Source organism: Mirounga angustirostris, unplaced genomic scaffold, assembly GCF_029215605.1.
Source record: "Mirounga angustirostris isolate CCGP_5_RB_7025 unplaced genomic scaffold, mMirAng1.0.hap1 SCAF_8, whole genome shotgun sequence".
Lineage (NCBI taxonomy): Eukaryota > Metazoa > Chordata > Mammalia > Carnivora > Phocidae > Mirounga > Mirounga angustirostris.
The window spans coordinates 120,166,432-120,227,379 of NW_026991716.1; the positions used below are offsets into that span (position 1 = coordinate 120,166,432).

At 42.7% G+C, this 60,948-nt stretch overlaps 1 protein-coding gene across 8 annotated transcripts; it reads left to right on the forward strand.

Annotated features, from left to right (window-relative positions):
- The first annotated feature begins 11,775 nt into the window (after positions 1-11,775).
- On the forward strand, positions 11,776-60,160 carry HECA (hdc homolog, cell cycle regulator). 8 transcript variants are annotated; one of them, XR_010413794.1, is made up of 6 exons: positions 11,779-12,331; positions 45,811-46,854; positions 53,131-53,285; positions 56,577-56,757; positions 56,847-56,955; positions 58,126-60,160. XR_010413794.1 is itself a non-coding variant. In XM_064598166.1 (5 exons), exons 1-5 carry the CDS (start codon positions 12,070-12,072, stop codon positions 56,584-56,586), a joined length of 1,647 nt encoding a protein of 548 aa, XP_064454236.1. In that variant the 5' UTR covers positions 11,777-12,069; the 3' UTR covers positions 56,587-56,800. The 8 variants fall into 8 exon arrangements, 6 of the variants coding, with proteins under 6 accessions (XP_064454239.1, XP_064454236.1, XP_054361542.1 ...); XR_010413795.1 differs by lacking the exons at positions 56,847-56,955; positions 58,126-60,160 and adding an exon at positions 56,265-56,436 and having other exon boundaries at positions 11,777-12,331; positions 56,577-56,800; XM_064598166.1 differs by lacking the exons at positions 56,847-56,955; positions 58,126-60,160 and adding an exon at positions 56,261-56,436 and having other exon boundaries at positions 11,777-12,331; positions 56,577-56,800.
- The last annotated feature ends 788 nt before the right edge of the window (positions 60,161-60,948 follow it).

Sequence of the window (60,948 nt, forward strand, 5' to 3'; positions counted from 1 at the left end):
GAAACTTTTGTGGCCTATAAACTAAGGGAAATGAAAGGTGTTTGCTGTCCATCTAGTGCAGAGCATCGTACAAAATTGTTACTAGATAAATACATGTTGTATTAAGTCTACTTCTCTGTATACTAGGTGGGGAAACAGAGTCATGTAGAATGCTTGGCAGGAAATGTCTGGCCCTTCTTTTGTCTCAGACAGGAACCTAAAAATGTCTTAGGAAACCAATGAAGTCAGAATTGTCGACATAATCAGAGTTGGTATAAAAGACATCTAGATCACTGGAAAGCGTCTTTAATGGTAAAATGCCCAGTGTTACCTAGAACTTTCAAGTCTTGATGAATAATAAATTAATTTTGTCTTTTAAAAGCAAACAAACCAACATAATAAATATTGGGTTCTTTTTTACCCTTATGGGATTCCTTAGAATAGAAGAGGCTCACAACTTTTTTTTTTTAAACAAGTAGATAGCAAAGGAAGCTTTTTCTCTTTCTCTCTCTCTTTTTAAAGATTTTATTTATTTATTTGACAGAGAGAGACACAGCAAGAGAGGAACATAAGCAGGGGGAATGAGAGAGGAGAGCAGGGAGCCTGATATGGGGCTCAATCCCAGGACCCTGGGATCATGACTTGAGCTGAAGTCAGATGCTTAATGACCAAGTCACCCAGGCACCCCAGATGCTCACAACTTATTTGTGAGTTGAAATTCATGGTATCCATCCAAACACAATAAGGTGATGGTGAGATTGCCTTTCTTTAAAATCAAAGATTTTTGTCTTGAAGTCCTATGGATGTTTCCTTCAAAATGTCTGCCATGTACATCCTTTCCTCTTAGTTCCCGTTAAACCATCTAATCCCAAACTTCCAAGATCTTATCCCAGCAATGATACCATAGATTTTTCAGCTGGCTTCCCTGTCACTACTTTTTTCTATCAAATCAATCCTGCATGTTACTGTTAGACTATTCTTCCAAAAATACTGTTTTCACCATATCATTTTTTTAAAAAAGATTTTATTTATTTATTTGAGGGAGAGCTGGGGGGGTGCAGAAGGAGAAGACGACTCCCCATTGAGCAGAAAACCTGGGGTGGGGCTCAATCCCAGGACCCTGAGATCAGGATCTGAGCCAAAAGCAGACGCTTAACCAACTGAGCCACCCAGACGCCCCTCATTTTTAAATTAGTAATTTGCAATAACTTCTGTCCACACAAATCAACATCAGATTTTTGGTTAAAGCATGGTGTCTCATCCTGGCTTCCAGCTGTGTACACCAGAGTGCGCTCTGTGGCAATCTTAGCATCCTGCCTGGGTCCCGGTCTCGACTGCCCCTTTAAGGTACCCATATTTGCATGCAACAGGAAATAGGGTGTGGTCTGTTCTTGGATGAGACTAAAGTTGTGTGCTGAAAGCAACTTATCCTTGACCTAGAACCAGCACTGCTTTTAGAAAAAGATCTTGTTTACAGTTAAAACGTGGAACATTAAATAGCATTTATAGTTAGAAGGAGGAAAGTAAACAGCAACTGTGAATACAAACTTTAAATGCTCCTACTAATATAATAATAGCTACAATTTATTGAGGAGCTTACTATGTGCTAGGCACTACCCACTGTCTATCTTAACTCTGAAATAGATACCATTATTATCCCTATTTCACAAATATGTTGCGCAAGGTCATACAACTGGTAAACCAAGACTAAAACCCAGGAAGTTTGGCTGCCTGGATAGTCTCCTAACCACAAAACTAAAATAACTTTCAATAGAACCTAAATCCAGTGTCCACCCTAAAAACCTAAGAAGTGGCTGCTCTAGGAATTAACAGAGAATGTCTTGGGGTTATATGCAAGAAATTCCCTCTATCTGGAAGGAAAAGATTTTTTTCTGAATAAAAGAAAGCATGGGCCCAAACCTGGCATGGGTGGTCCTCTTGCTCTGTCTGGTTCCCCTTTGCCTAGTTCCTTCACCTATTGTTCAGATGTTTCATTTCACCAAGAAAACCCACCGTTTAGTGAGGGCAACGTTTTATTCCACATCAGACTATTAACCTCAGTCACCACAATTTTGAGAGTATTGTGGGATTACTTCGGAGGGGAGTCCACGCTATGATCCTCTGCCACAGTCTCCTGGCTAAACCCAGTTTGATCATTTTAATGGTGCAAAAAATGGCACAAGCCGGAAAGACCGCAGAATCAATGTGTTGGCATTTAAAGGAGAAGCCTCCAATAGAAATGTGACCGTAATATACAAGTAGAGAGCCTTGAGGAGGCCAACCGCTGAACACAGGAAATGCCCAAGCCTAGAATTCAGACAGAAAAAAACCATCGTACACAGGATGTGGCCTCAGTTTTCTACTGCAGTGTGAACAAGTCCCACTGGCGCACAGAGCTGACTGCACACCTCTTCCCAGCCTTGAGGGCAGTGGCTCATCTTAGTAGCCTAAAATTGGCCATGGTAGGAGTATTCAGACCACAGGCTCCCCCTTCCTCCCCCCTCAGTGGTTTAACAATAGCACACCGTTGAAACTACCCCAATAGTTGCTTAAAACAGCAGCTATGTATTATTTCTCACAATTCTGTGGATTGACTGGGCTCATCTGGGCAATCTGCTCCACATGGTGAAGCTATGGTGACTCATACGGCTGCACTCAGCTGGAATAGGATTTCTCAACCTTCTCACTACATTTGGGGCTAGAGAATTATTTGTTGGGGAGGCTGTCCTGTGCACTGTAGGATTTTAGCAGCATCCTTGGCCTCTACCTATTAGATGCTAATAGTGACAACCAAAAATGTCCCTAGGGGCAGAATAGCCCAGGCTGAGAACTACTGAGCTAGGAGCTTGGCTGAGGCTGAAACATCAAAGATGGCTCCCGGGAATGGTAAAATTGAATGGGGTCGCTTGTGTCAAGGGGTTTTAAAATGGAGTTAGGAGGCTATTAAGGGGGTGGGCCTTATGCATGTCCTCACTGGTGGAAGCATGAACTTTTGAACTGGGCCAAACCACAAATATTCCAAGGACTCAGTCAGAACACCTGCAACTTGCTACAGTGGGAGATTTTGCTTAGTGACAGCCTTAGCAACCAATTATATGCAGTCAAGATTAGCTTTCTGCTGCCAACACCAATCAAAAATTCTTTGTAAATGATGTATACAAGCATTCCCTTTCTGCTTTAAAAGCTCCTGACTTCTGCTCCCAAGTGGGACACTATTTGGTTTGCTACCCAAATCTGTGTACCTTGAATTGCAATTCTTTGATCCCAAATAAATGCTCTGGCTTAATTATTGCCTCCATAGGTTGACACTTCTCATCTTCCAAATGTCTGGGATCCTTTGTTAAAAAGATATCTATTCACAATACTTGTTAAAGATGGTAACGCAGACTTTATCCAGGGGGACCACTACAATGGAGTTTGTAGTAAGGGAGGGAGATTAGGCTCAACTTTGAATACAACAAGGAAAAGTAGGAATTTAAAGCCAAGGGGCAGGGTTGGGGGTCAGTGGTTGGAAAAATCACTAAAAGGAAACATCAGGGTTAAGGAGACCCTGGCTAAACTGACTTGACAGGATTCTTGCTGAAGGCAGGCCAGGGTGATAAGGTATTGAGGGTGACCAGGTATCAAGAGGGGGGTATTTTCAATAGACTGACTCAGCAGGATTTTTGCTAACAGTGGGGTGAGCAGACCAAGGACAGAGCCCAGGGTTAGGACCTCTTCAAAAAGAGGACCCAGAGGGGCCTGACACAAGCTTGGGTCAAGGAGAGAGTCTTTGTCACCTCTCCTGTTTGGCCTGTCATCATTCCATAGCATGATGGCTAGCTTTAAGAGAATAGAGCAAAAGCTAAAGGGATGGGAACCAAAGCAACATGACTTTTGCTGTATTTCTAGTTGATCAAAGCAAGTCCCAAGGCCAGATCATATTCAAGGGGAGGGAAAATAGACTCCACATGTTGGAGAGAGGAGTAACCAACTTGTGGCCATCTTTAATCTGTGCAGTACCATATTTGTATTCAAGGATTCAGTATGAATATTCTGCAGAAGGAAGGGAAATTTTGAGAGAGAATTCTATTGAACATCAATCAAAATTAACTCCAGAAACAGACATAACAGCTGTTATTACTAGACCAACTGATTATTCACATGATGGTAAAGAAAAGAACTGCATCATATATAGAGAGTACAAAGCAATATATTTCTAGATTCTACAGTATCTGTTACATCAAAGATTCTGAACAAAGTTTGGAAGTTGCTTCTCTGGTTAGAATATTGGTAATGATGTCTTTCCATTAAAAAGAAAAAGTAGTCCTTACTAGGTTGTTGACATAAATTTTTGTTTTTCGATGGAACAATGATAACATTATTGATGTTTCTGAAAATGGAAGCAGTATTGTGCATGTTCAACTATTTTACATTAGTACTCAATGCATTTGTATCATTATAAGCATTAGAGATTGCAGAGTTTTAAAGATATTTCTCAAGACATTTTCCCTAAAGAACTGGTTGTTTATAAGAAGGATCCAGTGCCTATCTTTCCACTTGAATTTTCTCCAGTGCATCAACTCACCTGAATGCTAAAGATAGAAATAGGTATTTTTTGCTCTAAGACACTATTTCCCAAAAAAAGTATTTAGCAGAACTCTAGTTTCACAGGATGTTAATGGGTATTGCATGTAAAAGGATCTCTAGGTTGTATAAGCTTGGGAAATTCTAAGTTGAGAGTAGGCAGGTTTCTTTATTGCTGGATTTTTTAGGGTCTTTACTATAGTCATGTATATTATGACTAATAAAGTATCCAGTATTTCCTAGACTTATTTAGCCACCGGAACAGAGGCATGACTTACATAACTAGTGTTCTTCAGGGCATTCTTGGTAGAACTTGTTCTAAGTGGAAACAAAGGAGGAGGAGGAATCTTGAAAGAATTCTATTCAAGCTCAATCAAAATTAACAAATAGGCAGAGTGTAGCCTAAGCACAAAAAATAGGTGTCTGTGAAGCCAGCCCTTGGTCCAATAATATACTATACTCTTGGGTTCGTTCCATGCATCAATAGTGTTTTGAATACAGAGGACTGAAACAGTTTAAATAAAGATTATTTTGCAGAAGTTATTTTAGATTCATGAAGTTGACTCATTCAAGATCACCAAAGATTAATTAGTTGAAACAGTAATTTAGAAAGGAAGAACCCCAATAAGTTCATACCTTTTCTCTCTTGTCTTATTAGCAAATAAAAATTGTATATATTTACAATGTACAAAGACCAAAGTATATGTATATACTGTGAAATGATTACTATAATCCACCCTTGTCTAATAAACTAAATTTGAAGCCCTTAGGTATTTGAATTTGGATTGCAAGCAATATATTAACCTAGTTTGGTAGGCAGCTTCTAAGATGGTTTTCACTGATCGCCATCCCCTGGTATTTCTGCCCTTGTAATATCCCCTCCCTTTGAGCGTGGGCTGAATCTGGTGACTGGCTTCTTGCTTCTTGCTTCTGAGATTAGGTTACAAAAAAGACTGGCTTCTGTCTTGCTTACCCTTCTCTGGCTCACTTGGATGAAGCCAGCTGCCCTATGGAGAGGCTCATATGATAAGGAACTGGGGGAGGCCTCAGGCCAGCTACCCTGAGGAATTGAATCCTGCCAACAACCTCAGGACTGAGTCTGGAAATGGATTCTCCCAGAGCTGAGTTTTGACATGACTGCAGTCTTATGAGAGATCCTGAGCCTGAGGACCCAGCTAAGCCATGCCTAGATTCCTGACACAGAAATTGTAAGATAATACACGTGTGTTGTTCTGAGCTGCTAGATTGTAGGGTAATTTGTTAGGCAGCAATAGCTAATTAGTGCAGAATTAAAAGAGACATTTAGAGAGGGCTGGTGTTGAATTATCCAAGTCAAACCCTGTAGATAGCCAAAAGAAGGACTAACGCACTGTGGTTAAATTGTGCTTTGGACGGGCAGCATAGAAAAATACTGATTTAATTGGGAAAAAACATGGAGGATCCTGAAGATGAAATCTAGGTGATACAAATCTGAATTTTCAGATATCTCCTATCTTCCAGAAGAGATATCAGAAATACGAGGTGTAGAAATTGATAGTTGCCTGGCCACTGTGATTGCTGAAGAAGCTATTGCTATGACAGGGCTCCTAGCTGTAAAAGCTTGCCTCAAACAGAGCCACCCGTTTTGGTTTAAATATTTTACCTACTGGGGAAGGATGTTATGTCTACCAAGAGCATAGTAGTGTGGGTTTAGAAGGCCTCCCCCCGCCTTCTTTTTGAGGTCTGGTTTGGATTATTTCTTTTAGGTGTTCTTCTATGTGTTCTTTAATTCCACAGCTATGAATTAAACACTATGTGCTACGTGCTGTTTAGGCACTAAACATTCTTTTGTTGTTGTTGTTGTTTTTTAAGATTTTATTTTTAAGTAATCACCACACCCAGCATGGGGCTCGAACTCATAACCACAAGATCAAGAGTCTCACGCTCCACCAACTGAGCCAGCCAGGGGCCCCTGCACTGAGGATTCCATGGAGAAATCCTCACTCTCTTGAAACTTCCATTCTAGTGAGGAAAGACAGAAAGTAACAAAGTAAATAAACATAAAAATAAAAATATACCATATAGTAATAAAAATTAAAAATATGTACTAGAGTAATTAAGTACTATCAGGAAAAAGAAAGCAAGGGAGGGAGAGAGGGAGGGTAAGTTCTAGCTTCTGTACCAGTTATCAAGGTCTGGACTATAACCAGCTGTGTGTCCATTGCTGCACTGTGCCCATCGTGATCTGCTTTCCAACTGTACTCAACAAACACCAGAGTCTCTATGGCTTCCTCTCTACCCTCTGTAGGCACTATACTCATTCTTGTTTTCATGTCCTTTTATTATTAATTTATTTTTAAGTTTATTTATTTATTTTTTAGTAAGCTCGATACCCAACGTGGGGCTCGAACTCATGATCCCCGAGATCAAGAGTCACATACTCTTCCAACTGAACCAGCCAGGTGCCGCTGCTTTCATGCCCTTTTAAAAGGCTGATCTTCATGGCTTCCCCATGAAGGCTTCTTTGACAATTTAGTCTCCATTAATTTCTCTATCTTCTGGGGATCTGAGAGGACCACTCCCCCTCCTAAATAAAAGGTACCAAAACAAAACAGAATACAACTTACCCATCTTTTTTGTTTTCTTTGTTTTCGGGTTAATAGTTGATTTTTATTTGTTTCCTTTGTGTGTGTTTTAAGATTTTGTTTATTTATTTTTGAGAGAGAGAGAGTGTATCAGCAGTGGGGAAGGGCAGAGGGAGAAGCAGACTCCCTGCTGAGCAGGGAGCCCAATGTGGGGCTCAATCCCAGGACCCTGGGATTATGACCCCAGCTGAAGGCAGAGGCTCAACCGAGTTGTTTTGTTGTACATCCCTCCTCTTCCCCAATAAAATTTCACGTGTTTGAGTTTGGTGAGTTTTTACACCAAAACTCAATATATGAGTATTAATGGAACATGCAAGCAAAACACTCTTGATGGTAGCTTCATTGGAAGAAATATAAAAGATAAAAGGTATAATGTCTGTCTTTGCAGAATTTAATATATACTTGGAAAGAGAAAATGCTCTCCCTGAGGTAGAAAACCATGGAAAGACAGCTCATATAAATCAAATACCTCATGGTATGGTATGGCAAGTGGCTTCCAGATATTTTTGGCTTGCAACCACAATGAGAACTGGACTATACAACATGCCTCTGTATGTACATACATATTTGTGTGTGTGCATGTAAGCTAAATTTTACAAAAATAATATGTTTTACAAAACAATACTTAATTTCTATACAGAATACATTCTGATATTTTCTTTTCTGTTCCAGTTTTCAAAAAATGCTGGTGGAAACCCTCTGAACTGATCTCATAATCTGCTAAGAGAATATGACCCCCATTTTGGAAAACATTGGAATAGCCAGGTGGTGAGCACACAGAGGTGTAAAGTAAAAGAGTATTGAATTGTATGAGTCCAGAGATGTCTGTCCTAGAAAAGATAATTGATATATCTCTTGAAAGAAGTGTCCTGGGCGCCTGGGTGGCTCAGTTGGTTGAGCGACTGCCTTCGGCTCAGGTCATGATCCTGGGGTCCTGGGATCGAGTCCCACATCGGGCTCCCGGCTCGGCGGGAGGCCTGCTTCTCCCTCTCCCACTCCCCCTGCTTGTGTTCCTGCTCTCTCTGTCTCTGTCAAATAAATAAATAAAATCTTTAAAAAAAAAAAAAAAAAGAAGTGTCCTATTTAGATTATTGGGGTCCACGACAGTGTTGGTGCTGAGTTGGGACAATTGTATGAGCAAAGAAGGCACAGAAGTTAGAGTAAGCAGCAAGTTCAGGGATCATTGAAGAACAGAATTCTGTTTTATGACTGCTTTTGTAGATTACGGAAATAATATAAAAGTCAAACTGAAGGCCTGAAAACAGGTTATGAGGATACATATTTGAGAAAAATATTAAAATTGATAATTGGGAATAGTTTAATAGGAGAGCAGATCTATGGCATTTAATAATTCATACAATTTTTTGCATTAGTATTCCCTTTTGTCAAAATTCTTTGTAATCAGAATTATAACCATTCCTCAAAGTAAACCTCTGGGCATAGGCTATTTCTAGAAGAAGAAACTGGTACATAGAGATAATAGGCATTGTTCAAGGTATATTTACTTGAAGTGACTTTAGCAGATCAGGCTAATTCTAGCCCAAAGGACTTAGCTGACCCCAAGAATTTAGAAGACAGGTACCCATGTCAAGCAAAAATGCAAACAGAAAAAGAACACTGAAACAATGACCACTTACTCTGATCCAGCCCTGAAGATTGGCTTGTCCCTTTTCTCAAGGGTATAAATTGTTTACCTTTGATGACCTGGATTGTTGCTGTGTTATACTCAGTTTTGTGAAGACCTGGGTATGGAGTGGGTGATGAACTTTGGGGGAAGGAAACCCTGGGTGTAGGCATACTTTTTTTGAAATTTATTTTAATGTGCATGGGTTGATCAGAGAAATTAAAGAAAGGGAAGTCAAGTGTGGATGTATAGAGCATAGGGGCTCCCATGGTTTCCTAGAGCTCTTCATATCTCCTTCTGGAAGCATCTGAGGGGAGGGCTTTGTGTCACCATTCATCTTTTGCTCTTTGGACAGGCTTTCTCCCTTTTTCTCTCCTTCAGAAATGGTGTGAAAAGGGAAAGATAAAAGGGCTAGGATTCCGAGGAAATTCCACATGTTGTATGGAAGTAGGAAATGGAGTCCTTTACCTTATCTAAAAATTTTGTTCCTAATATCTTCATTTTAGTACTTTTTTTTAGCAACAAAATTGGAACCGTTGCCTCTGCATCAAATTTGACTAAGGCTAAAAATAGATGAGCAAGGTTAAGCATGGAAGAAGTGGCCCAGCTTCTCCTTCCTCCTTTTGATTTTGTTTTAGTTTGAATGAGAAGGAGGTGGCTTACACAATGAACAAGAACAACAACTGGCTGGATGACTGTGTGCTTTGAGCCAATTATGATATTTTTGTGGGAAAGCTTCCAATTCTGAAGTCTCAGTTATGTAGAGGTAGGAGGCAGCTGGTGTGAATATCTGTCTGCAGGGTACATGCACACTTACTCTGATCCAATATGACATGACAGCAATGTGCTTATTCAAGAAAATAATTATCTCAATTTTCTTGTATTCTAACATAAAACTTCTTCATTCTCACCACTCAAAAAAAAAAAAAAAAAAAAAAAGGCCAAAGCCAAGGTCACCAAAATACTGTGAGATCTCTCAGCCACCTCCAGTGAAGGATCCCAGTAATGAAATTAAGCTAAGTCTGAACTGGCCACATTAACTAATTATCTTTGTCCCCAGCTCCTCCATCCTCTCCCTGAAGTCTCCATTTAATTAACCACCAGCAGCATTTCCTCCAGTTTTTAGAATTTTTTGACTTCACAGGTCCAGGTGGTGACCAAATCCTGCTGCATATACCTTCAAAGCATTTATCCATTCATTTATTCATGTACTTGTCATGCATTAATAAATACCTACTGAGTACCATGCACTGTGCTAGGCACCAAGGATACAGTGATGACTAAGAAAGACACAGTTTCTGCTGTTACAGGTTTGCTAGTCCAGTGGGGGCCCAGAAAGACTAGTAAACAGGCATTTGCATACCTTTGTGTGCAAGCTGTTTTGTTGGCGAAGGTACAGGGAGCCCCAGCGGCAAATCTAGCCTTGGGCTATCAGAGGAGGCTTCCTAGAGAATTGATGATTTAGTTGAGACTTCAAGATTCAGAAAGATGTAGCCAGAAGAGTGCATTTGACATTCCCCATTCAACAGATTTTTACTGACTGCTTTCTGTGGGTCAGGCTCTCTGCTAGACTCTGCAGAGTTAGGTAGAAAGATAGACTCAAACCCTGCTCTTCTAGTGCTCAGAGGAAGTCAGGGTGGGGTAGAAATCGATATGAAAATATAGGCACAAAGTATGTGTCTATCTAATGTAACCATCAATATATACTTGGGAAATTAAATGGTTCATCATTTTCCTGCTGAAAAGTCCAACCAGCAGTTGCTCCTGAGTATCCAGGCTCCTCCCAGTAGCTCCAAGCTCTGCTATGGACTCTGCTCCCAGTCAGAATCCCTCCATTAGGTGAGGAGCACGGAGAGGGTTCTCCCTGCTATGCTTCCTTGCCTGTCTCTTTAAGCTTTGCATCACAGCCACGGAGCCTTTACTAAAGAGCTGGGTTAATTAAAGAAGATTACACTATAGGAGAGGAAACTGTTAATTGTCAGCTAAAACAGTTTTCCTCCATAGTTCATGGGAAAAAGAACCTATTTATACACTCAACAAATACAAGCTAGCTGTTGTTCCCTGAGGTGCCCAACACTGATAGAATCTACTACCTATGGAGCTTTCATGTGAGCGAGAAGGAGATAGATAGGAAATAAGTAAACATGTACATTGACAAACTTAATGAGAGATACTTCTGATAGCTCCTCCGGGAAGGTGTTTCTGTTACATCCTGTAGGAAGTGTGTTTGATCTGGGACCTGAGGTTGGGAAGGAGCTGGTCTGTGAAAAGACAGAGTAAAGTTGCAGAAATGGGAGCCCATGTAAAACTCTCCCCAGGGGTCTGTCTCCTGCCCTCATGTCATTGCTTCTCTTCACAGGTGTCACATTCTAATCCGACTCTGCTCACGACGCAGCCATCGCTCTTTCAAGGCAGCTCAGCCCTGTCCATGGGGGTTGCGTTTTCCCCCCACTTGCTTCGGGATCACAGGCAACATTGAGTTTTATCCCCGGATGGTGGGTCCTGTTGGTACGAACTACTTTCACCACCACACTGTGCAGGCTTCTCATTCATTGCCATTGTCTGGGAACTCAATCTTTTTTCTGTAATTACTGAACCTAAAACTGATCTTGAAGGGTGAGGTGTTTTGGTGGATTATTAATCCGAAATCCTTTGTTTTAACTTCTTGTTCTAGTCACCCGCCTATTTTTCCGGACCATATTGTTCTAAGCCTCAATCACATGAAGGTCAGGAGGCCACCGAATAACTACTTGAGATGCCACCGTATAGGCTTTGGGGGCCACTTCACGAAGCTCGCTTCGCAGATGCCCAGTAGCTCCGCGGTGAGGGCGCCAGAATGACGTCACTAGAAAGTGGCCGGCTCAGCGGGGGCGTGACGTCACGCGGGCGGGCCAGTCCGCCGTGAGGTCACTTGGTGGGCGTGGCCAGGCCGAATCCCCAGTGTCGTCACGGGCGGGGGCGGGGCCAGAGCGTGTCAGCGAAGCCGAATCAAAACAAGCCGGAGACCCGCCTTTTCCCTCCGGCTCGGGAGCGTCTCGCTCGCGTCCCGAGCCCGCGGCGCTCGCGCGGCTGCGAGCCTCGGGTGGCTGCGCGCCGGCTCCAGGAAGCCGGAGAGGGCGCGGCGGCCGGGATGGCGCGGCGGGGGCCGCGCGGTTAGACGGGCGCCGGCCCGCGCCCTCCATTCTCTCCCTCCCGGAGCCGGCTCCGCGCGGGCCGGGAGCGGCCGTGCGGCGGGGAGCCGCCTTCGCTGACGCCAGGCACCTGGACGCTCGCGAGATGCCCAACCCCAAAAACAGCAAAGGCGGTCGCAAAAACAAGCGCGCCAACAGCAGCGGGGACGAGCAGGAAAATGGAGCCGGGGCCCTGGCAGCGGCGGGCGCGGCGGCCGGGGGGGGGCTGGCGGCGGCGGCCGGCTGCGGAGCGCCGGCGGCGGGAGCTCCGGGCACCGGGGGCGCGGCGGGCACCGGAGGCGCGGGGACTGGCGCCGCCAACGCCGCGGCCGCCGCGGGGGCTGCAGCCGCAGGCGACGCCAAGAACGGTAAGACGGGGCTGGCGGGGCGAGCGCCAACTTCCTCCCCGACGGGGACGGCGCGGTGGCGGGGCCCGGGGCGGCGCGGGCGGTGCGTGGACAATGCGAGAGTCAGGAAGTGCTCACCCCGCCTCTCCGCCCCGCGGAGGCTGCCCCTTCCAGGTCCCCACGCCTAGCGGCGACGACGGATCCGCGGCCCGTTCCCGGGGTCTGCGCCGCTCCGCGGCCGCGCGCCCGGGGCGGCTGCGCCTCAGACCCCGAGGGGCGCCGGGGTGCTCGGCGGCGGCCGTGCTCCCCTCGGGCCCTGCCCGTGCTGGCGGGGCCGAGTGTGTGCGCTCCGGGCCGTGGGGGAAGGGGGGAGGGGGGTTGGAAAGAGCTGCCCAAGTTGAAAAGAATGATCCGGTTGGAAACTTAGACACCAGTTCATTCTTCCCTGTGTCCCCCTCACCCCCTCGTCTTTCCTCCCGAGTGAGGAAGAGCCTTAAATCCCAGCAAATCCAGGCTCGCCGCCGCAGTTGCCACAGGTGAAGAGGCCCCGAGACATTTTTACTATAGGGCGTGTGTGTGCGTGCTTGTGCGCGCGCGCGCTCTTTAATTCTCCTGCTCGCTTGAGGAAGGAAGAGAATCTGAACTTGACTTCCGTTCTCAGACCGGAGTTGAAAAAAAAATCATGCTCTATACGATTCTGTTTCACAGTTTTAAAAGGAAGCCTACTAATCTTAGGTGGTGCCTGAGTGCACCTTTGTCGGGGTACTTAGGGAATAGCGAAGGTGTGACACGATTGCCGTGGTCACTGCAGAGACATGGTTTTCGTTACAGAGTGCTAGGCGAACACTTTTTTCTTACTTGGACAGTTCTTTGAATTCCTCTGGTCAGGCAGTTTTTCAGGGAAGGGAATAGAGGTATAATTTAATGAGGGGAGATTAGGATCTTTATATCTGGCTTTTAACTTGTAGCTTTTCAGCTTTTAAAGCCATTCTTTATGCAGATCACTTTTTAAACGGGCACCTGCACTTAACCCCACAGTGCTCTGAACATAGAAGATTGAAGTGTGCCCGTTAAGAACAGGACCATAGGCCCCGTTGGCTGTGTCTCTGCAATATTGAAAGAGGAGGGTTTTTCTTTTTTCCAGGAACAGACATCCTGGTTTTGAATGTGTGATAATACAGTTTTTGACCAGGCTATCTTCTCCATGTTCTTTTGTTTTCCAAGTGCTAAACTTCATTTTGGTATTGATGTGGCAGAGGGGAAGGAAGACAGACTTGATGGCTCGGCCCTTAGAGCTCTGCCTTCTTAGGAAGGTTGGTCTTTCTCAGATCTGATTTCCTTGCCTTTAAAATTGGGGGGGGGGGGGGAAATACATATATGTATTACATTGGCTCACTCATAAGGTTATTGTGAGGCTTGGAGTGTCACTTTCTTGCCCAGTTCCCAGTTCTTGTTTTAAAGTCTTGTTAGATTTCTAACATGCTTAGTAAAGTTCCTCAAGAAAAGTGATCAATGAATGATAGCTGTCATTTGCTCCTTCATAAAATATTAAGCACTTACAGTGTTACTACTACTGTGCTAAGTATTAAAGGGTACAGTGGTAATCAAGAGAGGACATCCTGGTCCTCATGGAGCTTGCATTCCAGTTCTGGTGGTGGTCTGGCTTACCCTTTTTTTTTATGTGTGTGTGTGTGTCTGTATGGAAGCTTCAAGTTGTCGGTTTCCTTTTTCTCCAGAAGATTAGACTACTTTCACTGATCTCTGAAACTAATAATGCACTCTCTGCTAATTAATTGAATATAAATAAAAAAATGTTTTAAAGATTAGACCACTTTAAGGTGGCATGAAGAAATTTTTTTTCTTAGGCTGGTGATACCTCCTCCTTTGTAAACTTCAAGCTGGTTATGGTGTCCCTGTTATTACTTTCCTCTGAAATGGCAAGCTCAGGTATATTTAACAGTTCTGTATATGTCTGTGTGAAGCTGTGTATTTCTGATTTGGAGCTTGTTTTATGAAATGAATGGGGAAAAGGGTGAAGAAATGGGCCAAACATTGCCATAGTCAGGGTTAGAGAAGGTACAGACTTTGATCAGTGAGCTGTATTTTATGATGCTGCATTTGGTTCTGACATGGTATGAAGTCTCAGTGAATGATCCACCTTAATTTGAAGAACTTCTCACTGCAATTGATAACCGAACATGGATGCTAAGGCCTACAGTGTGCAAAATTGATAAGGAAATTACAAATGCCTTTTTTTTTTTTTTTTTTTTGCCATTTAAAGCTGTGCTTTATAATGTTGGGGTGGGAGAGGTGACATGGGTGAATTTTAAAGGAAAGGGCAACAGATACGCAAACTCTCAAGAATCAACTGATAAGGCCCAATTATTTTTGAATTTTAGAATGACATCAGTTGGACTAGTATAGTATTTTTCTTTTTTTTTTTTAAAGATTTATTTATGTATTAGAGAGTAAGAGAGAATGAGCAGGGAGAACAGCAGAGGGAGAGGGAGAAGCATCAAAGGCATCAAAAGTCCTATCTTTCTTTTTTTTTTAATATTTTATTTATTTATTTGACAGAGCACAAGCAAGGAGAGCAGCAGGCAGAGGGAGAAGCAGGTTCCCCACAGAGCAGGGAGCCCGATGCGGGGCTTGATCCCAGGACTCTGGGATCATGACCTGAGCTGAAGGCAGACGCTTAACCGACTGGGCCACCCAGGCACCCCAGTTTTTTAAAAGATTATTTACTTGAGAGAGAGCATGAGCAGGGTGGGGAGGGTCAGAGGGAGAGGGAGAAGCAGACTCCCCACTGAGCAGGGAGCCTGACAACATGGGATTTGATCCCAGGACCCCAAGATCATGACCTGGGCAGATGCTTAACTGCCTAACTGACTGAGCCACCCCTAGTATAGTATTTCTAAGTATATTTCAATTTTTTTTATTTAACTGTGACATTAGATTTTGCAGTTACGAATATTACAAATAAAATAATTCTAAGGATGTAATAAATCTGAATTCTCTTAAAATTTTAAAGGGTTTGTTCTCACTGCGCAACTCAGTTGTGATCTATATCTGCAAGCATGCCAATTATATGAAGTTAATAGTAGTTGTAGTTTGTGCTTGTTTGGAGTTTATAGAATTGTTTTATGTCTTGTAGTTCTTGGGCATTATGGCCATCAGGGAAGGGTAATACGAGTTCTTAGTTGTTCACTGTTTGTCAGTAGGTATAAATAGCTGCTTATTCTATAAAAGAAGACTGCTAGTTAGGGAAAGCTGGGGAAGCTATGGTATGATTGTAGGTGAAGAAATTGAACTGGTTGCAGTTGAGTAAGATAAATATTAATTGTAAGGACTTTGTACTCCTGATAAGTTTATTAGTACATTTTTAGATACTGGTTAATGAAGCTTTTTGTAGGAAGTGGAGTAAAAGATTGTAAAAGTGCCATCCTATTCCTACATAGTAAACATCTGTGTACGTATTGTAGCATTTTGATTGTAGGTGGACAAGATTTGCCAATCATTATTTTTAGGATCTAGTAATCATGCAGTAGATTATAACTATGCAGTTTCATTCTGGAATTCTGTTTCCATTAGGCCACTGCTTTTTCGCCAAAGGCCTAAAAATATATGAACCCTTGATCATAGTATCTAGTTTTCAGTGGGCCTGGATCCCAAGTCCTTTTATTAATTCCTGTTTTATGAATGACCGTGGTTCACCATTCCACTCATTCCTGACTGCCACCAGAACCCCTGGGTAGCTGAATCTGCCTTTTAATCCATTCAGCGACACTTTATAGTAAATGGAGCTAGTTTACATAGTGATTGGTTGTGCATTTGGTAGGCGTAGATTCCCATCCTGGCTCCTCAAATTACTTGCCATATGATCTTGGGCAAGTCATTTGACTTCTCTGAGACTCAATTTCTGCATATTTAAAATGGGATTATAGCACCTACCCGTACATATACAGTAAGATCTATCATATATTACAGATATACTACTTATGTATTATATATACATATACAGTGTTTGACTTATAATATGAGCTTACTAAGTGTTATTTGGCAGATTCTGGAAATAGTCTTTGAAACAGAGATTTTACATGTGGGAATTCTACTGGAAATGCCCTAGCTGGGCAGTGAGGGAAGCAGGATTGAACAGAGGGGGAGGAGTTGAACTGCTGTGCAGTTAACAGCTGGGCCCTCTGGAGCTGGGATGGTCCTGCAGAGTTATCTCACCTTGAGGCATGGAAGCAGGACCTTTAAACTCGTTGTCCCCTGTTGATTAGTCATTTGGACATGGGCTGCCCCCAGAAAGAGGGTATGACCTGGGGAGTTGCGGCATCTCTTAGCTGGTGAGCCTCTGGAGAGGGACTCAGCTGAGAGCTCTCTGCTCCGAGGGAAGGAGAGCCCTTTTAATTCCCTAGCATTACCTGTTTCTTCACTTAGACCACTAGTGCCATTGACCTAAGACACAGCTGTGGGATAAATAGTTCTCACTACCCTTTATGGATCAGGCTGGGAGTTCACAACCAGTGTGACATTGTTTTGATAGGAAATGTGTTCCGAATTCCATACATCTTTACAGGTAGGTTTTTGGAACTCCACCTGTTCCTTATAAACAAGATTTGTGCTTTTCTGCATACTTAGGCCAGTGAACACATTCTGTATAATCCCAGGTTTGTAGTATATTTTAAATTTTCTCTTTTTAGGTGTTTACTTGAGTTCTTACTACATTTAAGTTATCTATATTCATCAGAAGAAAAATGAAGAGTGTTTGCTGTTTATTTTCAAATCAAGGAATATTTATTGCAGGTCTGAGGTATGTTGAGTGTGATTGTCATCTTGGAAGACATTTTCTTGCCTTATTTAGAAGTTAATTTTGTCAGGTCTTTAAAAATATCTGCTACTTTTGGACCTTGTCTTTTAAAATCCGCTTTTGTAATGGGGATTGGTAGAAAATATTGCCTCATCCATCAAAGATTCATCTTGTGCACTTTTAAGAACTATTCTGTGTTCTGCTGATGGAGTTTTGTGCACAGTCCTTACTCTTTCCTTCTTGTTAGAGGACCTGAGTTTAAATTCTAGAAACTAAACCTTCAATGTCAGCTTTCCTGTAAGTCCAAGAATATATATCATTCTGTAGAGAATTGAAAACAGGAGATAAAACTGGGAAGTCTCTTCCAGCTTAATCCTCCTACGAATTTACTCCAGGCTTAGCTATGAACAATTTAAAAAACTTGAAGGCATCAAAAGGAAAACTTTAGGGAAAAAAAAATCTGATTGTTGCTCACGATGTCTTTGGCATTTTTAAGGGATTGATTTAATTACAAATGTTTTGTTATTTCATTATTTTAGCAATAATAAAATGGCCATTGTGGATTTAAAAAAATAAGATAGGTGAAGTTCTCTTTGACTTTCTAGTCAAACCCATAATCCTACCACTTAGATCACCATTGTTAACATTTTAATGCATATTCTTGTACACTTTTAATTTTTTCTCTTACAGATTTTCAAAAGTATACAGTTTTCAAAAAGGATAATATATTTTATTTTATTTTATTTTTAAAGATTTTATTTATTTATTTGACAGAGAGAGACACAGCGAGAGAGGGAACACAAGCAGGGGGAGTGGGAGAGGGAGAAGCAGGCTCCCCGCAGAGCAGGGAGCCCAATGCGGGACTCGATCCCAGGACCCCGGGATCATGACCTGAGCCGAAGGCAGTCGCTTAACCAACTGAGCCACCCAGGCACCCAAGGATAATATATTTTATAATCTGTGTTGTACATATGCAGTATTTTGTAGACGTTTTAGCAGAGTGGTAAATACACAGGTGCATCACCATTTCAATGACTGCATTACATGCCATCATATGTTTGCATCTTGGATAATTTGATCATTCTACTATTGTCTGACCTTTAGGTTCTTATTTATACATCCGTAGGCATTACCCAATTACTTGCTTAGGGTAAATTCTTTTTTTTACCTGTGGACTTGCTGTTTCAAAGGATAGGCATTTTTTTTTTTTTTAATAATTAATACATGCTGACAGATTGTCTCATAGAAAAATTGTAGCATTTTGACCCTGCTGTGGTCAGAGTGTCCTTTCCCGATAGCCTCACTAGTCTCCAGTTCTTGTTGTTTCTAGGCATGCTGGAGAATTGCTGGTATCCCCGACTGTCTCAGCAGTAAGAGGGCCCCAGTAGGATCAAGAGCCCGGAGCGGATGCTACCGCACTTAAGGGGACTTTCCAAAGCTGCATTTATTTCTTTTGGGGACTTCTGTGCTCTTTAGTGATTTGGTGGCTAACAAGGATTCAACAAGATACCTAATAATGGTGAGTGGTATTTTAGCAGTTGGTAATAGGGAAGATGAAAACACAGGCTTTTGAAATTCTGGCTGCAACATTATTCTAATCTTAAGAAATAAGGCCTAAAAATTTTAAAGTTTTAGTCAATAAGCATGCGGTCTGAATAGGTGTGGGTATAAACCTAGGTGCCCCAGTTTACTAGCAAAGTGACTTTGGGGCATGTTATGTAACCTTTCTCAGACTCCATTTTCTCTAAACACAACCCTTTACAGTGTTTTTGAAGATGAAGAAGAACTGTATTAAAGATCTTGGCTTAGGGCCTGGCAGATATGGGCACTATCAGTAATAGGTTTATAAGTTTTGTGATGTGTTCAACTTTATTCAGTTACAAGACTTTTAAACTATTCTGCATTGAGAACAGACACCAAGAGACAGTAAGATGGTGGTGAAGGGTCTGTGAATATTAATATAAGAAAAGACTGATTTCATACAGGTTATTATTCAAGCACTGATTTGATTACAGGTGATCTGTTCTTCCCTCATCATCTCTCTTTGATTATAGTTTACCTGGAAAAATCAGATGATTTATCAGAAAAGAAAAAAAAAAGTAAAAAGCAAAATGTGAAAATTGTTATATCCTCCTTCCTTCATTTATTTATTCATCTCAGGTATTGAGTGCCTGCTATTTGTCAGGCACTGTGTTAGGCTCTGGGATTACAAGGACAAAAGAATTGGGCCCAAGGGGCTTATCGTCTACGGGGAGCCTTTATAGAAACCAGTACAAGTAGGTTATTACATGTACACTACACAAGGGTAGCTTAGAAATAAAGAGCTGGAGCTTCTGAGGTGATAAAAATTTAGATTAAAGGTGGGGATTGTGGGGCCCCTGGGTGGCTCAGCCAGTAAGTCTCCTGACTGTTGGTTTTGGCTCAGGTCATGATCTTAAGGGTCGTGAGATTGAGCCCCGTGTCGGACTCTGTACTCGGCAAGGAGTCTGCTGGAGATTCTCTCTCCCTCTCTCTCTGCCTCCCCGCTCCCCACCAAATAAATAAATCTTAAAAAAACCAAAAAGATGGAATTGTATTATGATATGGAGAAGTGAAATAAACGTGGAGTTGAAGAGTAGCTGACAGGAGGTGGGGAGCTCAGGGTATTCTTTGGGGATCAGCCAGGGCTTAATATTACTGACATATTAATATCCCCTCTCTCCAGGCCACAACTAGAAAGTTCATTAGTTCAAGTGTTTTATTTGTTTGCTTATTCATTGTTTTGTTCATCTGTGTACACATCCATTTACTAAACATTTATTATGTGCCTATGCTATGGTCTATTCTATAATTGGAAGTTTAACGTTGAATTGTACTTGAACGCATCAGAATCTACATTCCTACAGGCTCATGGTGAAGTTGGGACAGAGACATGTGAACACCAGGAGCCATGATAATGTGCTACGGATGCCCAGTGGAGGAAATGATTTGTTTCCTGGAGGAGGGGATATTTGAGCTGAGTCTTGCAGGAAGCAGTTAGCTCTGAAAGCAAAGGGAAGATGTTTCAAACAGAGGGAGGTGAGAATGAGACTTAAATTCTGGTTGCTGCCAGGAGTTTCTGACTGGTCTCAGGCGCAGCGGTAGGACAGGAGGCTGGAAAGGGAGTGGTGCCAGATGGTCAAATCTGGATGTTTTGTAGCCAGTAGAGGACCGTCCTTGAGGTTTGTAAGCAGGCACATACATGGTCAGCTGCACCTGCAAAAGGGTGTAGGTTCGTTTAGTTGGTTTGTCATTATACGTTGCTGACAAGCTGATAGAGTTGTAATTTCAATAGACTGGTATTTTAGCAATTTTTCTTTGGATACAACTAGTCAAGGATTATTGGCCCAACCTGCCATGGACCCTTGATTCTGGTTTTTCAGTAAAGCAGTGGGCACAGTACCCACGGCTGTTAGGGGAGAGTCTGTCTTCATTGTGGGCACCAGCATCCCTGTGCTTTCTGAGCCATGGAAGGTTAGCTAATTGAGGTTAACTTAAGAGAACCAACTGCCAAGGAGTGGTTGGGGCCATCTGAGCAGAAGGGGTTTTCTCTGGAGGGAGAGCTGTTCCTATGGTTTATTTTTCATATCTCCGTAGAAAGTATATATATATATATATATCTCTGTGCCAGGTTGGATTAATTTTCTTAGTTTGTCTTTCTATTTTTATCATCATTGGATCAGTTTTAAAACAAACTGTGGTTGTGGTTGGCTCTCATTGTTTTGTACAAAGTAACTTTGTGTGTGTGTGTGTGTGTTTCATTCTGTATATTTTAGAAAGCTTCCAGTTCTCAGTGGTTGGTGAAATAGCAACTTGCTTTATTTAATCAACAGGATGTTTCAGTTCCATTGTACTAGAGTGTTTTTTTTTTTTTTTTAAAGATTTTATTTATTTATTTGACAGAGAGCACAAGCAGGCAGAGCGTTGGGCAGAGGGAGAGGGAGAAGCAGGCTCCCCGCTGAGCAGGGAGCCTGATGTGGGGCTCAATCCCAGGACCCTGGGATCATGACCTGAGCCAAAGGCAGATGCTTAACCGAGCCACCCAGGCGCCCTGTACTAGAGTATTTTTATAAAACGGCAGAGAGTAGTGTTTCTAATGCTTACTTAATTATGTCCTGATTTATTAGAAGTAGAAAAGGGAAACAGATTCTTTCTGCTAAATTATACTTATGAGGATAATACTTGAAAACAAGAGTTAGAAACAAAGATTCAGAGGAAGTTTAAAGAAAAGAGGAAGACTTAAAGAGGAAGTGTTAAATGTTAATCATATAATTGCTTTGACTGCAATTAATAAAGTTAGCATGATTTTCATATACACTCATATATATAATGTAATCTGTAGATTTAAGTTGTCAGGAGGAAAAGATTTTCCTCCATCCTCTTAGGTGTAATAATTGGGGTCTGCAAATTAAGCCACCAAAAGATAATAAGGGAAAAGACATTTAATCACAGGAAAAGAATTTGACTCAGAGTGGGGGTTAGAATTTATGGCTTATATACCACCTTAATAGGAGAAAGGGAGGGGAGAAAGGCACGGGAAAACAGATGACTTCTTAAAAAGAGAAGGGGAGAGGAAAATGGGCACCTATAGGAAAAGAAATAACTTTCTGGAAAGATAAATGGGCCCTTAGAGAATAGATGAGAGAGATGATAGTTTTGTGGCAATGTCTGCTTAGGTGTGGTATGGAGACTTCTCTCTGGTGATAAGAGTCAGTCTTCCCGAACCATGAGAGACGATGGACTCTAAAAAACAAACTGAGGGTTCTAGAGGGGAGGGGGGGTGGGAGGATGGGTTAGCCTGGTGACAGGTACTAAAGAGGGCACGTTCTGCATGGAGCACTGGGTGTTATGCACAAACAATGAATCATGGAACACTTCATCTAGAATTAATGATGTAATGTAGGGGGATTAACATAAGAATAAAAAAATTAAAAAAAAAAGTCAGTCTTCCCTGATTGCTCCTATGAGGAGACTTAAGTCAGTTCTTTTGAGAGGCTCTGCTTTTAGGCAGACAAGAGATTTCAAGAACTCAAATGCCTTCAGCTGAAAATAATTTTTAGGCTACAGTGGCACATTCTTGATCTCTTCAAAATATTTTGCAGTTCAGATCACATTACCCCCGTGATAGCAATTACAGGTAGTCAGATTGCAAAAGACAGTGTCATAATTCAGGATTTTTAATTTTGATTTTGTTGGAAATTTATTAGAAATAGATGGTCTTAAAGCATATGCCTTTAAAAAACTGAGAAAAAGGATAAGTTTAGGCAAAAGTTAACAGGGTATCAAATTGTTCATATAAGTAAGGAAGGTATTTGCCAGATTTAAAATGTAGCTTTTTCCCTAGGGATAAGCATAAGTTTGATGATACTTCAGATCCATGTCCTTTCAAGTTATAAAAGCATCTCAGGAGAGTCTTTTGACACTCATGTTGAAACTAAATCACAAAGTCTTTAAGATTTCTAAATGAGCACTCCTGAATGTGGTTATTTCAGTATAATATTTTAGTAGAACTCTATTATTGTACAACTTATTAAAGTGACACATTACTTGTTATGTATCAGTGCCTGATGAAGCTCAGTGTCTGGGCAGAAGTGGAAACTGGGGAATGTACAGAATCGAGTTCTGGCTATTTTTGATTGGCAGCATGTGCAGTTTGTAATCTGAGAGGCTGAGCTGAGGATGGTTGGTGACGGTTGTTACTGAACACACACAGTGCTGCCAGAAGCCAGGAGAGAGCCTGGCATCGAGAAATGGGAGGTGTCCTCCTCTGGTAGAGGTGAAAATGTGTGCATCTAACACAGGGGCAGCTCCAGAAACGACTCCAAGTGGTTTCAAGCTCTTCAGATCTGTTCTCAGGGGGGCAGTGCTTACATGTTGCAGTGCTGTTAGCCCTGTAATGATACGGTGCCGCTATATTAGGCATTTAGTTTTATTAATTTGTTTGAGACACAGAGATATATATAGAGAGAGAGCATGAGCAGTGGGAGAAGCAGAGGGAGAGGGAGAAGCGGACTCCCCACTGAGCCAGGAGCCCGATGTGGGGCTTGATCCCAGAACCCTGGGATCATGACCTGAGCCGAAGGCAGACGCTTAACCATCTGAGCCACCCAGGCGCCCTAGGCATTTAGTTTTAGATGTGCAGATGATGTCTTGCTTCCAGAGCAAATTGGGTAAGATTCCCGGGTGCGAGGTGTGTTAGAGCTACAGAACCCATAGAATCCACAGAAAGGAGAAGCAGCTGCTTCCAGCAATTGGAACAATGATGATACCACAACTGCCCATTATTGAGTGCTTTCTAGGAGCCAGATACGACACCCAGCAGTCGGCAGTCTGCACTTGAGGATGAGGACACTGAGCTCCAGATAAGGCGTCTTTCCCTTTTTGCAGAAAGGCATATTTGGGTTACAGAGATGTGCCTGACCCTGATACCACAGTTTGATCCTGTGTCATATTGGGCCCATCTTGACACCGTGCATGTGTATAAATAAGGAACACGTTTTTAAGTAGAGGATTTAAATGCAGTATGAAAACCTCAAGGAAGCAATAGGGCTGTTTAAATTACTTTTTTTTTTTTTTAAGATTTTATTTATTTTTTAACAGAGAGAGAGACAGTGAGAGAGGGAACACAAGCAGGGAGAGTGGGAGAGGGAGAAGCAGGCTTCCCGCCGAGCGGGGAGCCCAATGTGGGACTCGATCCCAGGACCCTGGGATCATGACCTGAGCCGAAGGCAGACGCTTAACGACTGAGCCACCCAGGCGCCCTTAAATTACTTTTAAAAGGCCTTATGCTTATCATTTGGGTACTTGAACTGAAATTACATTTGTGAAACAAAACACTTGACCAAGGAAGCACTTCACTCATACGTTTTCCATTCATGTTGATTTGATTCCTTCTCATTATGTTGGAAGGATTTCCTGGTGTTGGAATTGTGGAGGTTGTGAACATTTGGACTGACACTTCCTGTTTTTAATGGACTGTAGGCTAAAGCCCTAGATGTGGGATCACTGGTCACGAGGCATGTGTGTTTTTTTTTAAAGATTTTATTTATTTATTTGAGAGTGAGAGAGAGAGAGAGAGAGAGAGAGCGAGCACAAATAGGCAGAGCAGCAGGCAGAGGGAGAGGGAGAAGCAGACTCCCTGCTGAGCAGGGAGCCCGATGTGGGACTTGATCCCGGGACCCTAGGATCGTGACCTAAGCTGAGCCACTCAGGTGCCCAAGGCATGTGGTTTTTAAGGCTTCCAGACGAAGTGCCAAAGTGCCCTCTAGAAAGGGTTTACCTGTTTGCATGACCACTGGCTCTGCATGGGGTGCGCCTTTCTTCACAGTCCTCAGCCTGGGTTTTGATGATCATTTTCATCTCCACCCATCAGATAGATGAACAGTTACATCTCATTGTTATTTTTATTTGCATTTGGTGGATTGTCAGTGAGCGAGTGCCTTTATATGTATACTGCTCGTTCGTGGTGTTTTCCTCTTTGTGCTTTTTGTTCATTTCACTAGTGGGATGTTTGTGTTCTTACTGATTTGCACAAAGTTTTTGTATATTCAGGATACTTTTTTGATGTACATTTTCCCTGGTCTGTTGTTTATCTTTTGTCTTATTTCAGATGAGCTTGCTGGTTAGAAATGTTACGGTTTTGTATGATCACAGAACATCCACATAGAGAACTCAGGAGAAAGGTAGGGAGCTTGAGGAAAGGAGCCTGTTTGATGGTACTCGCAGGCAAAGCAGTGTGGGCATGGCATAAGGTTAATGACTGCGTTCACTTGGATATCAGTGCACAGTAGTGCTCTTAACGGTAGTGAGGTTCTGTTCCCTTTTTGTATTTAATTTTCTTTTTTTTTTTTCAAGATTTTATTTATTTATTTGAGAGAGAAAGAATGAGAGAGAGCAAGCACATGAGAGGGGGGAGGGTCAGAGGGAGAAGCAGACTCCCTGCCGAGCAGGGAGCCCGATGCGGGACTGATCCCGGGACTCCAGGATCATGATCTGAGCCGAAGGCAGTCGCTTAACCAACTGAGCCACCCAGGTGCCCTGTATTTAATTTTCAAGGCTCTGTTTTCACAGACTCGGTTGCCTTCCCTGACCCTCCACTTCCCTGACCGCTGTTGTCCAGTTGACAGCTGGGCTACAGTGCTCAACACCTGTCATGTCTTGCACATTTCTAAAATACCTTGCACTTTTTATTCTAGCTACGTAGGACTTTGCAACTTGTAGATAAAGGTCCATTAGTTACTTATCACCTCTTCTCAAGAATGAAGCTGCAGGGCGCTTGGGTGGCTCAGTTGGTTGGGCAACTGCCTTCGGCTCAGGTCATGATCCTGGAGACCCAGGATCGAGTCCCGCATCGGGCTCCCTGCTCAGCGGGGAGTCTGCTTCTCCCTCTGACCCTCCCCCCTCTCATGCTCTCTCTCTCAAATAAATAAATAAAATCTTAAAAAAAAAAAAAAGAACAAAGCTGCAGACTCAGTCCTCGTAAGGCTAAATTGCCCATAACTTCTTTGTGATAACACCCTTAAGTGCCAAGTCACAAGAACTCATTTTTCTCATTGTGGCACTTGGATTGAAATTACATTTGTATGTTAATAAAATGAAGATATAGCATTCAGTCAAACCAAAATTTATTTGCACCCCCATGCATCATGCTGATCTAGTCGGCCCTTGTGCTTCTCAAATGGCTGTGATTTGGAAGAGATTCCCAAACTCACTGCTTGTTCCAGAGAGTGTAAGATTTGACAGACATAGGTCATAACTTGAGATCTGGCATTTTGCAAGACCAATGAACTTTTCTCGGCCCAAATGTTTTGTTTTGTTTTTAAAGATTTTATTTATTTATTTATTTATTTGAGAGAGCAAGAGATCTCAGGACCCTGAGATCATGACCTGAGCTGAAATCAAGAGTCAGAGCCACCCAGGTGCCCCTTAGCCCAAATGTTCTTATCTGTAGAAAATAAAGATGATATATTGTTTGTGACCAACTCTTTGCAAACAAATGTTTGAAAAAGCAAATCGTTGGGTCATGATTTGGGGGTTTTAGTGTTTTCTGGGTGAATTTTTGGTTCTTAGTTACCTTTGTGGTAGTGTGGCTGCTTCTCACCGAGTTGAATGCACACTCTGATGTGTTGAAGAACCCAGGCCAGGCCTTGGCTTTCTTTCCCCCCTTGAGTTCACAGCAAATGTTATTCTTCCAGAATCCTTATTGGGGGAGTTTCTTTCCATGTCCAGGTATAGGAGCTCTGCTATGCAGGTTTTCCAGGACAATCTGCAGTTGCTTGCCGGCTGTTCTTAGGGCAAGGCCAGCCCCTCGAGGGAGGAGCTCTTAGGAGTTTCTGCCTCAGCTTTCTGACCCCACCAGGAGAAGGACTGTGGTTCTGTTCAGCAGAGTGAGGATAGCTGACTAGGGGATTGTTCTGTTGGGATCTGTGAATCATCTTGTCCCCAGGTTTCATCATAACAGCAAATTCCACTATGATTTTAACCATTTTATTAACAGCCTTGCTTTTGGCTGTTGTGCTGCATGATGTATGTGTGTGTGCGCCTGGATCTGAATCATGCCTCAGTTTGTGTCTTGATTCACTCAGGCCTTTCTGCTTTTTGCTCTTTACCTGCCTCTAGGGTCCTATGGAGTGGGAGTTCAGTGTTGCTGTAAAAGCATTTGAAATGCTTACATGTGGCTTTCATTTGTTTCCTTACCTCCCTTTTAGATTTTGCATGTTTATTTTATTTTATTTGAAAGATTTTGTCAGAGAGAGAGAGCACAAGCAGGGGGAGCGGCAGGCAGAGGGAGAAGCAGGCTCCCTGTTGAGCAAGGGGCCTGACATGGGACTCGATCCCAGGACCTTGAGATCATGGCCTGAGCTGAAGGCAGATGCTTAAGTGACTGAGCCACCCAGGCGCCCCTAGATTTTGCCTTTTAAATTACACTGAAGAATTTTGGATATATCAAACTGTATTATGGATTTTATCAAAATAACTTACATAGGCATATGATGCTTGGTATGTGTAAGTATTAATGTATGCATGCAAATGTATCAATATGTTGAATGATTGTTTTTCTTGAGATTTGGTTGATTTAAAAACACTTTGTAAACATCATCCTTGAGATATTCAGATTTGAAACTTTTGACTTTGGACTAAATCAGTTTTCCTCATAACTTTTTAATCTTCCATGAGGTATGTGATCTAAAGATGACTTCGAAGAATTTTTAAAGAATTAATTGGAAATGTTTTTTTCTTGACAGATTGGAAATACGATTTAGAATTCATTTAGTATATAATCGTATACATTTATATATATTTATATATTTCCCCAGAATTATATCTACTGTGACAAATTCTCCTATAGCAAAAAGAAATTTCCAGAGAGTTTTGGTAATTTTATAAATGGTATATATTTTTTTTCCCTCTAGTTTAGAAATGAATAGTTTTGAGTCTTTGAGAGTGACCATACTATAAGTTACATCTTTGTTCCACAGAAGTAATTGGAAAAGGAGTGAATGTCTAGTTAGAATGACGTCACTGGCTTAATATCTCAGTGGGGGTCTATAACTTTGAGTTTCCTTAACAGTAGAAAATCTTATGAAAGATTGTCTTGAAAACAAGTCATATTACAGCAGGTTGTGTTGAGTGTGAATATGTGGTAAACTGCTGGACAGGACAGAGACATGACTGATTCTTGAGTCTAGTTTTTATTTTTACTGAGATATGTATAAGACTTAGACATGTTCTCTCCTTTGACAAGTCTTTCCTTGTTGCAACAGATTTTGTAACTTGCTTGTTGGTTGCTGATGCAGCATTTCAGAAATAGACCAGTGTGGCCCCCAGGCAAAAGCTTTGTCTTTTCTCCTTGGATCCCAGCAGAGTGACTGCCAGGCTGGGAGGGATCGCTATAAAGCATTTTCCCAGGTTTATTTTGAAGGGAAGGCAAGGGAGCAGAAAGTTTATTTTTCAGGGAGCTCAACAGGGCAGAAAAGGCACATGGAAAACAAAGGATTATAAGGATTTAGTTTAGTTTGGGGTATGGATAGGGTAGGGAAATGAATTTTGTTACGGTGTGCTGTGATTTTATGATTTAAATATACTAGTCTTAAATAATCTCAGCTGGTATGTTGACCCAGTCTGTTGACCCAAACAGGGTTCAGGCAAGACAGGCTGAGCTGCTTTTTCTCAACGTCCACGTGCTTTTTCTGCTGCCTAGTTCAGATGGAATGGTGTGTTTCTTTACATTCTTTCCAAGGAAAATTGCTTTATTCTCATTAATGACAATGTAAGCCTTTACTCATAACTTTTTTTTTTTTTAGTTTAGCAACTCCAAGGAAAATTGCTTTATTCTAATTAATGACAATGTAAGCCTTTGCTCATAACTTTTTTAGTTTAGCAACTCGATTAGCTAGAGTAGATTTATCACATTGTCTATCTTTTTTTTTAAGATTCATTTGTCTTAGAGCACGTGTGAGTGAGGGGGAGGGGCAAAGGGAGAGGGAGAGAGACTCCATAAGTAGATTCCCCGCCAAGCGCAGAGCCTGACCCAGGGCTTGATCCCAGGACCCTGAGATTATGACCTGAGCTGAAATCAGGAGTCGGATGCTCAACCAACTGAGCCACCTTGGCACCCCTCTCTATCTTTTTTTTTTAAGATTTTATTTATTTATTTATTTGACACAAGCAGGGGGAGTGGGAGAGGGAGAAGCAGGCTTCCCGCAGAGCAGGGAGCCCGATGCGGGGCTCGATCCCAGGATCCTGGGATCATGACCTGAGCTGAAGGCAGACGCTTCATGACTGAGCCACCCAGGTGCCCCTCCAACTTTGTTTTTAAGGAGTGCAAAGATGGGGTCAGGAAACCTTTATATCATAATTGGGTTTAAGCACTTCTTTAATTTGGGTTTCCTTGTACCTAGTTTTAAGGTAAGTCTGAGTGTTAATATGAGTATTGAACATTTTGAATAAGCTTTTGGGTCATCAGATCACAGTAAGTATTGCTATAATTTTGAATAAGACACTGTTCCAAATTATAGAACTGCTTATTATGATCTGGTTACACAAAGCTTATTGGTCACTGTCTCTGATAAGGTGGCTTTATGCACTTAATTGATCTGTGTGTGGTATGGGTAAGAGTGGAAGAGGGAAGGCAGCTTACTAGCTGGATGACCCTGGGCAGATCACTAAAGAATCCCATGTGCTTAGGAAATGTTTGTAGAATATGAAGAGATTGCCTTATTTATATTCTGTGAAACTTTGGTATTTTTAAGAAACATTTTGGAAAACTATGGAACCATTATCTTCATTCTGATATTCAGCCTAAACCAGGCATATTTGGGTCTCTGTCCTTTGGGATCTTGACGTGGCCTCTGTTAGAAAAGGAAAAATGAATTTTCTACTTTATAGTCATTATCGATACAGATTTTTTTACTGATAACAGAACGTGAAAGCCAGAATAGAAATAAAAAATAGGTAGTTAGAAGCCTGTAGCTTTCAATTCAGTGTGAGCTTGAGGCTAGGTAGGCTGTGGGTTTTAATTGAAAGTAAGGAAAGAGTATAGGTCTAAGAGAATAAACAATATATTGAGAGTGTTAAAAACCCAAGTTGTTAAATATAGTTGAAGAGCTCTTTTTTTTTTTAAATGTAAAACTTCCATGTTTATTTGTATAGAGTGGCTTGTCTGAGTAAAAGCATGTGTTTAAACCCTATTCAAAGCATAAAAAACATGTTTAATTGAATGTAATTGCCGTGTAGTAGATTTGCTACCCACTTTGGAGCAGTCTCAGCTACTAAAATAACATAAGGGAGGATAAACTAAATCTGAGGTTAAGACAGATGTGCTTAAGTGAGCTTATTTGTAGTTCCTACACTAATTAAAACAAGTTGACAAAATATTTTTGTATTAACTTACTCCCTTTATGTATAAGACTTAGTGTCTTTTTTTATGTAGTAGAGAAGGGTCTCAAAATATTTGAGAACGTTAAGAAAACTTCCTGGTTTTCACTTAAAAAAATACTTAGCAGTTAATCAAGAAATGATACGCAAACACGTAGTGAATCTGAGGTGTGGTGTGGGGGCAACGGGGGTTGCAGTTAGCCTTCCTCAGTCTGTGTCCACTGGTTCCCCTCCAGTCTGTTTTCTGTGCTGTGGCCACAGCGAGAGACCGTGGCTGAAGCAGAGGCTTCGCTTTTGGGCCTGGTGGGTGATTAGGTGGGAAGACCAGACTAGGGCCTAATCGTGGAACTCCCTTAACATACTCAGAGGACTTGGGCTTCAATCTGGGCGTTTCTGAGTATCCTGAATGTGTGTATGATGTAATCATAGTGTGATTTTTTTTTTTCAGAAGGCTGATTTCAAAGTGGTAGTCAAACGTTTTTGCTTGTGTGACCCCAATAGAATCTGAAAGCACAGTTCCTCTTGCACGTTTAATGCTGTTACACCCAGTTTTTTAAAGATTTAAATAAATGCAGAGGATACCGTTTCCATTGTATTGTAAACATCATTTAAACATATTTAAAGAGAATTCCAGTATCATAGTAATTTGATAACCATTTATCAGCTATTTAAAAAATAGTAGTCAGAAATTTTACATTTTTTCTTGATTTCTATTCAATTCTTACCCAGAATTTTATTCCAAGACCAAGTATTGTCCTGCTTGAAAGTCTCTTATTGATTATTTTATCATATTTTTCTATAACAAAGTATGTATATAAACTTAAGTTTATATTAAGAAGCACTTCTGGAATGGCAGGGTAAGGACCTTTAGAAATCTGCTTCTCCATAAAATAATGAGGACAAATGGAAAGATGATTAAACTCAACTTTTTCAGAACTCTGGAAATTAACCCATAGGCTTGCAGTAATCCTTGGAGTGTATATTCAAGGAAAAGGACTGAATCACAGTAAGAACAGTGAATGTTGTTGTGTTTTTTTCCTCTAATTCTTCTTTTTAAAATTTTATTTTATTGTTATGTTAATCACCATACATTACATCATTAGTTGTTTTTTTTTTTTAATTTTTTAAATTTATTTATTTGACAGAGAGAGAGACAGCGAGAGAGGGAACACAAGCCGGGGGAGTGGGAGAGGGAGAAGCAGGCTTCCCGTGGAGCAGGGAGCCTGATGCGGGCCTCGATCCCAGGACCCCGGGATCATGACCCGAGCCACAGGCAGACGCTCAATGACTGAGCCACCCAGGCGCCCCATCATTAGTTTTTGATGTAGTGTTCCATGATTCATTGTTTGCGTATAACACCCAGTGCTCCATTCAATACGTGCCCTCCTTAATACCCATCACCAGGCTAACCCATCCCCTTGCCCCTCTCCCCTCTAGAACCCTCAGTTTGTTTCTCAGAGTCCACAGTCTCTCATGGTTCATCTCCCCCTCCGATTTCCCCCCCCTTCATTCTTCCCTTCCTACTAGCTTTTTTTTTTTTTTAAACATATAATGTATTATTTCTTTCAGAGGTACAGGTCTGTGATTCAACAGTCTTACACAGTTCACAGTGCTCATCATAGCACATACCCTCCCCAATGTCCATCACCCAGCCACCCCATCCCTCCCACCCCCCACCACTCCAGCAACACTCAGTTTGTTTCCTGGGATTAAGAATTTCTCATATCATTCAGGTCATATGATACAAGTCTTTCTCTGATTAACTTCTTTCACTTAGAATATTGTGTTTTAACTTGCTCTATCCCACTCCCTCTCCCTGGCTCCATGGTAGCTTTAAACAAGTAGCCTAGTAGGGCGCCTGGGTGGCTCAGTCGTTAAGCGTCTGCCTTCGGCTCAGGTCATGATCCCAGGGTCCTGGGATCGAGTCCCACATCGGGCTCCCTGCTCGGCAGGAAGCCTGCTTCTCCCTCTCCCACTCCCCCTGCTTGTGTTCCTGCTCTCGCTGTCTCTCTGTCAAATAAATAAATAAAATCTTTAAAAAAACAAAAAACAACAACAACAACAAAAAACCAAGTAGCCTAGTAGTCGTTGGAGGGGGAAGAACAGGTTTGGATCTTCCCCAAAAGCCCGAGCTCCAGAGAATTGTCACTATTTACTTGTCTGGAAGCTCCCCAGTAAAGGCTCATTCATAGGACTTGTCTTTATTTGACCTGGCTCAAAAATTGCCAGGTGGTTAAGTCCTATTCTTAGGGTATCTGTTGAAAACAATCAGCAGCAATTGTTCAATGTCACAACTGGCTGGGTCAGTGATAGCAGTTGGGGCAAAAAAGAGGTTGGCCAAACAACTTAAAAAGAAAATCTTGGGAATGAGATGTCATAGGGGGCTCATGAAAAGCTCGGATATATTCCTGGTGCTCCAGAAGACTGTGCCCATGGGCAGGGCTGCACGCAGGCCCAGGAAGTACTTGAAGTGGCCCTCGTTCTCACGTCTGGCCTTGAGGCTCTACACAAGCAGTAAGGAAAGGCTGAGACAGTTGTGAACTGTTGAAGCATTGAAGGCATGTCCCAGCACACACACACAGCCCCTTGGTGAAGGGTAGGAGACTCAGTTATTAGCTCAGTTATCACTAAACTTAACTGAGCAGAGACTTCAGTGGCTGCACATGACAAAAAAAAAAAAATACAGACTTTACAGAATTAGTCCAAGAAAATCACTAAACAAACAGCAGTAGTAAGGAGGAGAGGGAATCTGGTTTTCAGAGTTGCCACCTTATATTTTTTAAAGTGTTCAGTGTTCAAAAAAGTATGATACTCAAACAGTAAAAAATGACTTACGATCTTATTCACCACTTGGCATCTCCTGTGCTAAACTCTGCACTGACCACATAACAGGTGTTCAAAAACATAATTTGAATCGACGTGCATTGATTAGCGGGTAGTCGTAATTAGCTGATTTGAGAGCCACTGCATATTTTCTTTCTTCTGTTACAAGTGTTTAACCCTAAGACAAACCCTGGCATTTTGATTACGTCTCCTAGAACAGGGTCCTTGTTAAATGACATTTTAAAAAGCCTACGTTTGCCCAAATGTGTGTTGATTGAGTATCCTGGAAAATTTGAAGGCTCTTTCTTTAGGCAATTATGTATAGTCAACCTGCTAAGAAAACGGACTTATTCAGAGACCAGATCATTTTGAGAAGTTTGCTATATGAAAGTTACCTATATAGTGTTGAGTTTTTAAGGCATTTTAAGTATATAATTATACTTTTTTTTTTGCAGATGTCCAGATCTCTAGAGACCTACAGTCAAGTACTCACATTGTATTGTATTTGACTTCTTTATTTTTAATGATTCAGAGGATTTTGGTGTGTCAGACCTCGTGAATTAAGACTACTTACCAGCACATGCTGATTTAAAAAATCTGGCCTCAAATTCATAATATTTGCAGATGACAGACTTTTACCATTTTCATGATCAATTGTGATGATGGAAGATATTCAGGGTTGTCAGGTACTGTATTGATGTTCCCTGATTCATTCCAGGAGCAGAAAAAAGGAAACTGGAAATACTGATGTCTTCACATCTGTGCACAGAGTGTTATCAATATTTCCTTTTTCCAAATACTCATTTGTGTATATTTTTCATCATTCTCTTTTACTCCAGCATCTGAAAAAAGATGAAGTAAACCTGCTAGACTGGCAAGCTTCAAACTCCTGTGTCACTGCAGGGAGGAGATGCTTACTGACTTTGCATTGATGCCGGCCGGGGAGGCAGGGGCTGATGAGGATCTTCTAGAATGTGGTCAGAATTCCAAATGGTGATGACAGATTGCTGCAGTGGCTAATGCTGAGCTGGCCAACATTCAAAGAGTGACACCTGAAAGGGGAACCCATAAAGTAAACTGTGGTTTACTGGCAATTGTAGACAAGGCCAAAAATGACTGGGGTTCACAGTGGATCATGAAGTTAAAACTTAATTGTTAAGGAACTTGGTTAGCAAAACAATCATTCCCTTTCGAGGACTAGTTTGGGTTTATAAGAGGTTGAAGGACCTTGTCTTTCTAGTTTTTGTTTCACAGTTTTCTGTTTGTAAATGTAGAAGAACATAATAAGCAATTTTCCTATGAAAGAGTATTTTGGGTTTTCTGCACCAGAGCAAGTAAAAGTTAAATGCAAGCAGTTTTTTGTTTGTTTTTCGCTGTGGAAATAGCATGTAGATAGACGTGTGCATGTGCACATGGATGCATGTATGTGTGTGTAAATTTACATGGAGAAGGTTGTATCTATAGTTATTCATAGATAACTCATGCACATATGTGAGTGTGCCTTATTTCAGTTGACATCTGTTATAAATTTATAGTTCTTATATATGAGTACATTTTTCTATGATTAGTTTACTGATGAATATGATCTTTTCCTATTAAAAAAAGTTGCCATTATGATTGCTAATGCCCCTGATGAAGACTAGATAGCTTCAGTAATCTGTTACTCTCCCTATTATTACATTGACATTCCTTTTTTTTTTTTTTTAAAGATTTTATTTATTTATTTGAGAGAGAGAATGAGAGAGAGAGACCACATGAGAGGGGGGAGGGTCAGAGGGAGAAGCAGACCCCCTGCTGAGCAGGGAGCCCGATATGGGACTCGATCCCGGGACTCCAGGATCATGACCTGAGCCGAAGGCAGTCGCTTAACCAACTGAGCCACCCAGGCGCCCTGACATTCCTTTTTTTAAAAAATATTTATTTATTTTATATATAGAGTACGTGTGCGAGTGTGGGGGGAGGGATGGGGGAAAGGGAGAAGGAGAGAAACAGACTCCCCACTGAGGGTGCAGCCTCATTCCCACCACCCCAAGACCACAGCCTGAGCTGAAATCAAGAGTGGGATGCTCAGCCTACTGAGCCATCCAGGCGCCCCTACATTCACATTTTTTTTAGGGGGAGGGCAGAGGGAGAGGGAGAGAGAATCTCATGCAGACTGTGCTGAGGGCAGAGCTTGACACAGGGCTTGATCTCACGACCCTGAGATCATGACCTGAGCTGAAATCAAGAGTCAGATGCTTAATCAGCTGAGCCACCCAGGCATCCCTACATTGACATTTCTTTTCTTTCTTTTTTTTTTTTTTTAAGATTTAATTTATTTGAGAGAGAGTGCAGAAGCAGGCAGAGCAGCAGGCCAAGGGAGAGGGAGAAGCAGGCTCTCCGCTGAGGAAGGAGCCTGATGCGGGGCTCGATACCAGGACCCTGGGATCATGACCTGAGCCAAAGGCTGATGCTTAACAACTGAACCACCCAGGTGCTCCTATGTTGACATTTCTTAAGTAGTCATTCTAAGATGACTTTGTTGGGCTCCTGTCGTTGTCGGTGGTGATGTGATCTAGGTGTAGGTTCAAATTATGTGGCCACTTCTTTATCACTTGTCATTTCTCAGTTCATTGCTCTTTGTCTGCCTCGCCTCATTGATCTAGTCTCTGAGGTAAATATGAGAGTCTCCTTTTCATATTTGTAGGACTCTGAATTCCAGGTTTGATAGGTGAGGGAGGAGAATAGGTGCAGAGGACATAAAGATAATGCTGTTGTGAACAGCTAAATGGAGACAAGACTGGGCCCACGTGAGAATGACAGCACCCTGAGAAGTCTGGCCTTTGTGGGTTAGAGCCAAGGAGAGGATCCTTGACAGAAGACCAGGCAGGGTAGAGTTGGGAGCAAGCTGAGCCCATTTCACTATTGTCTTAGTTTCACCAGTGAGGCTGGGAGCAGGTGGGGGGATGTGGAGGGAGAGGCACCTGCATGGACCAGGTGGACCGAGGGCTGGGTTGGCTGGCAGGGTAGAGTGACAGGAGCAGCCCAGGCTGTGTCTGAGAGAGGAGAAATGCTGAGAGAGAAACCGGGTGAGAGAAGAATAGGTGGAGACCTGGATATGACTAGCAGAGTCTGAGGCTGAGGGAGCTGAGCCAAGGGAAAGGAAAGGAGAGGTGTGCAATGGATGAGTGAGTGGTTCAAGGACGGAGAGCACTTGGCTTGTCCACAGAGTGCCTCTCTGAGGAGTGGAGCCCAGGGCATGGCAGAGAGGGTGGCCCTTCTGAAAGGTGCTGTGTTGGTGGGACCCCTGGGGACGGTGGGTTATCCTGGCCTCTCCTCTCCCTTCCCACCCTTCTCTGGTTGACTTTGAAAAGTGGGGAGGAGAGGGGGCACCTTGGCACCCGTCAAGTACAGATTTTAGTATCTACTAGGCAAAACTGAATGGAAAGTTAGATGGCAAATAGGTTTTTTTCTTTGTCATCATTTATACTCTCCTTCACTGTAAAATACAGTGTTTTTCAAAAATACATGTAATACTATAAGATAAATAATAAATGAGAATATTTGTACTAGGAGCAGTATTAGGAAAAATAATGGATGTTCTCAGTCATCACAAGAGGTAGGTCACAAATTTGGTTTTCATATTTCTAACTCATAGAAGGAAGAAGCAAACAGAAGCAGTGCTATACTTTACAGCGTCCATCAGATTAAAAAACAGAAACAGTCACTTAGCCATTTATAAGGCATTGTAAAATACTAACCAGTGTCCATGACAGTATCCTTTTATAAATAAAAAAAGTTTATTAGGCTTGCTTGCATCATTAAAAGCAGTCTGTCCAGAGAATGAAATAATGTGGTCTAGCTAACCAGCTGTGTGACACCTAGCTTAGCTGAGGGATAGCTTTTATCTAGCACAGGAGTCATATACCCAAACACCTCCAGAATCCTGGCATGAATAAGTGTGAATGGGGCTGGAGTGGAGGCCTGGATGACCTGGAGAGTCCAAGATGCACCTAACAGGCATTTGGGTTTATCTTCTATTACAAAAAAGCCTCTACTGGTTTAAGAAGTCACACTGCAGGCCAAAACGCCCCACGGGAACTCTGATCTAGAGTGTGTGGACATCACCTGTGAAATCTTTCTTAAAAATTGTTTCTCTCAGTTGAGCTTTTGGAAAATATTGAACAGCAATGAGTTATGGGTTGTATTCTCTGACAGGTACCTGGTCTGCAGATGACCCATGTTGCCAGTTAATCATGTAGCCATATGTTTTACCTGTTGGACAGACTAGGGAGGAGGTAAAGCCATTTGTCTTTTCAACTGAGGCCACTGGAAATTGTAGGGGAGGAAAACTTTTCCCTTCTTCCCTTCTAGGTTATTTGCTGGCCTAATAACTAATTACATAAAACAGATTAACAGGAGAGAAACAAATTTAATTACATATGTATGGGAGCCGCACAAAGACAGGAGCGGCTCTCTGACAGCAGTTGAAGTTTATATGCCACCCCGAGCTAAAGAGAGGTTAGGTGTAGGAGTCTGGGACTTCAGAGGGGAGGAAGACAATTTACAGGAAGATGAGAAGAGCAAATGTTTGGTAAATAAGTGTTTACCCTGCAGAGAGGTCTTTCTTAAGTAAAAACAAACAAACAAAAAGTTACCTTTGGAAATAGCTCTCCTCTTGGTACAGACTCCCTGTCTAAATTTTTTAGATAAGTGGGGGAGCTAAAAAGCTCTTCTTGAGTCTGTTGTGCCTTGATTATCTTAAGCTCAAAATAATTTGCATGCCGAAGTGGCACATTGTGGGGTGGCCTGCCTTGAACCACATCAGAATCTAGAGGTAAGAGGAGAAGGCCGATTCCACTCTTTGGGCTCCAGGTACCATTTTGGGTCCACCAAGAGAGAAGAGGTAGGCCATCATTTTGGGGATGCTGTGTTAGAACTTAGGTGGGAAATGGGTATCACATGTAAAAAAATGTAGGGTTTTGATTATATGGCCACATTTTGAATATTTGTGCTGGCAAAGGAGAGGACATTGACAAAGATAATCAAGTTCTTTGGTATTTCAGAAGAGCAAGGGAAATACTTTAAAATTGGAATATAATATTGAAGGATGACACGAGGTCTTTTCTGGAGTCTTTAAAAATGGGATTGTTGAAAAAGGCAATCTTCTGAATGGGAGAAGATATTTGCAAATGATACATCTGATAAAGTATTGATATCCTGTCTATCTGTATATAAAGAACTTTCACAAGTCAACACCAAAAAAACAAACAATCTGATTAAAAAATGCACAGAGGACCTGAACAGACATTTTTCCAAAGAAGACATTACAGGTGGCCAACAGACACATGAAAAGATCCTCAACATCACTAGTCATCAGGGAAATGCAAACCAAAACCACAATGAGAATATCCCTGCACACCTGTCAGAATGGCTAGAGTCAGAAAGACAAGAAACAACAAGTGTCGGCAAGGACACAGAGAAAAGGGAACCCTCGTGCCCTGCTGGTGGGAATGCAAACTGGTACAGCCACTGTGGAAAACAGTATGGAGGTTCCTCAAAAAAATTAAAAACAACTACCATATGATATATTAATTCCATTACTGAGTATTTACCTAAAGAAAACAAAAATACTAGTTCAAAAAGATAATATGCACCCCTCTGTTCATTGAAGCATTATTTACAATAGCTAAGATAAGGAAGCAACCCAAGTGTCCATTCACAGAGGAATGGATAAAGAAGATGTGGTAAATATATACAACGGAATATGAGTCCTAAAAAAGCGTGAGATCTTCCCATTTGCAACAACATGGATGGACCTATAGTGTATTATGCTAAGTACAATAAGTCAGAGAAAGACAAATACCGTATGATTTCACTTATATGTGGAATCTAAAAAATGAACGAACAGACAGACTCTTAAATATGGAGAACAAACTGGTTAAATATGGGAGGTGGGTGAAGGGATGGGCATAATAGGTAAAGAGGATTAAGAGGTACAAACTTCGAGTTCTAAAATAAGTCGTGGAGATGAGAAGTACAGCATAGTCAGTAGCACTGTGGTAACTCTGGTGACAGGGGGTGACTGCACTTACCCTGCTGAGCACCACGTCGTGTTGAGAACCGGGGAATCACTACGTTGTGCACTTGAAGCTAGTAAAAACATTGCATGTCAGTTATACCTCAATAATAAAAGAAATGGGATGGTTTAACAATTTAGCAGTTTCTCTGCAGTTATATACAAATACACACACACTCATTCATGTGTACACATACTTAATTTATGATACTGTGATTTGGTTCCGAGAGCTCCTGAACCTACCTTTCCTTCAGGGTGAGTGCGGGCAATACATGTAATGCTAGGGTGCTGTGTGGTTCTCTGTGATCCAGCACCCTCAGGATCAAAAAATCTCCAAGCAAAAGAAAAAGCAGCCTGCTTTATTTCCTAGTACAGTGTGATCCCATTAAATGCAAATTAAATTAATGCAAATTTCAACTAATGACACAAATACTATTAATAAAAGCCTCACATGATGTGCAGAATTTCAGCGGATACGTTCCCCCAGTTGTGCATCAAGCTGTGTCATATTTTCACAGCTAGCAGGTCAACCGAATTATAAAAATGCTTTGATACCCAGTGGCATCACCTTTTCTTATGAAGAGAAATACCTACTAACCCTTGGCAATATTATGTGATCTCTTTGTTGTTTATAGAACTTCTTCAAGGATTTTGGTGACGTGTTATTATTTTAAAATCAAGTATTGTAATTTAAGTCTTTATCTTGCAAAATATCCAGGTATGCTAGTACTGGTGCTGAAGAATATCCTGAAAATCGGTGACTTGAACAGAAATGTGGTAAAACACACTATGATATGCCATGCTGTCAATTTATGTGCTGCTGCAGCTGAGAAATATTAGAGATAATGCTGATATTAAAAAGCAACAGGAAAGAGAAGTCCAGCACAGTGATCCTGGATTCATGTGTTCTGAGGATGCGTTCCCCACACCCTTCCCCCAGACTGTGGGATAATCAGTTCTGAATTATGTGGGTTCTTCAGGGACACAGCCCATGAATCAAATGCAGCCATGCTTTATGAAACCTTGTTACCAGGCTTGGAAAAGATTGCTTAGATTTTGAAAAAATACGTAGAGCAAGGCACTTATTTGTCTGATACGCAGTAGAACATCTTTAAGGGGTTAGAAGAAGAAAATTGTGCATCTGTTTCTTTAAAACTTGTCAGTAAATATTTTGTGAATTATTTTGCATGCCACCCTGTTTTGGTATGTTTTTCTTGCACTTACTATGTACGGGAAAAGGCAGATGGTCACTTCCTGCTTGTGGATTTGCCCTAAATGATTTCAAAGTTCTTTGGTTTTTACATCAAGTAATATAAAGTGATAGGGCTTTTAATAATAATTGCTTCTGTTTAAATGGTGGTTATTATGTGCCAGGCCTTGTGTGAACTGCTTCAATAATTCCTTCAATCCTCACGGCAACCCTTTGAGGTAGGCACTGTTATTTCTGCCATTCCACATGTTGAGAAGACAGAAGCACAGGGAGGTTAAGTGACTTAAGCGACCAAAGATCCTAAAACTATTAAGTTGCAGAGCTGAGAGTCAAATCCAAGCTGGCTGGCTCCACAGGCTGTATCCTCATTGACCAATCTTTGTGGCCTTTCAGGACGCTGGAGTTGAGGATCCTCTAGTCAGAAACTTCATACCCTGAGGAGAATTTGCTCTGAAAACAAGGGGATGTGTTCCCATGTAAAAGGACTTACCATATGGAAAAGATATGTGTAATAAAATAGTGGTTCAGAAACCCTACAGTTTGCGTTTGGTAACTGCATACCGAAGGAGGGTAAGAATAGATTGTGGTAAGTTTGCGGGGATGGAGGGCCAGGCTGTGCTCTGAAATTGGTGGGAGTCCTGGGTTGAGTCTGGAAGACCTAATGAGAACAGTGCTACCCAAGGGCTCACCCTTCCTCCCTGCCCATCCTTCAGCGCTTCAGTCACTGTACTTTCCATCAATAAGACATTCATTAGGCACTTAATATGATTTTCATAGTAGTGGGTCTACAAGGCTGAATGTGACCAAGTGCCTACCTTAGATTTCACCTAGAAAGCCTTGTATGACTTCAGAAGACACTCCTTCCCCATCCATCCTACTGAACTCCCCACCTGCTTGTGATGCTTGCAACTATTTTAAGAGGGGTGAAAACATTTCATTTTATAGTTAAAAAGCTGACAGTGGCAACGTCTGTCCGGTTTATGGGGCTCCTGTTCGTGGGAGTGGGTGTGTCAGGATTTGGGTTTGTTGGGCAGCCGGTGTAAATGACTGCTGTCAGACCCTTCCCTTTTAATAGGCGTGGGAGGCAGGATACGGGATGAGAAGGCTGGGAAGAGTGACACTCTTTAAGAGAGCCTAGCTATCTTACTGTCCAGACTTGAAACCACGTGAGGTTTTTGCCCGGAATGAGGTGATCCCTAATTATTTTCACTTGGGCAGGGAGAAACAGAAGCTGAGTCCTGAGTATCTGACGATGAAGCTGTAAAAACGCACTGGAGGGTTTATATACATTTGTACAAATGCACAAAGGAACATTTTCTCATATTGCTTGTTAGTCAACTATCACAGCTTTGACGCATGTCCTAGGGGATGTACGGGACACAGGCCCTCACTGACTGTGCCATTCCTTCTCCCCGCATCTCACGAACGGTTTTGTTGGATCAGTCTGTATTCTGTTTATACCTTTACCTTTGTGGGACTGCAATTCTTAAGAGCTAGGAGTTTTACAAATTTTATAAATTTAGAGACCACGTTGAGGAAGCAGTCAAATGCATTTCTATAAGACCGCTCATTTGTGGGGCGCCTGGGTGGCTCAGTTAAGCTCTGGGGGGAGCCTGCTTCTCCCTCTCCCTCTGCCTCCTCCCGCCTGCTCGTGCCCTCTCTCTCTCTCTCTCAAATAAATACATATAATCTTTTAAAAAAAATAGATTGCTCATTTGTTATAGGTATGATCTGAAGGGCACTCATGCTGTTTCTTAGAGTTCTAAAATCTTTTCCTGTATGTTTTAGTTAACTGTAAGACTTAGGAAATTGGAAAAAGAGGCATGGCCTCATTCGTGACTTTCTGAACCCCTTTTGTGGGTCCAAAGGATTTGAAAAAGTAGGAAATCTCTTGCAGCAGTTTGTATTTAGGTTTTTTTTTTTTAGGGAGCTAGATTTAGGGAGCCAGATACACAAGTATCAAGTTACAGAAGAGGTAGGTAGCATGGGAGAGTTAGGGAACTTTATAGAGCGCTTCCACATATATTTGCTGTGAATGAGGTCAAGCATTTTTGTTCTCACTTTACAGTTGAGGAAGCAGGAAACCGCTCCATGTCAAACAGCTAGTCTCCCAAACCCCACTCGCACTATTCCCAGCTGCCTTTCCAGTGTGGACAGTGGGTGGGGGGGAGAGGACAAGTTCTAACCAAGCCTTGAGGGCTATCCTGTCTGAGTACAGAGGCCAGCCCATCGTGGCCTCATCAGAAGGCTGCATGAACTGTAAAAGCCTGTCAGAAGCTGTCGTGCGGTACCCAAGGCTCCCCGTTACTCCCCCTGTTCCTCGGAGCCTCGCCCTTGGGCTGGAGGTGTGTAACAGGGTGAGGTGTCGGTTGCACATATTTGGTCTCAAGCCCTTGTCTTTGTTTTTGAGGCCTAGCCACAAAGACCACATCAGAGTGGCTGAGATGTAAACAAGCAGGCTGGCAGGTTGGCGTGGGAGCTCTTTATTGCCGAGCCGTGGAGGGCAGAAGGCAGGTGAGGACGGCTATGGGGAGGCTGGGCGATGTTAGGGAGAGGGACCTGGAGCCATACTGCCTCCTCTGATTCCCGCAGAGATTTCTGTGGGAGCTCTTAGCACCATTTGCTGATTCTTCCAGCTCCGAAGACCTGGTATGTAGGAAGTGCTCAGTATTGGCTAAATGATCCATTTGCAACTTTTTGAGAAAGATATAAATAGGACTTTCCCCCTCTTAATCTACCTTCTTTAATGTGAAAATACTTTAAAAAGAAATACCAAGCCAATCTCAGGCTTAAAATTTTAAATTTTGGATATCTTAAATGCACAGGTAGAGTTAGGCCGTTCTTCAGTTTGATTTCACGAGTCCCGTGTTATTAGCACTTTGGTTACTGTCATTACATTTCAGAGACCTTCCCTCCAACGCTGTTTCTCTGAAGGACTGAAGATAAAAGCAACTGAACTTTAATTGACTAATTAACATTTTAAAGGACACTAAAGGTCACAGCCCAGGTGACTGCAGTTAAACTCAGTTTACAGACCATTTTTCTACTTCCTTTCGGTGCACTTCAGTACATGTAGGTCTTTCTGTCTAGGATTTCAGCTTGCTTGCTTCCTTCTGCTCTGCTGGTCACGTTGGGTTTCGTGGGCCTGTTTTAAGGCAACTTTATTCAACATGGGATGTGTGTCAGGCCTAGGCATGGTGGTGCCAGGAACACAAAGATGACTAAGAGGCATCCTCTTTGGAGTCCTCAACCTGGTGGGATCACAGTGGGGACTCAAGTAAGGTTCAGACCAGACTGTGCTGGGGAAGGGGTGGTTCTGGTGAAATCAGTGTCTAGAGGTGGGCCTCGAAGGATGGGAAGAAGGGGAGGAGGTTTATGAGGTGCCAGGCCCTGCTCTAAGCACCATCTATGTATCAGAATTTTCTTATAACAACCATATAAAGTACATTCAGTTGTTATCTGCATTCTGCACGGGAAATGGAGATAAAAAGAAGTAACTTGTCCAAGGGCACACAGCTCAACAGTGGTACTGCCGGGATTCTGGCTCAGGCAGTCTGGTTGAGAGTCCATGATGTGAGTCGCTGCACGAGGTGGGTGGGATTTGGACAAATGAAGATTAAGGGCTGTGGACTCCCAGGCAGTAGATGGGGGAGCTGCAGTGATCAAAGGAGCGGAGGCAGACAAGTTGGTTAGGGCCTTGTGATTGATACCCTGGAGTCCCACACTGAAAGGGATGATTGTAACATTCGAGTGTCCTGGGCTTTATGGGTCCTGTCACTTGTGCTGGTGCAATGTTGTATTTGTAACTTAGTGGGCAGTGGTGAGGTTGTGAAGGTCCTTGAGTCCTGGAGTCCTGAAGAGGAGCTTGTTGCCTCCTCCTCTTCAGGCTGGCCTAAATTTTTGGCATTCATTCCCCGAGTAGGTGAACGTGTAGGTCTTAGCCCTTGCCTCTTCCCGTTGTTTTTCTTCCCTTCCTTGTACTTCTGGGAAGAGTTTTCTGGAAGATCATCTGAACTCCTACTTCTTGACCTCCTCATCCACTCTTCACCATCACCTCCGATCTGTCCTGTGTCATCCCACTGGAACTGTTCCTGCTAAGGTGTCACTGACTGGCTCACTGATCATTCTGGTGAGGACTTTTCAGTCTTTGACTTGCCCAGTAGTTTCCGACCAGGGGCAGTTTTGCTCCTTCTCCCCTCTGGATAGCTGGCAATGTCTGGAGACATTTTTAGGTGTCACAGTTGTTCTGAGTCAGTCCAATTGCCTTGGTAGAATTCTCTCCTGACTTGTCTTGCAGTAAATTCTCAGTTCATTTCTTAACCGTCTTCTGTAGAGGACTCTTCTCCAGCCTTTTAATGTTGCTTCTCAGGATTCTTTTCCTCCTCTCACATGCCTCTTGGGCTCGCTCCTCAGTCCAGGGATTTAACTTCCACAAACTCTGGCTGTGCGGCTACACATCTGTATTCAGGCTCCAGGTCTTTTTGACTCCAGTCTTGTCTTTCTCCACCTCTTTGGTACATAGGCATTGTCGATTCAGCAGGTCCAAAATAAGGCCAGCCCAAAGTCATCTTTGTCCATTTGTCCAGACCTGCCCCTCCCATTTTTGCTGTCCATCAGTATTTGCTCACCTCCAACAGTGAGCGCCATTTTACTCTGCTGTTGCTGTTGCTTAGGCACTCATTTCTCAATGGATTACCCCCCCCCGCCCCCCTGAACCCCGCAGCCTCATGTCCCACACTGCCACCAGGGTGAGCTTTCTAAAACGGAACTCTGAGGGTTCTCAGCTACAACAGAAGATAAAGTCTGAATTGAGCTTGGCATGTGGAACTTTCCAGATCAAGCCCAGTGGTTCCCAACTAGGAGTATTACTGCTCTCCAAAAGGGCCTTTTGAAAATGTTACGGATATTGGAGTAACCAGAATCCAGTGGAATCTCCGTAAATCCTGTTTACTTCTTAAGAGATGGGTTCTACTTTGTGTCACCAAGTTTTGCCTCCTGTGGGGCATGTGGTTAAATAGGGTAGAAATATCTTGGTGTTCCTAGTTTCTGTCATGATAGCTTTAGGAGAATTCTGGTTTTTTCCTTCATATCCTGGCAGTGTAATTCTGTGTAGACCAACAATTAGTGTGACCAGATATTCCTGCCATTAGGTATCAGACCATTCTAGAAGAGAACTGGGGATGAGGTAATTCTGTTTTCTAGCTTCTCTGTGGTATTCAGGATAACCTAACACTTGTGATAAAGGGCTTTGAGGGTCCTTTTGGAGCTGGTGGGTTAAGTGGCTTCATCGTAATATTTCCTAGTTCACTGGAGTGATTCCTTTTTAAAGAACCTTGGACCTGCCTGTCATTACCCCCACATCTTAGGAAGACCTTATACTACACTCTACTGTTGCAAGTACTGACATACTGCTAATTGCACTGTGAAGGATTTGGACTTTCTGAAGCTTACTGGTGTGTTTTTCAGCAGATAACAAATATCTGAAAATAAATTCTCTTGGCACCACATAGTACCAGAAGAAAGTAGTAAATGTTTTTTAATCCTGTCTGGTGTTATTCCAGCGGTGGAAATCCTGACGCCAGAAAATTGTCCTGTTGGCATGAATGGGCTCACGGGGGGATGGTGGCTTTGAGCCCTGATGGGCCGCCGGCCGGAATCCCAGCTCCCGCGTGCTGAACCCCTCTCTTTGTGTTCCTCCCCAGAAGCCCCTTGTGCCACGCCCCTGCTCTGCAGCTTCGGGAGGCCGGTGGACCTAGACAAGGACGACTACCAGAAGGTGGTGTGCAACAACGAGCACTGCCCCTGCAGCACCTGGATGCACCTGCAGTGCTTCTACGAGTGGGAGAGCAGCATCCTGGTCCAGTTTAACTGCATCGGCCGAGCGCGCAGCTGGAACGAGAAGCAGTGCCGCCAAAACATGTGGACGAAGAAGGGCTACGACCTGGCCTTCCGCTTCTGCTCCTGCCGCTGTGGACAGGGCCACTTAAAGAAGGACACGGACTGGTACCAGGTGAAGCGGATGCAGGACGAGAAAAAGAAGAAGTCTGGCTCGGAGAAGAACACCGGCAGGCCCCCCGGCGAAGCGGGGGAGGAGGCCAAAAAGGGCCGGCCACCCAGCAAGCCGCAGAAAGGCCTGAGCCATGACCTCCCCCGGCGGCACTCCATGGACCGGCAGAACTCCCAGGAGAAGGCGGTGGGCGCGGCGGCGGCCTACGGGGCCCGCTCCCCCTGTGCCTCCCCGGGCCAGTCCCCGCCCACCGGCTACTCCATCCTCTCCCCCGCCCACTTCAGCGGCCCCCGCTCCTCCAGATACCTCGGGGAGTTCCTGAAGAACGCCATCCATTTGGAACCTCACAAAAAGGCCATGGCCGGGGGCCACGTGTTCCGGAACACGCACTTTGATTACAGTCCGGCTGGCTTGTCGGGGCACCGGGGGGGCCACTTCGATGCGCCCGTGCAGTTCCTGCGGCGCCTCGACCTGTCCGAGCTGCTCACTCACATCCCCAGGCACAAGTTGAACACTTTCCACGTGCGGATGGAGGACGATGCCCAGATGGGCCAGGGCGAGGACCTGCGCAAGTTCATTCTTGCGGCCCTCAGCGCCAGCCACAGGAATGTTGTAAACTGTGCCCTGTGTCACCGGGCGCTGCCGGTGTTCGAACAGTTCCCTCTGGTGGACGGAACTCTGTTCTTAAGCCCGTCGAGACACGATGAGATCGAATACGATGTTCCGTGTCATCTTCAAGGTACAGGTGTTCATTCACCTTGCCTGCTTTCCCTTTGTTAAAAGCTGAGAAGCAAGATGGGATTGCTCCATTCTGGCCTAATTTTAACGGATGGTGCTTTTTGTTCGAGTTAGGTGCCAGGCAGTGTTGGAATATCTCAGCTTTGCCCACTGAGGTGGTGGAGGTGATGGTGGTTTTTTTTTTTTTTTCCCTTTACTCTGATGTCACTGTACCAAATACAGTTGTCCTGGTGGGTCATTTTATGTTTTTGTTCTGCTGTAATTTGAAGGGAGGATTCCTTGGGTATAGTTTTCCATAATTGGGAGGGAATTGCATAATTATGTCACTTGGTGTAAAACAGTTGCCTTTGAAACGTGTGTTAATGTGCCCAGCACGCTGTGTATTCTCTTTGATCCTTGTAAACATAATGGAGTAAGGGAAGGGGTGGGGGCAGAGAGGGCCAAGTGTTTTTAAATTAGCTGAATTAATCTTGAAGTTTATGGAAGATCAGGCTTTCTCAATAACAGCAAAAGGAAAGTGGATTTTTGGAAGCTGAGGCATCACCCTGGTGGTGAAGGCAGGGACAGCTTAGTGCTGGGGATGACGTTCGAGGATGTAGGGGTATTTCAGCCAGAACTTGAATGATGGGGGTTGGTCAGGATAAATGAGCAATCTGTCAGTTCATAGAAAATTACTGAATTTATATAAAGGTGAGATACATGAGGTGTAACATGTTTGTAACTTTAAAAGTGTGCTAAAAAAGCCTGTGGTAGAGATGATATATCCCCACCTGTCTTCTTCCCACACCCCCTGCTGTCTCAGTTCCCAGAGATAGCATTTTTCAATTTTAACTGATTATTTTATTTTATTTTGTTTTGTTTTATTTATATATTTTAAAGATTTTACTTATTTATTTGTCAGAGAGAGAGAACAAGGGGGAGCGGCAGGCAGAGGGAGAGGGAGAAGCAGGCTCCCTGCTGAGCAAGGAGCCCCACACGGGGCTCGATCCCAGGACCCTGAGGTCATGACTTGAGCTGAAGGCAGACGCTTAACCGATTGAGCCACCCAGGCATCCCACCATCATAATTTTAAAACTGCTGTCTTCAGGGCGCCTGGGTGGCTCAGTTGGTTGGGCGACTGCCTTCGGCTCAGGTCATGATCCTGGATACCGGGATCGAGTCCCACGTCGGGCTCCCTGCTCAGCGGGGAGTCTGCTTCTCTCTCTGACCCTCCCCCCTCTTATGCTCTCTATCTCATTCTCTCTCTCAAATAAATAAATAAAATCTTTAAAAAAAAAAAATTAAAAAAAAAAAACTGCTGTCTTCATGTCCAATTTTAGATACTGTCTATTGACTTATGTTTAAGGTGGATGCCTGTGCTTTCCCTTTCTCTCAGGATAATGTATCACAATTCTTGGTGAAACTCCTTAATGTTTTTACTGCTATGATTATGTAAATATCTAGTGTAGAGCAAGAAATACAGGTGTATTTCTTATCATAGAGTACAGTATATTCTAGGACATCTTTTGTTTTGTTCTTACAGTTAATATTTCACAATTTCCTTTGCTTAATCTTTTTGGAAACATTGGCTGATTGTTCCCACTCTCCAGCAGCTCCCACAAAGCTTTCAGAAGCATTTGCACGTACCTATTATCCATTTAATGGACTTCTTTTTGTAGAAATTAAATTCCCTTCACGGAGCCTTTCATCTTCCTGCTCCTGTCTGTCTGGCTGCACTCATAGCTGCCATACTACATGGCTGCCCTTCTAGGAATTCTCTACTTACTTTTCTGTTCTTTATCTTCTGTTTCCTAGATCTCATGTTTTCTTTTTTTCTTGGTTTATTTCCTCAGTTTGTTAAGAAACATCCCCAGGAGCTTTCTGAGAAAGGAAGCCTGGGAATAGGTATTTTCAGACTTTGAAAGTCTGATTGAAAGGTCTTGATTCTGTCTTCACAGTTGATTGCTATTGGGCTGGGTAGAGTCTTCCAAGTTAGAAATATTTTCCCCTTAGGGTTTTGAAGGCATTTATTTCTTCACTGTCTCTGGTCTCCTGAGTCACTGTTGAGAAGTCAATATTTTATTGCTGTCCCTTTGTTCTCCCCTTCCATCCCCTGAAGGTTTTAAGATTTTCTCTTCATCCTCAGCGTTCTGAAGTTTCACCATGACCCGGGTCTTCCCCTCCACCCCCATTCATTGTGCAGTGTGCTTGGGTTTTTGGCTGTGTAAACTCATGGTCTTCAGTTTGGGGAAATTTTCTTCTGATTTATTTCTCTGACCATTTTCTCTTTCGTTTTTAAAAACAACTGTGGAACTGTTAGATACTGGATCTCTTAAATTGATCCTTTTTTTTTAGATGGAGGGCCCTTATATATCCTATTGTTTATCTCTGTCTTTGTCCTGCCTTCTGGAAGATTTCTTTGGCTTTGTATCCCAGGATTTTTACTGAGTTTAGGATTTTCTGTATATTTATAATTTCCAAGAGCACTTTTTAATAGCATCTTGCTCTTGTTTCATGGATGCAGGTTCTTGTTTTCACTGTTTCCTCAACAGGGAAGAGGAGGTTGAAGGGAGCAGTCTCATTCCTTTTCTAGAATTTCGCCTAATCCCTTACATTTTTTAGTTTTTGCTAAAGGCAAACTGCTCCAAAACTTAGTGTTTTAAACTGGTGATGATTTATGATTCTCACGGTTCTGTGGGTTGGTTGGTTAGGATGGCCTCTGACACGTGCCTGACAGTTGGCTGTCTGGCTGCCTGGCAGGGGGCCTCCGCTGGAATGAATGGCTCATCCCTGTTCAGTGTGGTCTTTTATCTTCCAGTAGACTAGCCTGGGCTTTTTCCTGCATTTAGGGGGTGAGGGTAGGGGCTGCACTCTCTCTCAAGAGGCGTAAGCTTAGAATTGAGTATCATCACTTCCATCACATTGTAGTTTTCATTGCCTATAGAGGATGAAGCTGCATCCTGGTTGGCTCACTTTGGCTCTAGAGCAGATAAAGGATGCTGCCATGGGCAGGAGTGGAGAACATTGGGAAGGAGACCTGTCTTAGGGGAAAGAAGATGAGGGCATTGGTGTGTGTGTTGGGTTTGAAGGAGTGTTGGGACTTTGGGTGGAGATGTCTATCTAGCAAGCACTATTAGAAATAAGCATCTGGGATGAGAACTGGGGAGCTTATTTTATAACGGGTGGTTCAAATCTTAAGATTGGAGGAACTCCTGAATAGGGAGAGAAGAGAAAGAAAAGGAAGAGTATGTGAGAGAGCCCAGGACCACGTCTGAAGGGTACCTATCAGGCAGTGGATGGAGAAAGGCGAAAATTAGATAGGCCCGAGAAGTGTGTGTGTGTGTGTGTGTGTGTGTACCCATGAGTACATCTATATCCACAAACAGCTAATGGATGTGTTAGGCATGTGCTACAAAGGTCTGAAGAAGTCTGACTGTTGATGATAAAATCTGAAGCTAAGGTGTTTTGTCACTACCAGACAGGTGGGTGGTTCAGGTGGAGCCTTGCCATGTGTCCGTGTTTCTGTTGCCACCTCTCATAGAAGTTCACACACTCTTTTTATCTCTAGGTAGTGTCCATCATTTCTTCATCACAGAGTCCCACCATGTATTAAAAGCATTTTCAACGACAATAGCAAGGCCCTGTTCCAGGCCACAAGAATCCCTGCTGCAGTTGATGATACGCTGCCGAAACCACCTGTAATTTCCAGGGCTGGCCTGTGTGGATTGTCATTGCCGTGCTTGCCCTTTACCCATCACTGCCCCCTGCAGCCTCCAACTCCAGCCTCTGTTCTCGGACTCTTCCTTTGAGAAGATGCTTTTGTTTGGTGTTAATAATTTATTAAGATTGGTCTAATTAGGAAGTTCTTATCGTGCTGCTTTACCACTGAGAACCACAGGTGACTGACTGTTCTTTTAGGCATCTCCTTTTTGTTTGAACTCACGACCCTCCAGTTTAGCAATGTAGAATTCTCTGTGCTTAGGACAAGGATAATCGTAACTGAAACAAATCTAGAGACTCTAGGCCGGGAGTTCCCAGGAGTTTTCCCGGAGGTTGAGAATCACACAGACATGAATTTAAGTCTGGTCTTGGCTACCTACTATCTTCGTGAGCTTGGGCAGGCTGCGCCATTGCACCGAACTTCAGTTCCTCCAGCGTCGGGCGGGAAAGGCAATACTGCCTGCTTCATCGTGGAGCCGGGAGGGTTTACGTGCAGTCACGCCTGGGGCCTCCTCAGAGCACAGGCCTGTCCCGTGGTGGGCCCTCGGTGAAAGTGCCCTGTCAGCCCTGGTGGCATGTGTATTGTTGCCACCGCCTCCCCTCTGCGTGTGTCCCTCCTCCCACCCTTCTGGGCAGCCCGCGGGGTATCTTCGAATGTTTGAGAATCAGCCCTGGTAAATCTAGGAGGGAAACTGGAAATGTGTTTTCCAGTGGTTCCTGGATACTTGAACTGATATCATGAAATGCTGTCAGGCCACATGAGACCTTTTTATTTTCAGCTTTTTAGAGCAGAGATGGGCACTATTACAAGAAGCCTTGGGGCGCCTGGGTGGCTCAGTCGGTTAAACGTCTGCCTTCGGCTCAGGTCATGATCTCAGGGTCCTGGGATTGAGCCCCGCATTGGGCTTACTGCTCAGTGGGGAGTCTGCTGCTTCCCCTGCTTGTGCTCTCTCGCTCTCTTGGTTTCTCTCAAATAAAATCTTAAAAAAAAAAAAAAGCAGCAGCTCTTGTCACCCTTTCCTTTTTTTTTTTTTTTTTTTGGCCCTAGAGGCCTCCAAGATTATAATGTCTTTGGCTATTAATATACCCCATCCATTTATCCAACATATAATTAGGAAGGGCTTTTTCCATTATGGACATTGTGCTAGACACTGAGCCTACAAGGATGAAGCTGCATCCTGGATGGCTCACTTTGGCTCTAGAGCAGATAAAGGATGCTGCCATGGGCAGGAGTGGAGAACATTGGGAAGGAGACCTGTCTTAGGGGAAAGAAGATGAGGGCATTGGTGTGTGTGTTGGGTTTGAAGGAGTGTTGGGACTTTGGGTGGAGATGTCTATCTAGCAAGCACTATTAGAAATGAGCATCTGGGTTGAGAACTGGGGAGCTTATTTTATAATGGGTGGTTCAGATCTTAAGATTGGAAGACTCTTGAATAGGGAGAGAAGAGAAAGAAAAGGAAGAGTATGTGAGAGAGCCCAGGACCACATCTGAAGGGTACCTATCAGGCAGTAGATGGAGAAAGGCGAAAATTAGATAGGCCTGAGAAGTGAGTGTGTGTGTGTGTGAGAGAGAGAGAGAGAACATGGTTCCTACCCTTGAGGAGGACGAGAGAGCCTTGTAAGCAAATGTAATGAAAGGTTACCCTGTAAGTACTGTTTACCTCTTTCCAGAGGGTAAGGAGCAGGCTGTCCTAACCACTGAAAGGTGAAGAGCCATGGTTAGGCTGCTGGCGAGGAGCCAGCGCATTCTGAAGGAGTATGTGTTCTGAGCGTAGTTTGCCCGGTGGAGCTCCCTGATGCCTACGTAGAGAGCAGCAATGTTGCTGTTGTGCACCGCGTAGGTGGATCCTAGACATGCCCAGTCTTTCCTAATGATTTGAATCCTAACCCTTCCATGTAAACAAGGGTGACCTCTTTTCCTCGTAAGCATCAGATGTTAAGAAATGATGGAGGAATGGGGTTGTGTCTCTTAAGAGCCCAGTAAATAATAAGACATTGAACTCCTTTTGAATAACCACTTACAAGTAAGATATATATGATCCTGGTTCCTAAATTAAATAATGGTGATGGCTGAGCAGTTTTGGAGACAGGGACAGTTAACACGGTAATTGTGGCTGTGGTATAATTCTGGGCCACCAGTACCAAGACAGACTTGACTTTCTTATGATGGCAGTTGTCGGTAGATGCGAGCCCGAGACTGCAGACCAGCATTGTTGGTTCAGGCCCCGCGCCCCACACACTTCTGAGCAGAGAGTCCTGCACGACCACTGGCAGTTGGTAGCATTTGGGGCTTGGTCATTTGAATTTGGAGGTCCGTGTTGTAAACCTGGCAATACTTTTTTAGAAAAGTGAATTGAAGCAATATTTAATAAGATACAGCTTTTAAGTGTATGTCCCATTGACAGTAGTTCGTAATTCGTAATTATTCTAAAAGGACAACTTGGGGATATGGGATGAATATGACCTGTTTTGCTGCTTTTTTTATCTGAATGGTAACATGTTTGCTTATAATCGATAGATGAGCCACTTTTTTAGCCCCGAGGACGGCCGTTCTCAGCATTGTGTCTTCTGTGCATAGGGAGGCTCATGCACCTGTACGCCGTGTGTGTGGACTGCCTGGAAGGGGTTCACAAGATCATCTGCATCAAGTGTAAGTCCCGGTGGGACGGCAGCTGGCACCAGCTGGGCACCATGTACACCTACGACATCCTGGCCGCCTCTCCGTGCTGTCAGGTTGGTATTGACCCCGCAGAGCGAGCAGTGCATGATCTCGGGCTTCTGTCCCCTGGCGAACGCAGAGGAGATAGGGCAGCACTGTCGTTAGTTCGGGAGAGGGCGAGGAGGATAGCGAGTGGTCTTCCCCGCCCCCCCCCCCCCCCCCGCCCCTGCGGCCAGGAGTGATGGCTGATTTACCACAGCGTGACGAAGCTATTGCCCGAATACTCTGCAGCCATTAAAAGGGGGGTATTGTGGAATAATGTATAATCAATGGGAAATATTTTTAGTGTATTAAGTAAAAAAGGTAGTTTATAAAATGGTGTAACAGTATGCTTCTATTTGTAGAAAGTGACTTTGGAAAGGGACCTGCTAACCTGTAAGCCAGAGGCTGTGTCCGCATGCTGGGATGCGAAGTGGTTCCTTTCACTTGCATTTTCTTATGTTTTGTGTGATTAACATATACTTAGGTTCTAATAAGAAAAAGTCATTATTGAAAAGGAAGAAGAAAGTTTTACTTTCTGGAACAGACAGGATTTTCTTCTTCCTTCCTGTGGGGTAGCGCAGTTACGCAGGAACTGCCTTCCTGTGCTGCCTTAGAAAAGATTTTTAATCCTTAAAGTACTGCTGAGAGGAAGCATTTTCCGAAATTGAGCTGTCATCAGAAAAAAGGGAAGTAGTAGTCTGGGAAAACAGGTTAGATAAGTCCATGGAAACACAAGAGACAAAACAAAATCCTTGTGCTTGGGGAAAAGAAAGCCTTGTTTTACAGTTCCTTCATAATCACGGGTAGGAGAGAATTTTACTTTGCTCTTCAGTTGCCAAGCCTGGCTTTTAATATAAGTACTGATAAGCACTTTAATAGTTACTATATAGCTTTGTATCTTTAGCACTATGGTTTGATTTTTTAAAAAGAATATCCTATGAGAAGCTGTGCTGGTTGAATGAAAAGGTTGGCAGAGCAGGGATTTCAGCCAAACTTTGTCTGTACTAGGGTCCTCAAAAGAGAAGTATGGGCATGGGAGCCCTAAACGGCACCCGTGACCAGTCATGTGATTCCAGATAGGATGGACTACTGGTACGCTGTTCTAATGTATTGGCCACATTTCCATTTTAAAATTCCATCAGCCTTGGAAATGAGATGTCATAGTCTTTTATTTATTTGTTTATTATTTTGTTATGTTCGTCGCCAGAGATCTCATAGTCTTTGAGCGACGCACTGCGGCATTTTGTCGGACTCAGCTGTGCCACAGTCCCGAGAGAAACAGAAGGAAGTGGCTCCTCTCTCGACACACACAAGAGAGGGTTCTCTTTCAAAGAAATGAGGAAGTGAAAGAATTTGGGGCCATTCGTTGGTGCTGGGAAGGACCTGGGAGAGCTAGGTCAGCCTCCTTGTTTTCCACACACAGTGGAGGTCTTTTTACCTAGGTCTTTACGAATGTGCCACAGCCGTGCTAAAACCTTTGACTCCCAGTCCGCTGTTCTTTCTCCTATACCACTGAAGGGCAGTGGGATTAGTTCCTTATCTTTAGGGAGGAAAGCAGAATGGCATCCTGCTGTGGCCAACCTGTTGGTACTCATGATATATTTCTTTTAAACCAGTGTAAGCCCAGACCTTTATTTTCTGGCCTCCAACTAAAATGGAAAACATGTTTGCTGACTCTTTGGCTTTTAAAAAAATGTCAGTTAACTGCAGTTCACTCTTGAACAACATGGGGGTTAGGGGCACTGACCCCCTGTGCAGTTAAAAATCTGCCTGTAACTTTTAACTCCCCAAACACTTAACTACTAATAGCCTACTGTTGACTGGAAGCCTTACTGGTAACATGAATAGTTGATTAACACATATTTTGTATATGTATTATATACTGTGTTCTTACAATAAAGGAAAGGAAAGAAACCGTTATAAAGAAAATAATAAGGAAAAGAAAATACATTTATAGTCCTGTACTGTATTTATTTAAAAACTGCTTCTAGGTGGACCCGTGTAGTTCAACCCATGTTGTTCAAGGGCGACTGTGTATTCACTGGGAAGGTGCAAGTGTTAGATGCTGCTAAGCGTCTTCTACTAAGACTTTGAGCCAAAAAGAAGTTTAATGGTTAATTATTTGAAAGGAATAACAGATTAAAGAGAATGATTAAAGAGAGAGGTTTGCCCAGAATTTCACTTTTGTTGCTCAGAGCGATTATTGTAAAGGGAATTTATCTTAGCCACAGAAAGGTCGTCCGTGTCCTAGCTAAGAATGTGGGCTCTGGAATAAGCTACTTTGGTCCAGTCCTCAGCCTTTCTGCTTCCTAACTATGTGGTCTTGGGCATGTTGCTATCACTATGTGCCTGTTCATCTAAAATTCACATACTACACATACCTCTCGTGAGTGTATTGAGGACAAAATGAGGTTACGCTTTTTATTACATTTTTAGAATGAATCTAAATTGAGAGACTGTTGTACTTACCATTTCTGGTTATTCCTCTAAGGTCTTGGACCTTTTGCTAAAAGATCCCAGTCTTGTGCCGTTAGAGACCCAGGCATGAATGAAGAGCTAGTGTGTGGTGGTAACACAGAACACTTCTTCCTGGATTGTTAATTTTGCTGGAGTATTTTCGGGAAACTTTATTTTTACATCAAAGAAAACAAGTGTAGTAATGAGCGGAATGAGAAATGCATATGAATTTTTAAAATAAACTCAGCACGGTCCACGAAGTTTCATGAAGCTTTGAATGAGGGGAGTCAGCTTCAGCTGCTCCTAACAATCCAGGGGAAGGAGTGTCCTATTGTTAGGGATGCTTCCATGGAGAAGTTGGGGAGAAGTTCAGGCAGTGCGAGTTTGGAATTTTCTTCCTACCAGTAGGTCAAAGTGTTAACGGTGCTGCAGATCCACAGAGAAATGAGGAGTCACACTGTCAGACGGATGATGAATATGTGAATGTGTATCTTCTTCTTTTTTTTTCTTTAATTTTTTTTTAAAGATTTTATTTATTTATTCATGAGAGACAGAGAGAGAGAAAGAAGCAGAGGGAGAAGCAGGCTCCCAAGGAGCAGGGAACCCGATGCGGGACTCGATCCCAGGACCCTGGGATCACGACCTGAGCCGAAGGCAGACGCTTAACCATCTGAGCCACCCAGGCGCCCGTGAATATGTATCTTCTGCTTGTCTACCCTGCTTTTGGTAATAAGAGGGATGCTTGGCTGAGCTCCTGATCAGTTTCTGAGACATGACAGTGTTGCATTTTGGTTTGGGTGACTTTGACAGTGTGGTGAGGTGGAAGGGAGGGTATGGTGGCTGACGCATCTGTGTTTCCCCCGCAGGCCCGCCTGAACTGTAAGCACTGTGGGAAGCCTGTGATAGACGTGCGGATCGGGATGCAGTACTTCTCCGAGTACAGCAATGTCCAGCAGTGTCCGCACTGTGGGAACCTGGACTACCATTTCGTGAAGCCATTTTCCTCCTTCAAAGTTCTTGAAGCTTATTGATGAAAGCTTTGCTTTAGTAATAGCTGTTTTATTGACTTTATTTCTTTATTACATATCTTTTATAGGGAAACATTCTGTGACATGACTTTCTTTTCTAATTTAAAGGAGAGTTCCTTTGTGTATGTGTGCCACTAAAATGGGGTTGGCCCCTTGCCCTCACTTGACTCCTGAGTGTTAGTCTGTGGTCCTGACCAGAGCCCAAATGGATAATCCTGTGAGTCTGGGGTAGCGGTTCACTATCACTAAGAGTCTCTCATGCAGCTTTTAAGGTGGTGGGAGGATAGGGTGAATTTAGTAAAGGGATTATGTGGTTATCAACTAAAAGCATGGTGGGAGTTGGAAGGAACCTCTTATTAAAATGTTACCTGTCTGAAAACCCACTTTCAGATCTGCTCAGGCCTTGGGAAAAACATGGGGCATGTGAATGTCAGTCTGTGCCTGGAGGGCTGAGAGTGTATTAGTCCATCTTGGTTCATTGTTGTGCAGTGCACATTGACCTGCAGATTATTTGAAAGTGGACATGAGTGCTGTTTCTTACACCTCTGTGATTTAGCAGGCAGTTTTCCTACTGAAAATTATATCCAAATTATAAGACCTATGAAAACTTGTGGTGTTGCAGATATTTTTAGGTAAACTGACCTGTAACAGAGAGAATATACTAAATGAATTTGGAAGTGATGCGCACGGACTCAAGGGGGGCAAGATCAGGCAGAACCCTATCATTGGAATTGTGTCTTTGAAGTTGGTCAGATGAGCTCTTAAGGAGAATCCATGAATGACATGATTTGGGTGGTACTGATTTATGTAGGTTGCACTGTCCAAGTGCCATTTGATGTCAGATCCTTCTCACAGGTAAATCTCACAGGCATATACCCGAACTGGTGAAATTCAGAACCATCATCACCTGCTTTATCTTCCACAAAACTGTCATGGCCACATTTGACCCATTTAATGATGAGTTTCCCAGATCATAGGTTTGACCCTAAGAAGGAAAGGAAAAAAATTGCTTTGTGAGGATATGAGGAAGAGAACAATAATACTTCTTTTTAAAGTGTGTTTCATTTCTCAAAACCATGGATTGTAATGTATAACAGTATGTTTGAAAATAGATCATTCTGAAGCTTTCTGTGATACTTCACCATTAGCGAAAAAAGATGATAATTTGTATAACTTGATTAGTCAGAGCATTGGGCTTTCCCCATACCATCATAGAATTGGAATTAGAATATGATTTCTCAAAAATGGATTTGGTAATTTTAAGTATTATATACATATATGCTAAAAGAATGCTGAAAATACAATCTGTTTTATGAGTAGCCAAATTTGGGGTTATGTGAACAGTTTGTATTACTCATTTGGTTTATACCATTTTTTTCCCCCTCAGAAAGCTGTTTTTCCTCTCAGAAGTGTTTCGCTGTTACTGCAAGCAAGTTTCAGTTCTACTGTATGAGATATTTGATAATTTGTGTGAAACAACAGAGCATTGAAGAACCAATATATCAACTAATATTCTTATCTTTCAGTTTGGATGATTGTAATTCGGTTTACTGCATCTAGTTTGGTGTTTGATGGTCTGAAAAATATTTCACAGTGGGGGGAAGTGCTCGGTGCCTCTACGAAGCCGCAGATCGATCTCTCTCTGACAGTATTTGATGCAACCTTGCATTTGATGCAAGGTCTATAGGACATAGCCCTTGCAAATTTGTCTTTAAGACACAAAGCTGTAATTGTGAATTAACTGGTTCCCCACTGATTCTCTCATGTACCCAAGTGTAAAAATCCGTCAGTTTCTCGAATCTTGAGAGTAACATTTGAATTTTAGTTCTGAATTTCAAGCAGGTAGTAAAATATTTGTAATGCTGTTTTTTAATGCACCTAAAATTTTATAGAGAAACCTGCTTATTATTGTTCTGGATCTTAAAGTTTACGTATAGATCACATTCACAAGCCCCTTGGTCTAAAACTGCTATGAATGTGGTGTCTGATGCATTCAGTATTTTCTCCTTCTATTGGTTTCTACTCTCTGAAAAATAAGTAGGAGGAGTTTTCCCTGTAATTGGGTAAAATTTGCTTTTGGCCGTTATTTGGACCACAAAGTTAGGATTTGGTGGATGCCACAGTTCTGAAAAAGGAGAGGCAGAGGTATCATCTGAGAGTTTCGTTTACCTGTAAGGCATCACAGTCTCATCTAAAGTAGAAAATCTGGCTTATTTGAGAATAAAATATAGTGAGTATGCCACAGTGTGGATAATAAATCTTATTTTGGAAATCTGCTAACCTTAGTATTTTCACCAGACTTTCTCAAAGTACTTTGCTCTGAATACCTTGGTAGAAATTGGAGTATGTCAAAAAAGATGACTATTTTTGTTATGGTTTGGTTATTAAAGGATATTAGTCACCCAGGAGATCCATTTTCTGTTTTCTGATAAATAGTGTTCAATAAAATGAACCACTACATAAGTGACTAATAATTTCAAAGTGATTTTTCATCTTTTTTTTTTTTTATCATTTATTTTTAAGAGTTCTGTACCTGGAACAAATAAAATTTTACCTGCTTCAATTCAGTGAGAAACCATTTCTGATGGCTTTATCGTTTCCTCTTCAGGCTGGCTCAGTTCTCCACTTCTTCTGGCTGTATCTGAAGCGAGTGATAATACCGAGTTTATCAACTGCTTGATTGAAAGATAGACATTGGCCATGAAATTGGGCAGTGGGGTGAATTATTCCATTCTTAGTAAGACAGAGCTCTCCCCGGTCTTTAATTTCCAGGTTTTGCAAAAGAAGTTTATTTTCAGAGTAAAAAGTATTTTCATATCTTTTGTGGCGGGGGGGAATGAACTCATCAGGAAAGAATATTATTAGGTGTTTACTAAAACTAACAGGCTGATGCATAACTTAGTAGACCATGAAAACTAATTTGCTGAAATTTTCTGTTTTGTCCTGTAAGACCAATGCCTCCTGTACAGTCGGTTCTCCTTTCCCCGGGTTAGGACCTCCACATGGCTTCTCCTCTTTGGTCTCCTGGTTGCAGCTCTTGAGCAATTTTAGTTGGACGTTTGGGGAGGACTTGAGGAGAAAGCGCTCCTGTTCAGTGTTTTGGTTCCTTTAATAGGCTGCCACCTAACCCAGCTCATCTCTGTGTCCTGTTGACTTTGTTATTTTTCCAGGTGATTGAAAGAAAACAATTAACGGACGGGCATCGTTAAAGCCAGCTCAAAAATATATTCTTGTCCTAAAGATTTCTTGTCAAAATGTCTTGGATTGCACTTTTGTTATGGGAAGATGGTGTAAATAGTTAAAAGAATGTTGATAAAACGGAAACATTTGGTTATGGACTTGTGTGTGGTGTTTGAAGGTTTCTGTTTGTGAAATGTATGTATTAAAAATAATAAAATCTCAGAAGCTAACATTGTACCCTCTCTTCAGTGTGTCACTTTATTTTTTGTTTGGGGCTTCAGGGTTTTGGAGCTTGGGCCTGTTTGATCAGAAAAGATAGTAGGGAAGCCTTTCTGGGGTTTGACCACGGTGCGTTCACAGTCACGAGCACCGTGGACTTCTTATGCTGTTTGATGGTGGTGGGTCGCATGCAGCCTCACTTTGCGATAAAATAAGCCTTCTATATAACAGAGTTGCTTCCATGTGGATAGTCCAAAATTAATTGTTCTGGTTAGAGGGAATTCTACTGAATGGGTATACAGTCCTACTCTACAGATTTTTCTTGGGTTCCCAGGCCTATAACAATTTTCATAATGAGAAGCCTTGATCACATGCTTCTTCATTGTAAGACAGTGAAAACTGAGTTGTGATTAAACCTCTTGCGACTTTCTGCACTGTGGTCAGATATGTTTTACATTTTAAATCTCGTTGTCCCTTTCATTTCAACTGTCACTCTCAGCTAGTGGATTGAATCCACAAAAACATTGGAACACAGGATAAGAGGTGGAAATGGGGCTGAGGTACATGTCTCCAGTCTGCCAGTGGATTCAAAGGCCTGTCCTCCTGCTTCTTTGCTACAGATATCTTCAGGCATAACTTTTATTTAAAGGCCTAAGGACTTGGGATAGTGTGGTTTCTGCTAGTGTAATTTATTCAACAAAATTCCTTTGCAATTGTAAGAAAAATACAGTTATTACCATGGCAGAGCAGAAAGAAGAAACGAAGTGAAGCAGTAATTGATAGGAATTAAGTTTAATGGGAGAAGAATCTT

Bases quoted from the DNA above. Each gene is read 5' to 3' on its own strand.
- HECA (XM_064598166.1), top strand. From the start codon at position 12,070: ATGCCCAACCCCAAAAACAGCAAAGGCGGTCGCAAAAACAAGCGCGCC. The intron at 12,332-45,810 runs GTAAGACGGGGC...GTTCCTCCCCAG, and splicing joins CGCAGGCGACGCCAAGAACG to AAGCCCCTTGTGCCACGCCC. The intron at 53,286-56,260 runs GTTGGTATTGAC...TATTCATGAGAG, and splicing joins CCGCCTCTCCGTGCTGTCAG to ACAGAGAGAGAGAAAGAAGC.